Source organism: Leucoraja erinacea, unplaced genomic scaffold (assembly GCF_028641065.1).
Source record: "Leucoraja erinacea ecotype New England unplaced genomic scaffold, Leri_hhj_1 Leri_227S, whole genome shotgun sequence".
Lineage (NCBI taxonomy): Eukaryota > Metazoa > Chordata > Chondrichthyes > Rajiformes > Rajidae > Leucoraja > Leucoraja erinaceus.
The window spans coordinates 120,914-193,002 of record NW_026576128.1 but is presented as its reverse complement, the minus strand read 5'-3'; the positions used below and the strand labels follow the sequence as shown (position 1 = coordinate 193,002).

The following is a 72,089-nucleotide window of genomic DNA, read 5'->3' as shown; positions in this document are numbered from 1 at the left end:
ATGTTTTGACAATATCTAACAGTTCTTTTTCTTCTACTGCCGTAAGAAACATAGATTTCTCTCCACTAAGTTCTCAGGAGTTTCTCCAGATGTCCCTGGATCAGAGATTTGTTTAGCCAGGTCTGGTCCAACATTTACAAAAAAAAATTAAAGCTATTAGCTACATCTTCCATATTGTAATTTTCCTTATCGTTATCAATAAAATACTTCGGGTAATTTGTTTTCCCCGGATCATTTCTGATAATGCTATTACGTATGCTCCATATTCTTTTTATGTTGTTTTTATTATCATCTAATTTCTTCTTATAATAATCTTTCTTGCTTTTTCTTAGGATGTAAGTTAATTTATTTTTGTACTTTTTATATTTATTTTCTGTATCTTTAGTTCTCTTTCTTATAAAATCTCTGTATAGGGCATTTTTTTGCATGCATTTTGTAATCCCTTTGTAATCCCTTGACATTTAGTATATTTTGATTTTCTATTATATCCTTCCATTTGGCCTATAAATTAATGTCAATGAGATTTAAAAATCATTTTTTATTGTGAATTATATGTGAATATTATTTGGACACTTAGGCTATTTAAAAATGTTAATCATTTATCAAGAAATTGATAGATGTTTAGATCTAGTAATTGAAATTTGAAATTAGCTCCAATTGGGCAACTAACTAATTATATGCTTTAATTTCAGGTCATCCAAGTAAGATTGATTTATATTTGTTTCAGAATGCTTCAATCTATGATAACTGAAAATTTCATTCAGTTCTCTTAATTTTTAAGAAAGTTATGGGCTTTTGACTGTCCACGATCACAGCTTTTTGTTATGTCCATGGAAAATCAATAGGGAACAAGATGCTAATTTCCGAGTATGAAAATGGCCATAACGTTTTAAATACTCCAGATATGAAAGTGAAATAGGTGTCAAATAAAACTTATTTTTATGCTTTACCTGATGGAATAAATTGCAGACTTGATTTTTTAAATCTCAAAATGTTGTAACATTGCTACACACAGTGCGGTTTTACTGAATGGTTGACACACTATGGGGTATTAGTGATGGAGAGACGCACTGAGTGACGTCATGCCCGTTCTAATAATAATAATAATAATAATAATAATAATAATAATAACAATAATAACAATAATAATAATAATAATAATAATAATAATAATAATAATAATAATAATAATAATAATAATAATAATAATAATAATAATAAGTGTAGTATAGAAGCTGGGATGTAATGTTAAAATTGTACAAGGCATTGGTGAGACCAAATCTGGAGTATGGGGTACAATTTTGGTCGCCCAATTATAGGAAGGATGTCAACAAAATAGAGAGAGTACAGAGGAGATTTACTAGAATGTTGCCTGGGTTTCAACAACTAAGTTACAGAGATAGGTTGAATAAGTTAGGTCTTTATTCTCTGGAGCGCAGAAGGTTAAGAGGGGACCTGATAGAGGTCTTTAAAATGATGAGAGGGATAGACAGAGTTGATGTGGACAAGCTTTTCCCTTTGAGAATAGGGAAGATTCAAACAAGAGGACATGACTTCAGAATTAGGGGGCAGAAGTTTAGGGGTAATATGAGGGGGAACTTCTTTACGCAGAGAGTGGTAGCGGTGTGGAATGAGCTCCCAGTGGAAGTGGTGGAGGCAGGTTCATTGGTATCATTTAAAAATAAATTGGATAGGCATATGGATGAGAAGGGAATGGACGGTTATGGTATGAGTGCAGGCAGGTGGGACTAAGGGGAAAAAAATTGTTCGGCACCGACTTGTAGGGCCGGGATGGCCTGTTTCCGTGCTCTAATTGTTATATGGTTATGTGGTTATAATAATAATAGTAATAATAGTAATAATAATAATAATAATAATAATAATAATACTAATAATAATAATAATAATAATAATAATAATAATAATAATAATAATAATAATAATAATAATATATTTTATTGTCATTGCACATTAGTGCAACGAGATTTAGTATGCAGCTTCCAACCGATGTCCAAAAAATATATCAATAAATAAACTGCGACGTGACCATCCGAGGGAGACAGTCCAGGGGGGATGGGCGGTCACTCAGCAGGGCCGGTTCAGAGCCGCTATAGCTCTGGGAATGAAGCTATTTCTGAGTCTGGAGGTTCGGGCGTAGAAGGCCTTGTAACGTCTTCTGGAGGGAAGTAGTTCGAACAGTCCGTTACAAGGGTGTGAGCAGTCTTTATGGATGCTGATGGCCTTCCTGGGGCACCGTGTGTGGTAGATGCCCTCCAAGGCTGGTAGCAGTGTTCCAATAATCCTCTGCGCTCTGTGGACGATGTGCTGAAGAGCTCTCCTCTCCGCCTCCATGCAGTTGAGATACCACACAGAGATACCATACGTTAATATCCTCTCTGTGGAGCAGCGGTAGAAGGTTGGCAGCCGCTGTTGGGGCAGACCGGTTTGTTTTAATGCCCTTAGGATGAACGGTCGTTGGTGTGCCTTCTTGACCAGCGCCGCAGTGTTGGCGGACCAAGTGAGGTTCTCTGAAATGTGAGTGCCCAGAAACTTAAAGCTGGACACACTCTCCACAATTTCCCCGCAGATGGAGATTGGGGCGTATTCTCCATTATGGGACCTCCTGAAGTCAATAATCAGCTCCTTGGTCTTGGAGGTGTTTAGTGACAAGTTGTTACGTGCGCACCAGTCTGCCAGCTTCTGCACCTCCGCTCTGTATTTTGTTTCATCACCGTTGGTGATCAGCCCAATCACTGTTGTGTCGTCTGCAAACTTGACGTGGCGTTGGTGTCGAATGCAGGAACACAATTGCGAGTGAAGAGGGAGTAGAGCATGGGGCTTAGTACACAGCCATGTGTGTGCCGGTGCTCAGGCTGATAGTGGAGGACAGATGCGAACCGAGTCTCACTGTCTGCAGTCGCTCCGTCAGAAAGTTCAGGATCCAATCGCATATCGGCGAACTGAGGCCTAGCTGGTGGAGTTTGGTGGTGAGCTTGGTGGGGATGACCGTATTGAATGCAGAGCTATAGTCAATCAAGAGCATCCTCACGTACGTGCCCTGTCTGTCCAGGTGAGCCAGGACAGTGTGAAGAGCCAGAGAGATGGCATCCTCTGTCGATCTATTTGCCCTGTATGCAAATTGATGAGAATCCAGTGAGGCAGGGATGCTGGATTTGATGTGGGAGAGGACCAGCCTTTCGAAGCTGTTTCGTATCCTTTCGGCATCGTGTCCGTTCGGTACCCTAGTTTCCATTTATTCGCTTCGGCTTCTCGTCCTTCGATATCCCACCCGCACATGAGTAATCACGGAGATATAAATTGTGCGGTAGTACTAATTGACGGACACATTGTTGTGCAGTACTGATGGAGTGATCCACAATGTGGTAGAACTGATAGCATGACGCACGATGGGATATTATTGATGGAATGACACACAGTCTTCACCCCTGTGCATGAAGGCGGCGGATGGTTCTCCACTGTCAGCCCACAGCATCACTGACTGACAGACTCGGTAACAATGTGAAAGGTCATCAGGTAAAATTGACGGAAACCAGAGTGCCTCGGTATCAAATTCAATGGGCGGGTTTGAGTTGCCTTGAAGAAGGTTCGGCCCAAAACAATCCATGGACCAGGATCTCAACAATTCAGAATTTCTGTGGATTCGGACAGAACCGTTTCCGTCAGTTACTTCGTGGATTGCCGTGCAACAAATTATTGACGACAGGTTTGATGTGAACTTGACCAAGTGCAGACCCGTTGGGTCCGCGACCCCAACGCCAAATTCCACCACTCACACGTTCCCCCAACGCAATATTACACCACTCACACATCGCCCACAGCAGCGCAGGCGCGGCTCATTTCTCCTCACCCCCCAGCACCCCTTCCTCTCATCACCCTCCCTCTTCACCCATGGAATGGGGGGGGGGGGGGTTTGGCTAGAGAGGAAGAGTGATAAAGAGGTAAGGGTTAGAGAGGGAGGGGCTAGAGATGGAGGGGTAGGGAGGGGGGGGGGTAGAGAGGGAGGGGGATAGAGAGGGATGGGGTAGAGAGGGATGGGGTAGAGAGGGAGAGGCTAGAGAGGGAGGGTTAGAGATGGAGGGGGTAGAGAGAGTGAGGGGGATGGAGACGGAAGGGAAGAGTAGTGGGAGGGGGTAGCAAAATAGGATAGCTAGGGAGGTGTACGTAGTGATGGGGTAGATAGGGGGGGGGAATGAGGGTAGAGAGGGAGGGGTGAAAGAGGGAGCGTAGACGTGGCAACTACCCTCCCTACCCCCTACTCTCCCTCAAACCCACCACGCTCCCTCCTCACCCCACCAGGATCTTTCCCATCTACCACCCCACTCCCCGCCCCAAGCCCCTGCTCACTTACCTCATCCTCCTCACCTCACTTCCATCTCCCGCCCCATCACCTACCCTGGTCATAGAGCATTGCCAGGGTCTGGAACACGGCCTGGTTCTCCAACGGCCCGGCCCTGGCTGTATTCATTACTGAGGTGAAGCTCAGTCTGCTTTCAGTTTTCAGACTGGGAAATGTAGATCCATGCGCAGTCTTTCCCGCGGCTTCATCTGTCTCCTTGCGCACATCCTAGTTAAAGACCGAACGTAAATATGGGCCCCAGTCATTGCTAAAGCAGCAGTGGAGGTCCGGTGAGGCCATCAGCAGATATACCGGTGGGGGACAGTATTTGTATAGCACACATATGCCCCTGTCCCACTTAGGAAACCTGAACGGAAACCTCTGGAGATTTTGCGCCCCACCCAATGTTTCCGTGGGGTTCCCGGAGGTTTTTGTCAGGGTCCCTACCTGCTTCCACTACCTGCAAACTCCGGCAACCACCTGCAACCTCCGGGTGTAAAGCCTTGTCAAACACACGATGTCTTCATACTAGTTTATTTCAATTATTGTTATAATACACACACCGTGCCCTAGCTGTCCGTGGTCTGTCACTGGAGCTACAGAGAGAGATAGAGGTGGGGAGGCTACAATTATACTGAAGATAATGGGGAGCGGTTAGTAGTGGTGAGGTCACTATGTTAAAGGAGCATGCACTGATCTACATCCTTCCCCTTGGAAAACAAAGCATTACAATAGTGACACCGCGACCACGATTCATACGCTAGAAACAAACCCGCGCGTACACCGGCAGGAAACAGTTAAACATTCAAGCAAACTCCCCGTAACGTACAGGCGGCTTGACCAACCGCCCGGAGCGTGTACGCAGCCCGCCCTCCCCCTCCTCCGAAGGAATGTCAGGGACAAGAGCAGGAGCGGTGACAGGGGAACGGGCAGGAGAACGCGCAGGAGAGGGAGGCCAAGGAGACCGGGGAGGAGAAACGGGCACCGCCGCGGGCACGCGAGCGGGCGAGGCAGGCGAGGGGGGACCAGGAGTGGCAGTGGGAGAACGGGGCACAAAGAGCTGAGAAGGCAGAGTCCTGGGCAGGCGAGGAGTGGCGGGCAGAGAGGAAGTAACCGGAGGGGCAAAAGGGGCTGCAGGAGGCGGAGCGGGCTCGTCGACCAGCAGCAAATGCTGGTGGGACCGGCGGTATATGCTACCCTCGTAGTCAACTAGGTACGACCGAGGAGAGCCCGCAGAGCCGACGACAACAGCCAGCTTGTAGTGACCAGAGGGGGACTGCATCCGGACCACCTGGTTCGGGAAAAGACGCGGAAGGGGACGGCAGGACCTGTCATGGGAGCTCTTCTGGATAGCCTGTTTCTGGGCAATGCGCTCTTGGACAGCAGCAGTGCTGAGGACCGCGGGCTTTAGGGATCGCTGGGAGACAGGGATCGAAGGGTGTGTGGTGCGGGACATGAGCCGCTGTGCAGGGGAGCCCAGGGCAGGGTCACGGGAAATATTGCGGAGGTTGAGTAGGGCCAGGTAAAAATCCGACCGCGAAAGTCTGCAATGGTCCAGCAGCTCCTTGGCACTGCGGACGGCGCGCTCAGCAAGGCCGTTGCTCTGCGGGTACTCAGGGCTGCTGGTGAGGTGGCGTTGTTCCAGGAGACAGCGAAGGCGCGGAACTCCGCACTCGAGAACTGGCCGCCGTTGTCAGACTCCAAAGTCACAGGAGAGCCAAAGGTCACAAAGTGGCGGCGCAGCTTGCCGATGACAGCAGCAGACGTGAGGGAGGGCAGCTGATCCACCTCGAACCAGCTGGAGTAGGAGTCCACAAGGACCAGGAAATGTTTGCTGCGCCACTCAAAAATGTCAGTGGTGACCGACATCCACGGCAGGTCGGGGGCAGGCTGTTGCTGGAGCGGCTGTCGTTGCTGATGGGGAGTGACGCTATTGCAGGTTGAGCAGGCGGAGACCCTCTCTCGGATGTCCTGTGCCATGGCGGGCCAATAAAACTGGCTCTGGGCTTGGGACAGAGTGGCCTCGGTCCCGGGATGGCCGCTGTGGGCAGTTTGGAAATAGTGGTCCCGCAACGAAGCAGGCACCACAACCTTGTGGCCCTTCACCACCACGCCGTCGTGCAGCACAGGTTCACCCCGGACTAGTAAGTAGGGCGCAGCAGCATCCGGCAAGGAAGAGCGACGGTCAGGCCAGCCACGACGGATGACGTCCACAAGCTGTTGTAGGGCAGGATCCTTGGCAGTGTGCTGAATCAGGGACTGCATCTGCTGGGAAGGCACAATATTAACGTTTAACACCATCAGGTCAGACGATTCGTATGGGTGTCGGGCAGTGGACGTCAGCGGTGCGCGGGACAGAGTGTCGGCCACAAACATGTCCTTGCCCTTGCGGTACACGATTCGAAACGTGAAGCGCTGGAGCTGCAGCATCATACTCTGCAAACGGGAAGAGGCAACATGGATCGGCTTATTCAGGATCGTGACCAGCGGCTGGTGGTCGGTCTCAATAGTGAAGGTGTTTGCCCAGAATGTAATCCTTGAACTTCGAGCAGGCAAACACCACGGCAAGGAGCTCCTTCTCAATCTGAGCATAACGCTGCTCAGCAGGGGTCATGGTGCGGGAAGCGTAGAAGACAGGCAATTGCAGGCCGTCGTAGAGCTGCAGGCAGGCGGCACCGAGACCGAACTTCGAGGCATCGCAGGTGAGGACGATGGGGCGCTTCAAGTCGAAGAACTTGAGAGTAGGGGTGCGAACCAGCTGGGACTTCAGGGCTTCGAAAGCCGTCTGATGGTGCGGGAACCAAACCCAGGCAGTGTCCTTCTTGGACAGTTCCCTCAGGGGTGCACTCAGCTCGCTGAGGTCGGGAATGAATTTCCCCAGGTAGTTCACCATGCCCAGAAAGCGCTGCAGGCTGGGCACGTCGGTCGGAGCGGGCATCCCCGAGACCGCAGCTGTCTTCTGTGGGTCTGGCTTCAGACCCTCAGCCGTACGTGACCTCCGGGACGCGGAAACGGCACTTCTTGGGGTTGAGTTTGAGGTTAGCCGCACGAGCCCTATCCAGGACTTTGTATTTTATTGTATTGTATTGTATATCTTTATTGTCATTTTCTGAGTATTCACATACCCAGAGGAAACAAAAAAACGTTGCTGAACCAGTGTCCATTCAGTGTGCATTAAAAATAAATAGAAATAAAAATACATATATCATGAACAAATTTAACACTCTACTAAACATTCAGCAGGCGTTCCGATCGGCAGCAGCACGACAGTGGCTCTGTTGCGGTGTGTCCTGGTTGGTGGTTGGTGCGTGATACTTTGGCAGGGGGCAAAGTCCGTTTAGCAGTCTTATAGCCTGCGGGAAGAAGCTGAGGAGCATCCTGCTGGTTTTGCAGCTAATGCTCCTGTACCTCTTCCCAGATGGCAGGATGGAGAATATGTGATGCGATGGGTGGTTGGGATCTTTGATGATGGAGATGGCTCTGCTGATACATCTCTTCCTGTATATGTCCAGCAGGAAAGGGAGTGGAGCACCAATAATCCTGCTGGCCGTCTTCACAATCATGTCTAGTTGGTGCCGTTCGTACGCCTTGCAGCTCCCGAACCAGGAAGTGATGCCGTAGGTTAACGTGCTCTCGATGGTGGTGGAGGTCGTGCTCGGCGACGTCCCTCCCGTACACCAGGATGTCATCGACTATGATAGCACACGGCAGACCTGCAAACAGCTGCTCCATGTGCGCTGGAAAAACCTCGCTGGCAGAATTGATCCCGAAATGCATGCGGAGGAAACGGAATCTGCCTTAAGGTGTGCTGAAGGTGGTCAGGAAGGAGGAACGTTCATCCAGCGGAATCTGCCAGAAAGAGCTCTTGGCATCGAGGACAGAGAAGACAGTGGCTGGGGCAACCTGTGCAGCGACGTCCTCCACCGTTCGCCTGGGGTAGTGCGGGCGCTTGATGGCAAGGTTCAGGTCCTTGGGGTTTATACAGATTCGAATCTCACTCTTGTCCTTCTTTGCAGCAACAACCATGGTGGAGACCCACCGGGTGGGATCACTCACCTCCTTGTGGATGCCCATGGCCACCATGTGGCGCAGAGTCGACTCCACCCTATCCTTCATGGCAAAGGAGACGCGGTGAGCCGGGCGGATCACCGGTTCGACCCCCGGGTCCACAACGATTTTGTAATTGCAGGGTAGTTTGCCCAACACATCATCAAAACGATCATGGTACTCGCTCATGGGGTCCATGGGAGCCTGCACCAGGTGGATACCGCGGTGGAAGTAAACCAAACCGAGGTCCTGGCACGCACGAGCGCCCAACAGAGTAACATTGTCAGAGTTCAGCAGGAGGAAAGTGAGGGGCCGAGAGGTCTCCTGACCGTACAGATAAGGGTTGCCTTCCCGACTGGTACGAGCACTCCCCCCCCCCCCATATGCTTGAAGACGGGAGTCGTCGGGAGTAACCTTCTCACCAGATCTTATCTGCTTGAAGAGGCTCACTGACATAACATTGGCAAACGCCCCTGTGTCGACCTTGGCAGGAAAGGTCACCCCATTCACAGTAACACGCACTGAGGGATCCGCTGTCAAAGCAGGTGCACCCAGGAGTGAAAAAATACTCGATCCATCATGGGTGGAACTGTTACCTGAATCAGGGAGTTCGTCTGAATGGTGCTGGGAACCACTAGCGTTATCAGTCTCAGTAAGGCTGTTTAGACTCCTTCTTGGAGCAGGGACAGGCCTGCAACGGGATCGACATGCTGGAGAGAAGTGATTGAGCTTTCTGCAGAAATTGCAGAAGGGCAAACATTAAACTGATGATTGGCGAAGTTGCAGTTGGGGCAACGGCGCGGGCTGTCCCTCGCCGGTGCGGGAGCGCTGCGCTGGCGTGGCGGGCCATCGTTCCGCCGGCGTCCAGCAGCACCGGCATAGTGAATGTCCTGAGCCGCAGGTGGAGATACGGAGGCAACAACGGCAGCCAAGCGTGAGGCATGCACAGCTTCGTTTAAAGTCAGATCGGGCTTCCTCAAGAGCTCAGCCCGTAGCTTATCGTCCTGGAGACCGTGAACTAGGACAACCCTGATCATTTGGTCGGGGGTTACCGCGTCCAGGCGGCAACGCCGAGCCAATTGACGCAACGAGGCAATGAAGGAGTCGATGTGCTCCCCGGGGTTCTGGCGCCTGGTGGAAAACTTATACCGCTCAATGATGCAATGAGTGGGAATGTCACAGAGCGCCGTACTCGAACAGTTCATAACGTTCCATGGCCTCCGGGCCAGCCAGGTTGAGGAGCAGATGTGCCTCCACCGCAGGGGTGGCATTAGGATGAGCGATCGCAATGTAGTGCTCGAAGTAGCTACAATAATATTACAATAAGATGCAAACAAGGGGACATGACTTGAGAATTAAGGGACAGAAGTTTAGGGGTAACATGAGGGGGAACTTCTTTACTCAGAGAGTGGTGGCTGTGTGGAATGAGCTTCCAGTGAAGGTGGTGGAGGCAGGTTCGTTTTTATCATTTAAAAATAAATTGGATAGTTATATGAACGAGAAAGTAATGGAGGGTTATGGTCTGAGTGCAGGTATATGGGACTAGGGGAGAATACGTGTTCGGCACGGACTAGAAGGGTCGAGATGGCCTGTTTTCCGTGCTGTAATTGTTATATGGTTATATGGTTATTAAGTCGCGCTTCAAGCCAGTCCACCGGTGCACGATGTCTGAGTCAAACACCAGCATGTCAGGTTTACGACACGAGTTCGCCATGGTAAATAAAAGGTGAACAACAGCGAAAAAAAAATAGAACAGGGAGAAAAGCAAACAAGTAAATAAAAAAACCCGATAGACGGGAGGCGCAAAATTCAACTTGCTGACACCATGTAAAGACTTGTCAAACACATGATATCTTCACAACTAGTTTATTGCAATCATTGTTATAATACACACACTGTGCCCTAGCTGTCCGTGGTCTGTCACTGGAGTTAGAGAGAGAGAGATAGAGGTGGGGAGGCTTCAATTATACTGAAGATAATGGGGAGTGGTTAGTAGTGGTGAGGTCACTGTGTTAAAGGAGCATGCACTGATCTACACCGGGAACCGCACGGAAACCTTGGGTGGGGCGCAAAGTCTCCAGAGGTTTCCGTTCGTGTTTCCTAAGTGTGACAGGGGCATTATAAAAAATCTACCACACAAATAAATGCAGAGGATAGGATGTCGATGCGAGAGAGGGGGAGAGAGACAGGAACCCCATCACTTGTAACCAACATTGTGATGTGCAGTTGAAGATGGGTCACCCGTAGGGGACATGGACACATATCTGAAAGGTCGATTCTGGTGGATTCATATTTTGAACCATTGCACACCGATGTTCAAATGGTCTCGTTCGTTGCTCTTCATGTTCCTTGGTTCTAATATTCCGCCACTCGACCACTACAGGAGAACAGCACTTGCAATGTTTCCCTTGTCATATCTCCCACCATGTTTTGACCGCTCATCATCACTGTGCCTCCTGGCGGTGGGCGCCCCCCCTTCTCAGTAAATCATCAACGTCACTGAGTGATACGTTCAGTAACAATGTCAAAGGCCACCAGGTAATGTTGAAGCACACACGAGTGATTAAGTATAAATCCCATTTTTTTTTTTTTTTTTTTTTTTTTTTTTTTTTTTTTTTTGTAATTTTGTAATGTTACATTAACATTACAAATTATATTTGGGACTATAAATCACATAGAATCACAAAAAAACACTTATGTAAACCAAAAGAGGTCGGGGGACTTTCACTTCCGAATTTTATGTATTATTACTGGGCAGTGCATATTAAGAATATGATTTATTGGTTGGATAGTTCTACACAACAGACAGAATGGATAAAAATGGAGAAGGAGGATTGTCATCCTTGTAATATAGGAACGATCCTCTTTTCCCCCAAAAAACTGAATAACACAATATATAAGAAGAACCCAATTATATATGGTACAATAAGAATTTGGAAACAAATAAAATTATCTTTAAAATTAAGAAATCTATCACTGTTAATGCAAATTGCGAATAACCCTTTATTTAAACCATCTCTTATTGATAAGACATATAACCAATGGGAAAGTCTCGGAATTAGAAGGATCAGGGATATGTACGAAACAGGAAACCTACTATCATTCCAACAACTACAATTAAAATTTAAATTGAAAAACAACCAATATTTTAAATATCTTCAGATTTGCGACTTTGTGAAAAAATATATACAAGGATATCAAAAAGTAACTCCTGACTTATTGGAAGAAGCAATGAATATTGAAGCTGACTCACAAAAATTAATATCCTATTTATATAATAGTATTCTAAATATAGACCTACCATCGACAGAGGTACTTAGAGAAGAGTGGGAACGGGAATTAATGATAAAAATTACGAAGGTTAAATGGGAAAAATACCTGATATATATTCACAAATGTTCAATTAATGTAAGACATAATCTAATACAATTTAAAATTGTACATAGATTATATTATTCAAAAACAAGATTGAACAAATTTTATCCAAATATATCCGCCACTTGTGATAAATGTCTAGCCCAAAAGGCAACTATAACACACTCCTTAGTTTCCTGCATAAAACTTTATAGATTTTGGAATGATATTTTTGAAATACTTACAAAATTATTCAAGACAAGAATGGAACCTAATACTGAAATGATTATATTTGGTGTAATGGAAGATGGGAATAAATTGAACACATCTCAAAATCTATTCCTTAATTATGGTTTAATAATAGCAAAAAAATTAATACTTAAATTTTGGAAGGGTACATCAATACCAACGCTTAAAATGTGGATTGCAAGTATGTTGGACACCGCTCATCTTGAGGAAATGCGATTCCACCTAATGGATAAATCAGACCAATTCATAACGAGTTGGTCTCCATTCGTTGTTTTTTTGGAATCATATGGTGCAACACAATTGTAAAAAATAACTGTTTCAGGACTGGACGAGGGTTGGTCAAGACTATAAATAATGATCTCCTTTTCTTTTCACTATTTTCTCTCTCAACTTTCTTCATTTACTCGTTTTCTTTCTTCACACACTATATATTTCACATTTTTCTATCCTTTACTATCTAACCTCTTTTTCTTATTCTCATCTTTTTTCAATGTAACAAAAAAAAAAGAAGTTGTACATAAAATGTATTATGAAAATATATATTAGGCACTTTGGTGCCATATGACTGTGCTTACTTCTAATAAAATAAAATATTAAAAAAAAAAAAAAAGTATAAATCCCATTAGGTGGAAATGTTCTGCTTTGGAAAAGGTTCGGCCCAACACAATACATAAACGGAATCTCGACATGTCAGAGTTTTTGAGGATTCGGACTCGGTACCGTTTCATTTGCCGGTCACAAAATAATTGGATTGAATTGATGGTGAATACATCTCAAGGCCTAAAGTGCTTACTGCCCACTATTTCTTGGCATGATACAATTGCGTTTCGGTTGAGTGATGTCGCCATTCTACAATCATCTGCTAGTTTGCTGTGTACATCATAAATGGCATGGAGTTAATGTGAAACAAATCTCAGGGCCTGAGCTGCTTTCTGTCCACCATTGGTCTGTTGCATCTCCATTTCCATCTTGTCATGACGGCATCATTGGCACACGTTTGAACGTTATCATCTCATCTGGCGTCATCTGGTGAATTACATAGAAACATAGAAAATGTGTTTCATATCTGCAGTGGTTAGTTTAGTTTAACATCTGTAGTGGAGTTTAACATCCGTAGCGGTTAGTAGCTGGAGAATATTCGGAGGGATAGGTTATACAGACATTTGAACGGGCAAGGGCTGATTAGGGATAGTCAGCATGGTTTTGTACGTGGGAGGTCGTATCTCACAAATCTGATAGTTTTTTTCTGAAGACTTGACCAAAAGGGCAGAGCTGTAGATGTTGTGTACATGGACTTCAGTCAGACGTTCGGCAATGTTCCGCATGGTAGGCTGCTCTGGAAGGTTAGATTGCATGGGATCCAAGTAGAGATAGCTGAACGGATAGCACATTGCACTATAGAGGGAGGCAGAGGGTGGTGGTGCAACGTTACTACTCAGACTGTAGGCCTGGTGACTGGTGGTGTGCCTCAGGATTCGGTGCTGGGCCCGGTACTGTTTGTCATCTACATCAATGATTTGGACGAGAACATACAGGGCAAGATTAGCAAGTTTGCTGAAGATACAAATGGTAGTGGTTTTGCAGATAGTACATTGATTGTGCAAAGTTACAGCAGGATCTAGATCGATCGGCCAGGTTGGTGGAGGAATGGTTGATGGAATTTAAAACAGAAAAGTGTGAGATGGTGCATTTTGGGACGTCGAACAAAGGCAGGGCCTACATAGTGAATGGTAGGTCTCCTGATAGTGGTCTAGAACTGAGATATCTAGGAGTATAGGCGCTTGGTTCCCCGAAGGTCGACTCGCAGGTAGATAAGGTGGTGAAAAAGGCTTTTGGCACCTTGGGTTTCATCAGTCAGTATATTGAATTTGGAGTTTGGGTGGTCATGTTACAGTTGTACAAGACGTTGGTGAGATCGCATTAAGAATATTGTGTTCAGTTCTGGGCACCATGTTACAGGAAATATGTTGTCAAGCTTGAAAGGGTTGAGAAAAAAATTAAGAGGATGTTGGCAGGATTAGAGGGTGTCAGTTGCAGGGAGAGATTGAGTAGGCTGGGTCTCTATTCCACGGAGCGCAGGAAGATGAGAGACCGTATAGAAGTATACAAGATCATGAGAGGAATAGATCGAGTAGATGCGCAGAGTATTTTACCCAGAGTAGAGGAATCGAGGACCAGAGGACATGCGTTCAAACTGAAGGGGAAAAGATTTAATAACTAATCGGAGGGTTACCTTTTTCACACAGAGAGTAGTGGGTGTATGGAAGAAGCTGACAGAGGATGTAGTTGAGGCAGGGACTGTCCCATCGTTTAAAAATATGTTGGGCAGTTACATTGATAGTACAGGTTTGGAGGGTTAAGGCATGTGGGACTTGGATAGCTGGGACATTGTTGGCCTGTGTGGGTGTTGCGTCGAGGGGCCCGTTTGCACACTGTAATACGCTATGACTCGATGAGATGCACAAAGTATCTTGCCCAGAGTAGGCGAATGAAGGGGAAGCGATTTAATGTAAATCTAAGGGGTACCTTTTCACACAAAGCTTGGCTGCATTGGACAGGCTGCAAGAGGAGGCAGTTGAGGCGGGGACTACGTTTAACAAAATTTAGAAAGATACGAGGACAGGACAGATGGGACCGGTGTAGCGTGGGCATGTTGCACTTACCTACAAAGTTGTGCCGAAGGGCCTGTTTTATGTGTTATCACTCTCTGACTATGACTGTTTGCCACTGCTGGCTGGGACAATGGAATATTCTCCTGGATACACAAAAATGCTGGAGAAACTCAGCGGGTGAGGCAGCATCTAGGGAGAGAAGAAATATAGAAACATGGAAACAAGGTGCAGCAGTAGGCCATTCGGCCCTTCGAGCCTGCACCGCCATGTAATATGTTCATGGCTGATCATCCAACTCAGTATCCTGTACCTGCCTTCTCTCCATACCCCCTGATCCCTTTAGCCACAAGGGCCACATCTAACTCCCTCTTAAATATAGCCAACGACCATGGCCTCAACTGTGGCAGAGAATTCCAGAGATTCACCACTCTCTGTGTGAAAACAACTTTTCTCATCTTGGTCCTAAAATATTTCACCCTTATCTTTAAACTGTGACCCCTTGTTTTGGACTTCCCCAACATCGGGAACAATCTTCCTGCATCTAGCCTGTCAAACCACTTAAGAATTTTGTAAGTTTCTATAAGATCCCCCCTCAATCTTCTAAATTCTAGCGAGTACAAACCGAGTCTATGCAGTCTTTCTTCATATGAAAGCCCTGACATCCCAGGAATCAGTCTGGTGAAACTTCTCTGTACTCCCTCTATGGCAAGAATGTCTTTCTATGGCAGGAATGTCAAGAATATGCGAGATTTCGGGACGAGACCCTTCTTCGAGAACCTTCTTTACGTAGCCTATTCCTTCTCTCCCCAGAAGCTACCTCGCCCGCTGAATTCTCCAGCATTTTTGTCTACCTTCATATTTTTCCAGCATCTGTAGTTCTTTCATAAACGAATAAACTCGTGAGTCAGTCAGTGTTAAAAATTATTTCAAAAATGCATGGAGATCACGTTTAACTATTACAATATAGTCCGACCAAGTATATGAATCTCGGTATAGGATTGGCCAATTTTGAGTTAAGGCAAATCAGTGACTGGGCATTTAAAGAACCGCTGATGATGGAACCGTGAGCGTCGCTGTGCAGAAAAAAATCACCACGAACTCATTCTTGAATGCACCGCATATCATTAATGTGGGTAGTTTTTCATGTACAAAAAACAATGGCGAAAGCAAACATGCAACAAAAATAGGGCTCATATCGCAACTTTCCGTTTAGATATTGAGGTGTTGATTTAACTTTGACAGGGAAAATTCCATCGACTGGGCGTGGGAGGTGAGCGGTTTGGAAAATCGCGATGAGGGAGAATACATATGCGGTCGATATTTGTTTTACCCGACGTGCCCGAACAATTGTAAGGCGTTGTGTAGCGTAACCTGAATAACCACGTGGTTCTTTCTTCACAATATAATGCAACATCCTGTGAACAACAGGCTTGCTCGGGGACTGTTATCAACATGGAGCTAATGACACACAAAGGTCCCGCAGGGATAATCCCGTTCCTTCAAATAAGGGAACCTTTCCAATGAGCCATTCCACAATCAAATAAGGAATTAACCTAAACGCCATTGGAGGATAAACGGTGTCAAGGAAATGAACGAAATATGGATTGTTACAGTCATATATGCGATCCAAAAGGTATACTACCCCATCCTGGCTATTCTCGGTGTGCCCGGTAAGTAAGAATTGTCATTAGTGCTTGAATATTTGATAAACTGGCAGTATGTCTCTCGAAACTCCCTATATTCATTTCCAGTTCCGTGATCGCCCTCTGCTGACGGATTATTAAGGCCCGAGTAATTTTTACCGTGACGGCCAAGTTGACCGGTGCATTTTGCGGGATGAAACGAAGAGAGATCGGCAACTTCCCCGTGTTTGCACTGTTCGATATCGTGTACAGTGACGTTGTAATGGGTTCCCTTGTTCCAGTGAAATTGGTGGAACACACAATGTCACAGTGGATAGTAGAAATGTGAAATGTTAAAGGAGTAAGTGCGGCGGCAACTGGCCTGGCCAGTGTTTCAAATTAGTGCCCTTACACTGGCTGGGTTCCGGCATGTCATTATCCCAGCAGGTGCAGGAGTATTGCGGAGCGGATATAGAATGATTAAACATCTCGAACCTAAACATGTTTCTGTCAAAATTACCCCCGTCTCCTCTTTGCGTCAACTGAACATCTCCGTGGTACCGTGGAATTAAAACCTGCCCTCCAGATGCAATATTATTTTGCCGTTCAGTTAAATTGACTGATTTCCAAAACATTAATTGAAGTAAGTAAGTTTATAGGCCAAGTATTCACACACAAGGACTTTGCCTTGGTGCTCCGCCCACAAGTAATAACATGACATATAGTGACAGTTACGATTGGCCGATTAGGAAAAGTGGAGGTGCAACGAGACCTGGGTGTCATGGTACACCAGTCATTGAAAGTAGGCATGCAGGTGCAGCAGGCAGTGAAGAAAGCGAATGGTATGTTAGCATTCATAGCAAAACGATTTGAGTATAGGAGCAGGGCGGTTCTACTGCAGTTGTACAGGGTCTTGGTGAGACCACGCCTGGAGTATTGCGTACAGTTTTGGTCTCCAAATCTGAGGAAAGATCTCTTGCCATAGAGGGAGTACAGAGAAGGTTCAACAGACTGCTTCCTGGGATATCAGGACTTTCATATAAAGAAAGACTGGATAGACTCGGCTTGTATTCGCTAGGATATAGAAGATTGAGGGGGGATCTTACACAATTATTAAGGGGTTTGACATGCTAGATGCAGGAAGATTGTTTCCGATGTTGTGGAAGTCCAGAACAAGTCTTTTAGGCCTCCCCATTGTCACATGTGCCTGGATAAAGGATTTCCTCACCAACCGGCCCCAGACTGTGAGACTCGGCCCCCACCTCTCCTGCACTCGCAGGTTGAGTACCGGTTCCCCACAGGGCTTGTGCGCTAAGCCCCCTCTTATACTGTCTCTACACCTACGACTGTAGTCCGGCCCACAACAACAACCGCATCGTCAAATTTGCTGACGACACTACTGTGGTCGGACTTATTTCGAAGGGAGACGAGGCGGCCTACAGAGAGGAAGTCCTGAAGCTGACAACCTGGTGCTCAGAAAACAATCTGGCTCTGAACACCAGGAAAACAAAAGAGCTCATTGTCGACTTCAGGAGGCACAGCACCGACTTAGCCCCCCTACACATCAACGGCGAGTGTGTGGAGAGGGTCAACACCTTCCGGTTTCTCGGTGTCCATATCGCTGCTGACATCTCCTGGACGGACAACACGACAGCGGTCATCAAGAAGGCTCAGCAGCGGCTGCACTTCCTGAGGGTCCTCAGGAAGCACAACCTGGACTCTAACCTGCTGCTGATCTTCTACCGCTCGTCCATCGAGAGCCTGCTGACATACTGCATTACAGCATGGTATGGCAGCTGCACCATGGCAGACAGGGAGAGGCTTCAGAGGGTAACCAGGACAGCGCAGAGGATCATTGGCTGCCCTCTCCCCTCCCTGATGGACATCTACACCTCCCGCTGCCTTAGCAGTGCAAAGAAGATCATCAAAGACAGCTCCCATCCTGCGTTTGGACTGTTCGACCTGCTGCCCTCTGGAAGGCGCTATAGGTGCATCAAATCCAGGACAAACACTCAGGAATAGTTGATTTCCGAGAATTATATCTACTATAAATTCAAATTCACACATGCACTGACTACACCGCCCAACACGGACTTCCATCTGTATATATGTATATATGTATGTAGCGCCGCAGAATTTGTGCACCTATTCCCCCCCCCCCCCCCCATCTCCCTTCTGTTGTTTTGTTTTTTTCTGTTTCTTGTTTTTTGTGCTAAATTGTATGTATGCACTGAGTACGAGCAGCTTTCAGTTTCACTGTACATGTATAGTGACAATAAATGGCATATCATATCATATCAGATGAGAAAACAAATTCACACAGTGGTGGATCTATGGAATTATGTGCCACAGAAGGTAGTTGAGGCCAGTTCATTGGCTATATTTAAGAGGGAGTTAGATGTGCCCCCTGTGGCTAAAGGGATCAGGAGGTATGGAGAGAAGGCAGGTACAGGATACTGTGTTGGATGATCGGCCATGACCATATTGAATGGCGGTACAGGCTCGAAGGGTCGAATGGCCTACACCTGCACCTATTTTCTATGCTTCTATGTTTCCAAAACTTCAATCGAAGAGACAGTTCCACCGCATCGAGGTACTGCGGGGTGCACTTCGGGCTTTGTTCCCTGTCTATATGATATGTGTGTGAATTAAGGGGCAGACGTTTAGGGGTAACATGAGGGGGAACTTCTTTACTCAGAGAGGGTAGCGGTGTGGAATGAGCTTCCAGTGGAAGTGGTGGAGGCAGGTTCATTGGTATAATTTAAAAATAAATTGGATAGGCATATGGATGAGAAGGGAATGGAGGGTTATGGTATGAGGGCAGGCAGGTGTGACTAAGGGAAAAAAGTCGTTCGGCACGGACTTGTAGGGCCGAGATGGCCTGTTTCCGTTCTGTAATTGTTATATGGTTATATGGTTATATGACTTGACATGCGTGCGATCATTTGATGTCACACCACTCTTTCCTCAATTGCAATTCTACTCCAAGATTTTACTTCGGAGTCACGTGAGTGACTACGTGAAGAACCCACCCAGCGCGCAGGCGCGGCATTACGTCAGCAGTGCAACAGCGGCAGCAGCTGGAGCCAGGCTCTCCAGCGGCAGCATAAAGACAAGACCTCAGGTAAGTGCCTTTTTTGTGTTACAGAGTCGCTCAACGGTGGAGAATTATGGCCACCCGAAAGCGACCAGCCAGAAGGACTGCCTGCCCTACTCCACCCGAGGAGGGGTCCATAGCTGGGCGGCAGCCACTCGTAGCGGAGGAGCCATTTCAACGCTCCCGCTCACCCGACATCGAGCCGCCCCCTGTGCTGCCGATATCGACGCCCCGCACAGGGAGGAAGGCTACCCATAAAACAGACCGGCCGGTGTCCTCCGATTCGTCGGAGGAACGGGAACGCTCTCCACCGCCGAAACGGGGAGACGCCCGCATCAGCTGCATGAGGCAGCTCCTGGAACAGATGATTGATGAGGAGATGCAGGCTAGGCATCTCCCAGGAGGACGGGCTTTGGCCTCCTCCTTACCATCACCACACCCTTCTGTACCCTATCTGTTCGAGGGCAGTAAGGGAGGCCAGGACTGGGCTGGCCTATCCCAAGGGCAGGCGGACGACAACATCAGTATGCCGGGCGTGCTAGAAGAAGAGCTACTGGGTGTAGTGGGTCGGTACGCAGCGCCCCCAACGACCGGGATGGTACTACCACCTAGACTGGCGGCCAGTATCAATAGGCTTTCCAACAAGCCGCTGCAGGAAAAGGTCGTCCAGCAGGCCCTTGATACCTATACAGCGCCAGAGAATTGCGAGGCGCTGCGGGTGAAAACTGTCAACGGGCAAATATGGAACCAGCTGGGGCAGCAGATCAGGACTCAGGAGGTAAAAATGCAGCGGGTCCTGAAGCTCCACTCTGCAGCCATCACCGCCTTTGCTCGGTCCGTCGGCAACGAAGAGCTCTCCATACCCCAGCAGGATGCACTGGCGTTGATGTGCAACACCACGTACGAGCTCAACAGCCTACGGCGGGATAACATCAGGCCTGCCCTCAATCCGAAATACGCAGGCCTCTGCAAAGCTCCAGCGCCGGAACGGGAGGCGCTCCTATTTGGTGCAGACTTGGCCAAGAAACTCAAAGAGTTGGAAGAGGCGGCCAAACCTGTAGGCCTCATGAGGGCAGCGCCAGGACCGAGCAGGTGAAGACACTCAGCATCCACCAGCAGGTACCGAGCTGGTGAAAGCCTGGTGACCGCCTCCCACTACCCCCAGAGCTCTTTTTTAGAGCGGGGCCCAGGGCGGAGCCGTGGGAAGATGCGCCGCCCCACCGCAGCACCAACACGGACAACCTTGGGCCAAACCTATCGGAAACGCCCCCACAAATAAACATGGAGGTAGGTGGGTCTGGTTCCTGCCAACATGCACAGACAAAGGGTGTTGTATTAACAGGAGGACGTTTGAGGTTCTTCAAGCATGTTTGGTGCTCCCTTACTAACAATAAGTTTATACTCAACAGTATCAGTGGATACAAAATTGAATTCAAACCAGGCATAGAACCGCCAGTTCAGCACATGCCCCAAAGTGTATTCCTTCCCTCAGCAGTTGAGAAGGTAGAAGGACAAGCTGAACTAGATCGGCTCGTGGCTAAAGGCATCATAGAAATGACCACACACGAGCCGCACGAATTTGTATCAAATATTTTTCTCAAATCCAAGAAAGATGGTGGATGTCGCATTATTATTGATCTGACGTCACTTAATCAGTCTGTTGAGTATCAACATTTCAAAATGGAGACATTTGTCACTGCCAGACAACTGATCTCCAAGGGATACTACATGGCAAGCATAGATATCAAGGATGCTTACTATTTAGTACCCATTCATAAGGATTATTACAAATATCTGAAATTTATCTGGATGGGCCAGCTATGGCAGTACAGAGCCTTGCCCATTGGTTTAACGACAGCTCCCATATTATTTACAAAAATTCTCAAAGTGGCCATGAAAAAATTGAGAGAACAAAAACATTTAGTCGTGGCCGATCTGGACGATGTTCTCATATTAGGGAGAACAAGGGAACTAGCTGTCACAGGAGTTTTAGCCACTAAACAACTCCTTGAAACTTTGGGATTCATCCTACACCCAGATAAATCAATATTGGAGCCTACTACTAACATGGATTACCTAGGCTTCACTATTGACACTATCCATATGACTGTCACTCTGCCCAGAGACAAAAAAGTTTCACTCATCGAAGCTTGTAACCATTTAATTGCTATACCGCAACCAAGGATACGGCACGTAGCCAGAGTCATTGGCTCTATAGTAGCAGCATTCCCGGCTGCCCAACATGGGCCCTTGCATTATCAAAATTTGCAAAGAGCAAGGACTCATGCATTACGTCTTAATAGGGGGCATTATGACCGCAAAATGGAGTTACCCACTGAAGCCAGATCAGAACTTCAGTGGTGGGTCGATAATATTTGGCACAGTCACAGTCCTATCGCCATCACCAATCCTAACATAACCATTACAACGGATGCCAGTGCTTTAGGCTGGGGAGCTACTAACTCCATAGACAGCACAGGTGGCAGATGGACTAACTCAGAGGCATCGCTACTACAATCACTGGGCATTAACTTCTTGGAAATGCTCGCCGCCTTTTATGGGCTAAAAGCATATGCATCTGATATGCGGCATGTGCATGTTAGGATTATGATTGACAACACAACGGCGGTATCTTATATCCAGCACATGGGTGGCATAAAATCAGTATCATGCGACAAATTGACTACTATAATCTGGCAATGGTGTGTCGAGAGACATATTTAGCTATCAGCTGCCTATTTACCAGGCAAGCTAAATTTAGTGGCGGACACCAGGTCACGAAAATTCAATGACAACATCGAATGGATGTTGGACCCGAAACTATTTGCTAGAATTGTCAAGCAATATGGTACGCCAGATATAGATTTGTTTGCGTCTAGACTAAATCACCAACTACCCATGTATGTGGCTTGGGAACCAGACCCAGAGGCAGCAGCGGTAGATGCCTTCACGCTGGATTGGGGAAATTTCTTTTTCTATGCTTTCCCTCCCTTCTGCCTCATCAGTCGGGTACTCCAGAAAATTCAGGCAGACTCAGCCTCCGGCATTCTGGTCGTGCCCGACTGGCCTACCCAACCATGGTTCCCAATGTTCCACGACATGGTGGTAGAGACACCTATGGTCCTTCACAACCACCCCCAATTATTGACTCACCCGGTAACTGGCATTAGTCATCCATGCCACCAAAAATTGAACCTCCTGGTTTCCAGATTCTGAACAGACCTTACCGGGGATTGGGGTTATCAGAGAGAACAATCACCACCATGTCGGCATCCCTGCGAGTTTCCACCAAGAAACAGTACCTGACCTACATCAGGAAATGGGAACAGTACTGTCTGGAAGCAGGGACATCTTACAAGACGGCTTCGATCTCGGATGTGCTGGAGTTCCTGGCCCACCTGCACCATGACCTAAAGATGAGCTACAGTGCCATCAATGCAGCTCGGAGCGCCCTGTCCGCATACCTTATGCCCATAGGACAGCATAGTGTTGGATCCCACCCTCTGGTTATCAAACTCCTTAAAGGGATTTATAACACCAAACCCCCTACACCTAGATACACCCATATGTGGGATGTTAGTGTAGTATTGTGGGATCCCTGAGCCTGGAACAGTCCACTTATAAGACCCTCATGCTCATGGCGCTTGTCTCTGCTCAGAGGGTTCAGTCGCTGCATCAGTTAACTCTGGACCACATGGTGACCACCCCAGATACCATTACTTTTTACCATGCCGGGGTTGGTCAAACAGAGCAGACCAGGTACATCCAACTCCCCGTTGATCTTCCGGGCATACCCTCCAGAACCTAGGCTGTGTGTGGTGACCCACCTTTATAATTACATAGACACAACCCAAACTCTTAGAGGGGGAGAAAAAGCCTTATGGGTCAGCCATAAAAAGCCTTTTGGACGGGTTACCAGCCAGACAATATCCAGATGGTTGAAACAGGTCCTTAATATGGCAGGGATTAACACAGATGTTTTTAAATCCCATTCAACCAGGGCAGCGTCCACGTCAGCGGCGGATCGGATGCAGGTTCCCCTAGACCACATCCTCAGTGCAGCGGGATGGTCAAGGGAATCGACATTCCAAAAATTCTACCGCAAACCGCTGATGGAGAAGGACGTCTTTGCGGAGAGAATTTTAGAAACCGCAAATTTATAATTTAAAGCCCAGGGGAGCTATTTTTTGTTGTTGTTAATAAACATTTGTTTTTTAAAACTAACAAACTCGTTGGTCTTTAGCTACCACTTCCTCCCTCGATGATCTTTCGGCAGTGAGTGATATAAACTGTTACACGGTTTGAAATCACAGACCTTTGAAGTCTTCACGTAGTCACTCACGTGACTCCGAAGTAAAATAGTGAGATTAAACGAGTACTTACCAGTACGAAGTTTGATCTGTATTTTATGAGGAGTTACGATGAGGGATTACGTGCCCTCCGCTCCCACCCTCATTGTATTGATCAAACTCGGACTGATGTCTCATTAATCTTTACTATCTTTACTTCAATTTGTGTCTATCTGTGATTCCACACCGCTGCTTGGAAGTATGCCGCGCCTGCGCGCTGGGTGGGTTCTTCACGTAATCCCTCATCGTAACTCCTCATAAAATACAGATCAAACTTCGTACTGGTAAGTACTCGTTTAATCTCACTATTAAAGCTACCAAAAATCACACCTTCCCGTCAGTTACCAAGTCAAAGATTGGCATAATCTGGGTGAATTGCAAAATAGAAGTTAATCGATACTCACCAACTGCCGGGTAAGCGCCAATCTTAGTAACGTCAATAAAATATTGGGTTCCAGCCTGATACAGAACACGTGTCTGTGGCGATCAACGTGCTTTCACACAACATAAAAGGTCTGAATAAGGGTCTCGACCCGAAACGTCGCCTGTTCATTCTCTCCATAGATGCTGCCTCACCCGCTGAGATTCTCCTGCATTTTTGTCTACCTTCTATTTTTCTGGCATCTGCAGTACCTTCTTAAACATAAGAGGACAATGTCGTTGCTACGGATGTTTATATTGAGCAGTGTACACGGCCGGTTTTAGATGTGGAGAGGCCCTAAGTTATTTCACATGTGAGCCCCCCCACCCCTCCCAATCCCCCACCCTCACGACTAGATGACCATGGCTACCCGACAGTGACAGTGTGACACTTTTAGATCCTACTGTATGTTGTCATTAAACAGTTGGCTTTAAAATACATATTAGATTCGCCGCGGAGCGGGCGATGCCTTACCTGGAAGGGTGGTGGGTGGTCAGGGGGTAGGGGGGTATGAGGACTGTAGTGTGGGTGGGGAAGAGCTAGGGTCACATGGTTTGATGGGAATGGTGAAGACCCAGTGGAACAGCCACTGAGGTTACCAGGGTTGGGGGACAAGCAACTAAAACCCAGCGCAGTCAAACCCGGGGGAGTGGGAGGCTGCAGCGTGGAAGCTTCAGGCCCGGTGCTGAGTCCAGGCTGCAGGTAAGGCGATGGCTGGTGGAGGGCGGTGGAGTGGCCAGGGTCAGCGGGCAAGGAGTAGGAGGTCCCGGTGGTCGGATGGTCGGTGGGGTGACGAGGTTCGACGGTTAGCGAGGTTTGTTGGCTCCCCTAGATCTCGAGGCTCCAAGCTTCAGCTTGTCTAGCTTATACGTAATTCCGGCCCAGGCAGTGTATTTACCCATATGGTATAGTTAATCTTTATTCGTTTTGACCCATAACACTGATCTTTGTTTTCAGAATCAATGGTGGAATTCCTGCTGAACTTTATCCAAGTAGTGTGCGCTTAACTCATGTGAACCTCACATTGCGCTGGTAATATGTTCATTTATTTGCATCACAGTGAACCTGGTGACAATAGTGATCCTGTGTCGAGGAAAGTGTGGTCTCTCCAACTGTGTGACTCGCTACCTGGTGGCCATGGCAGCGGCGGATCTACTGGTCATTATCTTTGACCTGATATTGAGACAGATTCCGATTGCTCACCAAATAACATTAGTTATGTCCATCCCCCTGTGTAATATCCACGCAGTCCTGCTTTACGCAGCGACCGACTGTTCTGTCTGGTTCACCGTCTCCTTCACCTTTGACCGATTTGTTGCCATCTCCTGCCAAAAGCTGAAGCATAGATATTGCACCGAGAAAACGGCGGCTGTGGTTCTGGGCACGGTGAGTGCACTGAGCAGTGTAAAGAATATTTACTGGTATTTTATGTACACATCTGGGTACAGATTGGCGAATACTCCCTGGTTTTGTTTCATGGATGTCCGCGATATGGTTTCACTTACCTGGTCAACGATTGCGTTTCTTCATTATATTCTCAACCCCTGTGTCCCTTTTGTATTGATTCTGCTGCTCAACACTTTAACGGTCAGACATATTTTGGTGGTCAGTAGAGCCCGCAGGAGACTCCGAGATCAGAAAAGTGCGAAGAGCTCCAGTGATCCCGAAATGGAGAATCGAAGGAAATCTGTGATATTGTTGTTCATTATTTCGGGGAATTTCATTTTGTTATGGGCGGTATTTACATTCTATTTCATATGGCGACGAATATATATTTTGATAAATTTCGTTTTTTTCCTTCCTACCCTTGTATCGGAAATATGATTTATGCTGCAGCTGCTTAGTTGTTGCACAAACACGTGCATCTATGCAGTAACACAGACAAAGTTTAGAGAGCAGTATTTGACTGTGTTAATATATCCGTTTACTCTACTGATAGGATTAATTAAACACTGAAGAATGATAAAGGCTGAGACAATTAAAGTGTTATACTCAATAGTTAGAATCGTACATTTATAGAGAATGTTCAAATTCAAGTTCAAGTGAGTTTATTGTCATGTGTCCCTGATATGACAATGAAATTCTTGCTTTGCTACAGCACACAGAACATAGTAGGCATTTACTACAAAACAGATCAGTGTGTCCATATACCATAATATAAATATATACACACATGAATAAATAACCTGATAAAGTGCAAATAACAGATAATGGGTTATTAATAATCAATATTAATAATATTTGTCCGAGCCAGATTTAATAGCCTGATGGCTGTGGGGAAGTAGCTATTCCTGAATCTGGTTTTTGCAGTCTTCAGGCTCCTGTACCTTCTACCTGAAGGTAGCAGGGAGATGAGAGTGTTGCCAGGATGGTGTGGTCATTGATGGTACTGTCAGCCTTTTTGAAGCAGCGACTGCGATAAATCCCCTCGATGGAAGGAAGGTCAGAGCTGATGATGGACTGAGCAGTGTTTACTACTGTTTGTAGTATTTTCCTCTCCAGGGCGCTCAAGTTGACGAACCAAGCCACGATGCAATCGGTCAGCATGCTCTCTACTGTGCACCTGTAGAAGTTAGAGAGTGTCTTCCTTGACAAACCGACTCTCCGTAATCTTTTCAGGAAGTAGAGGCGCTGATGAGCTTTCTTGATAATTGCATTAGTGTTCTCGGACAAGGATAGATCTTCAGAGATGTGCACGCCCAGGAATTTGAAGTTCTTGACCCTTTCAACCATCCGACCCGTTGATATAAATGGAGCTGTGGGTCCCCCTCCTACTCCTTCCAAAGTCCACAATCAGTTCCTTGGTTTTGCTGGTGTTGAGGGCCAGGTTATTGCGCTGGCACCATATGGACAGTTGCTCGATCTCTCTTCTATACTCTGACTCATCCCCATCAGTTATACGTCCCACAACAGTGGTGTCGTCAGCGAACTTGATGATGGAGTTCGCACTGTGACTGGCTATGCAGTCATGAGTATAGAGTACAGCAGGGGGCTGAGCAAGCAGCCTTGAGGTGCTCCCGTGCTGATTGTTATCGAGGCTGACACATTTCCACCAATACGAACAGACTGTGGTCTGTGAATGAGGTAGTCGAGGATCCAATTGCAGAGGGATGCGCAGAGACCCAGTTCTGCCCGTTTGGTAACCAGCTTGGAGGGTATGATTGTGTTAAATGCCGAGCTGTAATCGATGAATAACAGCCTGACATATGAGTTTTTGTTGTCAAAGTGGTCCAGAGCGGAGTGGAGGGCCAGCGAGATCTCATCCACCATTGATCTGTTGTGGCGGTAAACGAACTGCAGTGGGTCCAGATTTTTGTTGAGGTATGAGTTGATTTGCGCCGTGATCAACCTCTCAAAGCACTTCATCACCACCGGCGTTAGTGCCACTGGTCGATAGACATTGAGGCACATCACCTTACACTTCTTGGGCACTGGTATAATTGATGCCCTTTTAAAGCAGGTGGGGACCTCAGACCTCAGAAGTGAGAGGTTGAAAATGTCCGTAAAACTCCAGCCAGTAGGTCTGCACAGTTTTTTAAATGTAGCACGCAAACAGCATCTACACTCATCGAGACCGCGCCGAGCATCAACCTGCTACTTACATTAATATGACTACTCTTGCATTCTCCATATATGCTATTACCCCCATATCCCACCACCCCCTCGATTCATAATTCAGCAGGCTAGTCGGGGAAATTTACAGCGTGCGCTCCACCTTATCATTGAAATATGAGGATTGCCGGAAACCGGGCTAAGCCTACGTGGTCAGCGAGCGAAAGTGCAAATTCCGCAGTCAACAGGCAAAATCAGGCAGAGAAGAGGACCAAGTGCAAGATTAACTCCGGAACCTTCTGCTGACTGATTGTGCGGTGGGCTGCACTGAAAGCAAGCAAAGACCAGGACAAACCAGCGCCAGTAACAGCTTACCTTAATCAGGGTGTTTCTTTGAGAGACCAAGGCAGGGCCGGATTTAAATGAAGAGAGGCCCTAAGCGGTTCCACTTGTGAGGCCCCTCTTACTCCCCCACCCACATGACTGGAGGAAGATTGGCCGCCAAGGCTAGTGACTGTGTGATCCCAAGAGGAGCACATCGTTGTGAGCTGCAAATTGGTTAACCGACTTTTAATGGAGGAGGGGGAATGTTTTACGGGTGCTTTGTATTCAAACGAAATATGAGGTGCTGTTGCCGGCACTTGCGCGTGGCCTCACTCTGTTAATTGAGGAGTCTCATGACACAAATGTATGGTATGGTAATGTGAAGAGGAGTGAAAATGGTTCACCACTGGAAGATCGAGTAAGCCTTGACAAGTCGAACGTATGAGCCCTGCAACAATGTGGTTCCTAATTAGATGATTATATTGAGTCTTACAGTCCATGGTCAGAGTCGGTCCAATAGTCTTTCAATTCTCCCAAGTGCTTCAGTATGAGAGTCACCCACAGGAGGAAACCGGTTACCACGAAGTACAAGATGGGTCACTCCACCCAGGAAGAGGTGAAACATCATCCTACATGGGAGTGGAACTTAGCAGTGATTTGAAATGGTCTATTCACATCAACCAAAGAATCATCAAGGCTAACAGAATGCTGGGATTTCAGAAGAAAATATTTATTTTTCCAATAACAGAACCAAGTGTATAGCCTGCAAGACTCTGATTAGACCTAAATGTCGAGAATTGCTCCACAAATGTCTGGGATTGTATGGGATCCACAAAACAAAACAAAACAGATGGGGACAAGTTATAAAGAATTCAAAATAGAGATGCAAGGTTTATCGCTGATGATTACAGCAGGGAGTCCAGTATCACTACAATCCTTGCTGATCTAGAGTGGGAAGTTCCTCAAGACCGCAGGACCAAATCACATCTGACGACCATCTATAATGAAATGCACGGGTTTATTCAAAGCAACATCAAGAGTCATCATCGATCTACAAATTTATCCAGTCAACCAAAGACCTGGCCTTCGGGGGTTATCAAATAAAACATCATCCCAACAAATATAGACTGTTATAGGTATTAACTGCACCCAAAGACAATTCACAAATATAATCATCTCCACCATGACATTCGCACTGCACCCGACATCAAGACTTTCAAGACAAGCTAGAAACAATCAATATTAAGATGCTGACTGCCAAGGCCCACTTTAATATTTAATTGCGACTTTGCACATGACCCACCTCATATATGCGACAACCCGTGACGTCAAGATACAGATACAGGAACAGACTGCATCTTCTGACTGGGATAAACTGCCCCCACTTGGATATTTCGACTGTGCGGGATCGGTCCTGTTGTGATGCAGACTGGTTGTCGCACTCAGTTCATCAACAAGACGATTGATAACCATATAACCATATAACCATATAACAATTACAGCACGGAAACAGGCCATCTCGACCCTTCTAGTCCGTGCCGAACACATAATCTCCCCTAGTCCCATATACCTGCGCTCAGACCATAACCCTCCATTCCCTTCCCATCCACATAACTATCCAATTTATTTTTAGTATCCAATTTATTTTTAATAAATCAACCTTTTTTGTTGCCGCAAGTCAGGAGTGACCCAAGGAGACTGTCATCCCTGCCCTCACTGCACTGTTGCATTTACCACATGGAGTTCCTTATACAACACTTATACATCCTGAAGCTTCCAGACCAACGTCAGCTGGACAACCTTCTGCCTCCGGTGTGAACCCAGATTCACAATGTAAACGTGGGCAGAGTCCGTTCACACCATCTGAAGGAAGGAGTGGAATTGGAAAATCTGTTGATCAACAAGAACGAGAAAGGGGAGATGGCATGAATGTGTCGAATGTGGGAAATGTTTCATGTGGGCAGGGAGCCTTCACCGCCACCTGCCGATCCAAACAAATGTTCTGACTGTGGGAAGAGCTTCACATATTCAGGGGTCCCCCAGAAATGCCATTGGATACACACTACTTCTCATAGTGCACACATACTCATAAATCTAGTGCACTTGGGAATTTGTTACTGAATGGCAGATTTTCCAGGCTATTGCATATTAAAATATTAGTTAATCTGCATTGTTTAGTTTAGTTTAGAGATACAGCGCGGAAACAGGCAGTCGGTTATCGAGTCCGCTGCGACCAATAATTCCCGCACATTAACACTTTCCTACACACACTAGGGACAATTTACAGTTATACCACGCCAATTAAGCTACAAACCTGTACGTCTTTGGTGTGTGGGAGGAAACCAAAGACCTCGGAGAAAATCCAAGCAGGTAACGGGGAGAACGTACAAGCTCCGTACAGATAGAACCCATAGTCAGGATCAAACCGGGTCTCTGGCGCTGTAAGGCAGCAACTCTACCGCTGCGCCATCGTGCTGCCACAAATGTAACCATTCTCATTGTTCCAACGAAGTCGACAAAATCTTGCAGAACAGCACCACGTCTAGGTGTGGTGCAATCCTTGAGGTCGTCATTAATATGGGCAATTTCAGATAACCAACCTTTCCAGTTTGTATCAGAACTGGCCACATCATGTGACTGCATCCAGTTCTGATGAAGGTCATTGATCTGAAAATACATTTTTCCGAAGACATTTGTACATGGATAAGAAAGGTCAGAGGGCTATGGGTGAAATATGGGCAATTAGGATCAGCTTAGAGAAGGCATCTTGGTCAGCATGGACAAGTTGGGCCGAAGGGTCTGTTTCTACATGACCGCGAAACATGAACTGTTTCTTTCTGGAAGTCCAGAACAAGGGGTCCCAGTTTAAGGATGAAGGGAAAATCTTTTAGGAATATCTGGAATTCTCTGCCACAGAATGTAGTTGAGGCCAGTTCATTGGCTATATTTAAGAGGGAGTTAGATGTGGCCATTGTGGCTAAGTGGGTCAGGGGGTTATGGAGAGAAGGCAGGTACAGGATACCGAGTTGGATGATCAGCCATGATCATATTGAATGGCTGTGCAGGCTCGCAGGGCCGAATGGCCTACTCCTGCACCTATTTTCTATTTTTCTCCACAAGATGCTGCCCGACTGGATGTGTATTTCAATCATTTTCTGTCATTATTTCTTTCTAGTCTTCTCCTTAATCGTTGATCAGCCCCGATTTGCCTTGTTTGAGGGGTAGGTCAACCCCAGCTTAACGAAACATTAAAGTTCAGCCCGTACACATGAGCAAATTCCGAGAGATGGGATGGATGTACCGGCTGCTGCGGGGCTGCAGGCATCGCCTGCCGTGTGGGAACTCTATTCACAGCCGCATTTTCCGGTAGGAAGGGAACCCTGCCGTAACCGGGGAGAATGTCCTGCACCGGCTCCATAGCAACTCTTTGATGCATCTAATGCAAGTGTTCTGTCCCAGGCCATCTGGGTGCTTTCAACACAACCACACGCCTCAAAGTCACAACTGGTGCTCTGACTTCCAGTCTGCAAGTTTTAAACATCACAGTTTCAGCACAATCTCACCGCATACCCAATTAACACATGGTGTATGTAGGAAGGAACTGCAGATGCTGGTTTAAACCAAAGATAGACACAAAAATCTGGAGTAACTCAGCAGGTCAGACAGCATCTCTGGAGAAAAGGAATACGTGACGTTTCGGGTCGAGTCAGGGAATTGGCACGAGAGATATAGATGGTTGTATGATATGATACAATATAACTTTATTTATCCCAGGAGGGAAATTGAGTATATAGAGAGATATCGAAGAAATGAATGAAAGAAATGTAAACAAATGTGACGATGATAAAGGAAATATGACATTGTTAGATGAGGGCTTGGTGGAAACGAGTTACTGACAATGAGGCACAACAAGACGACCTTGACACTTGTACAATGGCACAGATAAGGAAGGGAGGGAGAGAGAGGGGATGAAAGGGTTACTTGAAGTTAGATGAATCCGTATTCTTCACGAAGATAGACACCAAATGCTGGAGTAACTCAGCGGGACATGCAGCATCTCTGGAGAGAGGTAATGGTGATGTTTCAGCTCGGATGGTGGTGATTCTGTGGAATTATCTGCAACAGAAGGCAATGCAGGCCAAGCCAATGGACATTTTGGGGTTATGGGGGAAGGCAGGAGAATGGGGTTGGGAGGGAGCAATCAGCCACGATTAAATTGTTGAGTAGACTTGATGGGTCGAATGGCCTAATTCTGCTCCAATCACTTATGACCTGAGTGGGTTGTCGCCAAGATCTTCAGTTTCCTCCCACAGTCCAAAGACGTAAAGATTTGAAGAATAATTGGTTTGTTATAAGTGTAAATTGTGCCTAGTGTGTGTAGGATAGTGTTAGCATGCGGGGATCGCTGATCGGCGTGGACTCAGTGGGACGGAGGGCCTGTTTCCGCGCTGTATCTCTAAACGAAACATAAATGGAGTCTCATCCCGGGAAGGAAGAACCTTCCCATTGAAACACTTACAAATTACTTGGATCCCAGTACATCACGCATCTGATTTCCTTGATCCATTGTTGGCAGGTCACAAAAAATGAATGTGTGAAGCAAAGAATCGCAGATGCTGAAAATCTATACTATTCTATATATATAGTATATATATATAGTATAGTATAGTAGACAATACTAACAGAACAATAAAACGAACGTGTATGTGATTAAACTCACCCAGAGGGTGGTTGCAATCTGGGGCACGCTGCCTGAGGAGATGGTGGAGGCTTGAACTTTCCCTGCTGCTGCAGGAGATGCTCAACTGGACAAGCTTCACCACACTGCAACAGCAGCAGCTCCACTGTAATAGCAACTCCATTGCATGGTGCTGTTCCAGTGTAAGGCGCCTGCATTACTGCAGCAGTAGCTCCACTGCAGGGCGGCTGCATTACTGCAGGAGTTGCTCCACTGCAGCATCTGCCACTCGAGTACCTGACGTGGACAGCTCGAAACCTTGGACAGAACCAAGAACAGAGAACAGCACAGGAACAGCCCCTTCAACCTAAAATGTCCGTACCGAACATAATGCCAAATTAATCTTCTATGCCTGTACATAATCTGGAATTATCTGCATGTCCATGTGCCTATTTAAAGGCCACCAAAACACATCTATCACCGCTGCGTCAACCATCACCCCTAGGCACCACCACTCTCTGGGTAAAAAACAATCCCCACACATTTTAGATCTCGTTAACTTTTGAGATACAGCGTGGAAACAGGCCCCTCGGCCCACCCAGTCCACGCCGACCATCGACCACCAGTTCACAAATTAGTTCTATGGTTAGTTTAGAGATACAGCACGGAAACAGGTCCTTCGGCCCATCAAGTCCGTGCCAACCAGCGATCCCTGCACAGTAACTCCATTCGATACACACGAACAGTGGCGGACTGGCCAGGGTGTCAGCTTGCCTGATGGCAAGTGGGCCCCTGATGAAGTGGGCCCCATATATCAAATAAAAATACAACAAAGAAACAAACACGGACAACTGCTTTAGTAATCAAAAGGAATAAGAAAAAAAAGAGAACAGGACACAAATAAGCAGTGCATGAAAAGGAACGAAGCAGGAGAGATAGTGGAAGGATATGGAATAGGGGGGCTCGGGTCGGGCATAATTAAGGAAATTCGATGTTTGCAGCAAGAGTGTGTGAATTAAAAGATACAGTTCGTGATTTGAGATGGTCGGCAACTTGAAAGGATATCAAGCCGTACATAGCGTCGTGAGGTCACCGAAAAGGAGAAGCGGTACCTTTGACCGTGAATCATGAGGTCAAAGATATTGAAGTGATAAGCCATGAACGGTAAACTCAAAGGATTGCGACTTGTAACACTACACTGGTATCAAACTGGACATGTTCACTTTGGTCGTGGGACCATTATCAATGTCTTACTATAGTCGGACCAAACTTATAAGTTTCAACAGTTGTCTCAGTTGCTTGCTGGTGTGAGCACTGGACAAGTGGATTGTCTCCTCTTCTGAAGCTGCATAGGCCACAGTAGTATTGACTAATGAACATAGCCTATTGAAGTGTATGTAAGTTATTTCATATGTTTTTATCAAGTAGGGATTTAAACATAATATGTTTATTGTAGCATATGAAACATATCTACATTGGAAATCTTCGTAAAGTTGTTGGGTGTATGTTTTCCTGCCATTTGTAAATGCTGCGATTGAAAGTCTTTAAAGCAGTCTGAAGTTAATCAAAACCGAGCATAGAAATAGCATTGAGAAAATTGCTGATCAATTAGAGTCACATACCTATCCAGAAATGATCAGGCTTTTGAAGAATGTAAAAAGCAATGCCACCGATGCTGAGGCCAATATGGTTATTGAAGAACGTTATTTCGAAATTTTGAGTTTTTGTATATGTATTATAATGTAGGCTAACCTAGTGAAGGGAAATGTTAAGTTTTCAATAAAAGATCATTGTTGCATATAATTTCTTGTTGCATCATTCACCAGGCGGTTAGACGTGGCCTTTACCATCCTTTTATATATTTTTTCGAGTTTCGTAAAAAAATTATCGGTAAACAATATCCAAGTTCTATCTCCCAGAAGTACTGGAGGACAGATGATCTAAGGGGATAGAGGAACTGAAATAAATGTTCATTAGGTGTGGAATAGTATTGGGTAGGCTAATGGGACTGAAGAATGATAAATCCCCTGGGCCTGATAGTCTGCATCCCGGGGTCCTCTGGGAGGTGGCTCCAGAAATAGTGGACTCATTGGTGATCTTTTTCGAATGTTCAATATATTCAGGATCAGTCCCTGTGGATTGGAGGATAGCTAATGTTATCCCATTTTTCAAGAAAGGAGCGAGAGAGAAAAAGGGGAATTACAGACCAGTTAGCCTGATGTTGGTGGTGGGAAAGATGCTGGATTCAATTATTAAAGAGGTAATAATGGGGCATTTGGATAGCAGTAAAAGGATTAGATTAGTCCAAGTCAACATGGATTTATGAAAGGGAAATCATGCTTGACTAATCTTCTGGAAAATTTTCTGAGGATGTGACAAGTAAAATGGATGAAGGGGTGCCAGTGGATGTAGGGTATCTAGACTTTCAGAAAGCCTTTGATAAGGTTCCGCTCGGGAGACTGGTGACTAAAATTAGAGCACATGGTATGGGGGTAGGGTGTTGACATGGATAGAAATTGTTCGCAGACCGGAAGCAAAGAGTAGGAGTGAACGGGTCCTTTTCAGAATGGCAGGCAGTGGCGAGTGGAGCGCCACAAGTCTCGGTGTTGGGGCCGCAACTGTGTACCATATATATTAATGATTTGGAAGAGGGAATTAGGAGCAACACTAGCAGGTTTGCGGATGCCACAAAGCTGGGTGGCACTGTGAACAGTGAAGAGGATGTTAGGAGGTTACAGGGTGACCTGCACAGGTTGAGTGAGTGGGCAGATGCGTGGCAGATGCAGTATAATATAGATACATGTGAGGTTATCCACTTTGGCGGCAAAAAACAAGGGGGCAGGTTATTATCTCAATGAGGTTAGGTTAGGTAAGGGGTACAGCGAGACCTGCGTGTCCTTGTACATCGGTCACTGAAAGTTGGCGTGCAGGTACAGCAGACAGTGAAGAAAGCTAATGGAATGTTGGCCTTCATAACAAGAGGGTTTCAGTATAGGAGTAGAGAGGTTCTTCTGCAGTTGTATAGGACTCTGGTGAGACCACATCTGGAGTATTGTATACAGTTTTGGTCTCCTAATTTGAGGAAGGACATCCTAGTGATTGAGGCAGTGCAGCGTAGATTCACGAGATTGATACCTGGGATAGAGGGACTGTCATATGAAGAAAGATTGAAAACACTAGGCTTGTATTCACTGGAGTTTAGAAGGATAAGGGGGTATCTTTCAGAAATATATACAATTATTAAAGGACTGGACAAGCTAGATGCAGAAAAAATGTTTCCAATGTTGGGCGAGTCCAGAACCAGGGGCACAGTCTTAGAATAAAGGGGCGGCCATTTAAGACTGAGGTGAGAAAAAACTTTTTCTCCAAGAGAGTTGTGAATTTATGGAATTCCCTGCCACAGAGGGCAGTGGAGGGCAAATCACTGAATGGATTTAAGAGAGAGTTAGATAAAGCTCTAGGGGCTAGTGGAGTCAAGGGATATGGGGAGAAGGCAAGCAAGGGTTATTGATAGGGGACGATCAGCCAATAACACAATGAATGGCGGTGCTGGCTCGAAGGGCCGAATGGCCTCCTCCTGCTCCTATATTCTATGTTTCAAAGTTCAACTACATGAGAATTCAAACGTAAATTACTAGTTATGCATCGTAATGATCTCATTTACAAGGCATCGCCCGCTCCGCTCCGCTATAGCGCTCCAGCACTGTGCCGCCACCGAAGCCGAGGTGCTGGGTGGTATGTGCTTAAAGGTATTATCTGTGAGCGACTACTTTCAGTTGTGCCAAGTAATGATGGTACAGGACAGGAACTTTTTGATCTATTGATTGAAACATTACAGCATCTTAAAATCGACCCCCCAAATAGTTTATCCGATAACACAGATGGCGCTGCAAGCTACCTTGGCCAGTATAATGGTTTACAAAGTAAAAGTGCTGATGTGGCTGATCAACATGTTCATATATGGTCCTATGCCCATGTCTTGAATTTGGTGATAACTGAAACAACAAAATGTTGTGTGCCTGCAGTTTCTTTTTTCAATTTGCTCCAGAATATAGCAACTTTTGTGAAAGCATCATACAAGAGAATGGCTGTATGGATAGAAGTTGTAGGAACACATTTAGGACAAGAAACATGAAACGATTAAAACTAATTGGTGAGACCAGATAGTCAGGAACATCCAATGCAGCAACAACTATATTTGGACGTTTTGATGATGCCGCTGACAGTACTTTCGTAAATCTATTGACATGCTTATCAATGATACAAGATTCAGAAAAGTTTGATGCAAAAACAAAATGTGAAGCAAATGTTTTACTTCAAAGTCTACTAAAGTTTGAAACCATATTGACAGCATTTACTTGTATATATTTGAAACTACAGCCCCGTTATCAACTTAGCTACAGACAAGTGGTTTAGATATGTTTACTGCATGGAGTTTGCTAGATTCAGCTACAACAAAGTTGAAGGAGCAGACAAGAACATTTGATAACGTTCACAGCAAGGCTTTGGAATTTGTAAATACAAGTAATGACCAGATTTCACAGATGAATATGGATGAAAATCAAAACGTACATCCTTCTCTCCATACCCCCTGATCCCCTTAGCCACAAGGGCCACATCTAACTCCCTCTTAAATATAGCCAATGAACTGGCCTCAACTACCCTCTGTGGCAGAGAGTTCCAGAGATTCACCACTCTCTGTGTGAAAAAAGTTATTCTCATCTCGGTTTTAAAGGATTTCCTCCTTATCCTTAAGCTGTGACCCCTTGTCCTGGACTTCCCCAACATCGGGAACAATCTTCCTGCATCTAGCCTGTCCAACCCCTTAAGAATTTTGTAAGTTTCTATAAGATCCCCTCTCAATCTCCTCAATTCTAGAGAGTATAAACCAAGTCTATCCAGTCTCTCTTCATAAGACAGCCCTGACATCCCAGGAATCAGTCTGGTGAAACTTCTCTGCACTCCCTCTATGGCAATAATGTCCTTCCTCAGATTTGGAGACCAAAACTGTACGCAATACTCCAGGTGTGGTCTCACCAAGACCATGTACAACTGCAGTAGAACCTCCCTGCTCCTATACTCAAATCCGTTTGCAATGAAAGCTAACATACCATGTGCTTTCTTTACTGCCTGCGGCACCTGCATGCCTACCTTCAATGACTGGTGTACCATGACACCCAGGTCTCGCTGCATCTCCCCCTTTCCCAATCGGCCACCATTTAGATAATAGCCTGCTTTCCCGTTTTTGCCACCAAAATGGATAACCTCACATTTATCCACATTATACTGCATCTGCCAAACATTTACCCACTCACCCAGCCTATCCAAGTCACCTTGCAGTCTCCTAACATCCTCCTCACAGCTAACACTGCCCCCCCCCCCCAGCCCCTTAGTGTCATCCGCAAACTTGGAGATATTGCCTTCAATTCCCTCATCCAGATCATCAATATATATTGTAAATAGCTGGGGTCCCAGCACTGAGCCTTGCGGTACCCCACTAGTCACTGCCTGCCATTGTGAAAAGGACCCGTTTACTCTCCTACTCTTTGCTTCCTGTTTGCCAGCTAGTTCTCTATCCACATCAATACTGAACCCCCAATGCCGTGTGCTTTAAGTTTGTATACTAATCTCTTATGTGGGACCTTGTCAAAAGCCTTCTGGAAGTCCAGATACACCACATCCACTGGTTCTCCCCTATCCACGCTACTAGTTACATCCTCGAAAAATTCGATAAGATTCGTCAGACATGATTTACCTTTCGTAAATCCATGCTGACTTTGTCCAATGATTACACCACTTTCCAAATGTGCTGCTATCCCAGCTTTAATAACTGACTCTAGCAGTTTCCTTACTACCGATGTCAGACTAACTGGTCTGTAATTCCCCGTTTTATCTCTCCCTCCCTTTTTAAAAAGTGGAGTTACGTTTGCTACCCGCCAATCCTCAGGAACTACTCCAGAATATAAAGAGTTTTGAAAGATTATTACTAATGCATCCACTATTTCTGGAGCTACTTCCTTAAGTACTCTGGGATGCAGCCTATCTGGCCCTGGGGATTTATCGGCCTTTAATTCATTAAATTTTCCCAAAACCACTTCCCGGCTAACCTGGATTTCACGCAATTCCTCCAACTCCTTTGACCCCCGGTCCCCTGCTATTTCCGGCAAATTATTTATGTCTTCCTTAGTGAAGACGGAACCAAAGTCGTTATTCAATTGGTCCGCCATATCCTTGTTCCCCATGATCAACTCACCTGTTTCTGACTGCATCACCTGTTTCTGACTTTCATCCCCTCTCTCTCCCTCCCTTCCCTGTGTCGTTGTATAGGTGTCAAAGTTGTCTTGTTGTGCCTCATTGTCTGTAACTCGTTTCCACCAAGCCCTCAGCTAACAATGTCCTATTTCCTTTAACAGCGTTACATGTTATTACATTTATTTAATTCATTTATTCTATATCTCTCTATATATTCAATTTCCCTCCTGGGATAAATAAAGTACTACTGTATCATATCCTACAACCATCTGTATCGCTCGTGCCAATTTCCTGACTCGACTCCAAACGTCACCTATTCCTTGTCTATCTTCGGTTTAAACCAGTATCTGCAGTTCCTTCCTACGTGTGTTAATTGGGTGTACGGGGAGATTGTGCTGAAACTGTGATGTTTAAAACTTGCAGACTGTGGAAGTCAGAGCACCAGTTGTGACTTTGAGGCGTGGTGTTGTGTTGGAAGCACACAGATGACCTGGGACAGAACACTTGCATTAGATGCATAAAGAAATTGCTATGGACCCGGTGCAGGACATTCCCCCCGGCTACGGCAGGGTTCTCTTCCTGGGAACCGTTCCCAAACGGAACATGCGACCGTGAACAGAGTACTCACACGGCAGAAGTTGCCTGACGCCCCGCAGCAGCCGGTAAATCCATCCCACATCTCCCAGACACTTGCTCATGTGTATGGGCTGTACTTTAATGCGTCCGTAAGCTGGGGACGACCTACGCCTCGGCGTCTGGACAACGATTGAGGAGAATACAACAAAGAAATAATGACAGAAAATGCTTGAAATACTCATCCAGTCGGGCAGCATCTTGTGGAGAAAGAAACAGTTCACGTTTCTCGGTCATGTAGAAACAGATCCCTCTGCCCAACTTGCCATGCTGACCAAGATGCCTCCTCTAAGCTGATCCTATTTGCCCATATTTCACCCATAGCCCTCTGACCTTTCTTATCCATGTACAAATATCTTCGGAAAAATGTATTTTCAGATCAATGACCTTCTTCGGAACTGGCTGCAGTCACATGATTGGGCCAGTTCTCATACAAACTGCAAAGGCTGGTTATCTGAAATTGCCCATATTGATGACGACCTCAAGGATTGCACCACATCGAGACGTGGTGCTGTTCTGCAAGATTTTGTCGACTTCGTTGGAACAATGAGAATGGTTACATTTGCGGGCGGCACGATGGCGCAGTGGTAGAGTTGCTGCCTTACAGCGCCAGAGACCCGGTTTGATCCTGACTACGGGGTCTATCTGTACGGAGCTTGTACGTTCTCCCCGTGACCTGCATGGATTTTCTCCGAGGTCTATGGTTTCCTCCCACACACCAAAGACGTACAGGTTTGTAGCTTAATTGGTTTGGTATAACTGTAAATTGTCCCTAGTGTGTGTAGGAAGTGTTAATGTGCGGGAATTATTGGTCGCAGCGGACATATTATAAAGTATAGTTACATATTATAGTCAAAAAAACTTTTCATGTAGATGTCATACATTATTAAAATTTTCAATTGTCGATTACTCCTGCTTCTAGTGGGTTTTTTTTATATAGAAAAAGAAAGATAGAGAGAAAAAAGAGTTACACATATAAAAATAAAAAAGGTGGAATGGATTACTTATTACCAAGATTTTATTGGCGTTACTAAGATTGCCGCGTACCCGGCAGTTGGTGAGTATCGATTAACTTCTATTTTGCAATTCACCCAGATGATGCCCATCTTTGACTTGGTAACTGACGGGAAGGTGTGATTTCTGGTAGCTTTAATCTTGGAGTAGAATTGCAATAGAGGAAAGAGTGGTGTGACATCAAATGATCGCACACGTCAAGTCACACAGAGATCATATAGAGGGGGAACAAAGCCCGAAGTGCACCCCGCAGTACCTCGATGCGGTGGAACTGTCTCTTCAATTGAAGTTTTGGAAACAATTTCCGGTAGCCCTTCCCGACAATAAAGGATACTTGACATGACATCATTCTGAAGAAGGGTTAGAAACATAGACAATATGTGCAGGAGTAGAGGCCATTCGGCCCTTCGAGCCTGCACCGCCATTCAATATGATCCTGGCTGATCATCCAACTCAGTATCCCGTACCTGCCTTCTCTCCATATCCTCTGATCCGTTTAGCCACAAGGGCCACATCTAACTCCCTCCTAAATATAGCCAATGAACTGGCATCAACTGACTTCTGTGGCAGAGAATTCCAGAGATTCACCACTCCCTGTGTGAAAAATGTTTTTCTCATCTCGGTCTTAAAATATTTCCCCCTTATCCTTAAACTGTGACCCCTTGTTCTGGACTTCCCCAACACCGGGAACAATCTTCCTGCATCTAGCCTGTCCAACGCCTTAATAATTGTGTACGTTTCTGTTAGATCCCCCCTCAATTTTCTAAATTCTAGCGAGAACAAGCCGAGTCTATCCACACTTCATATGAAAGTCCTGACATCCCAGGAATCAGTCTGGTGAACACAATACTTCAGGTGTGGTCTCACCAAGACCCTGTACAACTGCAGTAGAACCTTCCTACTCCTATACTCAAATCCTTTTGCTATGAAAGCTAACTTCACTGAAAGCTAACTTGGCTTTCTTCACTGCCTGTTGCACTTGCATGCCCACTTTCAATGACTGGTGTACCATGACACCCAGGTCTCGTTGCATCTCCCCGTTTCCTAATCGGCCAATCGTAACTGTCACTGTATGTCATGTTGTTACTTGTGGGCGGAGCACCAAGGCAAATTCCTTGTATGTGAATACTTGGCCTATAAACTTACTTACTTACTTCAATTAAAGTTTTGGAAATCAGTCAATTTAACGAAACGGCAAAATGATATTGTATCTGGAGGGCAGGTTTTAATTCCACGGTAACCACAGAGGTGTTCCGTTGACGAAAAGAGGAGACGGGGGTAATTTTGACAGAAACATGATTAGGTTCGAGATGTTTAATCATTCTATATCCGCTCCGCAATACTCCTGCACCTGCTGGGATAATGTGATGCCGGAACCCAGCCAGTGTAAGGGCACTAATTTGAAACACTGGCCAGACCAGTTGCCGCCGCACTTACTCCTTTAACATTTCACATTCCTACTATCCACTGTGACTTTGTGTGTTCCACCAATTTCACTGGAACAAGAGAACCCACTACAACGTCACTGTACACGATATCGAACAGTGCAAACACGGGGAAGTTGCCGATCTCTCTTCGTTTCATCCCGTAAAATGCACTGGTGAACGTGGCCGTCACGGTACCAATTACTCGCGCCTTAATAATCCGTCAGCAGAGGGCGATCACTGAACTGTAAATGAATATAGGGAGTTTCGTGAGACATACAGCCAGTTTGTCAAATATTCAAGCACAAACGACAATTCTTCTGAATTACCGGGCACACCGAGCATAGCCAGGATGGGGTAGTATATCTTTTGGATCGCATATATGACTCTAACAATCCGTAATTCGTTCATTTCCTTGACACCGTTTATCCTCCAATGGCATTTAGGTTAATTCCTTATTTGATTGTGGAATGGCTCATTGGAAAGGTTCCCTTATTTGAAGGAACGGGATTATCCCTGCGGGACCTTTGTGTGCCATTAGCTCCATGTTGATCACAGTCACTGAGCAAGCCTGTTGTTCACAGAATGTTGCATTATATTGTGAAGAAAGAACCACGTGATATTCAGGTGAAGATCCACAACGCCTTACAAATGTTCGAGCACGTCGGGGAAAACAAATATTGACCGCATATGTATTCTCCCTCATCGCGATTCTGCAAACCGCTCACCTCCCACGCCCAGTCGGTTGACGTTGCCTGTCAAAGTTAAATCAAAACCTCAATATCTACACGGAAAGTTACAATACGAGCCCTATTGTTGTTGCATCTTTGCTTTCGCCATTATGTTTTGTACATGAAACACTACCCACATTAATGATATGCGGTGCATTCAAGAATGCGTTCGTGGTGATTTTTTCTGCACAGAGACGCTCACGATTCCATCATCAGCGGTTCTTTAAATGCCCAGTCACTGATTTGTCTTAACTTGTCTTGGCCAATCCTATACCGAGATTCATATACTTGGTCGGACTATATTGTAATAGTTAAACGTGATCTCCATGCATTTTTGAAATAATGTTTAACACTGACTGACTCGCGAGTTTATTCGTTTATGAAAGAACTACAGATGCTGGAAAAATAGAAGGTAGACAAAAATGCTGGAGAACTCAGCGGGTGAGGCAGCATCTGGGTAGGAGAGGAATAGGCCACGTAAAGAAGGTTCTCGAAGAGGGGTCTCGTCCCGAAACGTCGCATATTCCTTCTCTCTCTAGATGCTGCCTCACCCGCTGAGTTTCTCCAGCATTTTTGTCTATCCATGAGATGATTCCATTGTCCCAGCCAGCAGTGGCAAACAGTCATTGTCAGAGAATAATAAAACATAAAACAGGCCCTTCGGCACAACTTACCTACAGCGGCCAACATGTCCACGCTACACTGGTCCCATTTGTCCTAAATCTGTCCTGTCCTCGTATATTTCTAAATGTTTGTTAAACGTAGGGATAGTCCCCGCCTCAACTGCGTCCTCTTGCAGCTTGTCCAATGCAGCCATCCTTTGTGTGAAAAGGTACCCCTTAGATTTACATTAAATCGCTTCCCCTTCATTCACCTGCTCTGGGCAAGATACTTTGTGCATCTCATCGAGTTATAGCGTATTACAGTGTGCAAACAGGCCCCTCGACGCAACTCACCCATACAGGCCAAAAATGTCCCAGCTATATAAGTCCCGCATGCCTTAACCCCCTAAACCCGTACTATTCATGTAACTGCCCAACAGATTTTTAAACGATGGGGCAGTCCCTGCATCAACTACATCCTCTGGCAGCTTCTTCCATACACCCACCACCCTCTGTGTGAACAAGTTATCCCTCCGATTAGTTATTAAATATTTTCTCCTTCACCTTGAACCTATGTCCTCTGGTCCTCGATTCTCCTACTCTGGGTAAAATACTCTGCACATCTACTCGATCTATTCCTCTCATGATCTTGTATACTTCTATAAGGTCTCCCATCCTCCTCCGTCGAATAGAGACCCAGCCTACTCAATGTCTCCCTGCAGCTCACACCCTCTAATCCTGCCAACATCCTCTTAATTGGTTTCTCCACCCTTTGAAGCTTGACAATATATGTCCTATAACATGGTGCCCAGAACTGAACACAATATTCTTAATGCAATCTCACGAACGTCTTATACAACTGTAGCATGACCTTCCAAACTCCAAATTCAATACACTGACTGATGAAAGCCAAAGTGCCAAAAGCCGTTTTGACCACCTTATCAACCTTCGAGGAACCATGCGTATATACTCCTAGATCCCTCTGCTCTAGAACACTGCGCAGAGACCTACCATTTACTGTGTAGGCCCTGCCTTTGTTCGACGTCAATAAATGCCACACCTCCCACTTTTCTGTATTAAATTCCGTCAACTATTCCTCCGCCAACCTGGCCAATCGATCTAGATCCCGCTGAGGAAGATCTAGTCCGATTGAAGGATTCAACCAGGTTCATAAATTCACTCACAAGAGGCTTAGCAGGTGGCAGAACTTTAATAACGCAGACGGGGAAGTTTGTATAGTTACACAAAATCACAGGATCTAATAGGGTGTCCTGCTAACCCGTCCGGTACGAATCCACCTCACCTCCTTCCACCGGGGAAGATACCGGGGAGGGAATGGGGGAAATGACCGGGGAGCCGTGGGGTGGGGAGGGGGGAGGTGATGAGATAGGCGAGCTGGTCGCCGAACGCCCGGGGGGGGGGGGGGGGGGTGGAAACGTTCGCTGATAGTGGAGCAGCAGGACCTGCAGTGAGAGGTTACACAAAACGCGACGGGGACCCGGGGAAGAGAAGGGGGAGAGTAGAGGTAGCTTGGATCCGGCTGTGTATACACATACCGGCGAGTCCGAGGAAGACGTGAAGCAAAAGGGTCTTCATGTTGTGTGGGGTCGGGGCGCGGGTGCCTATTTTTTCCGACCTTATTTCCCAAAACACCCATAATTCCAAGGTCTTATTTAGTATCATTACCTCTATCATATGTCCTGCCCCCAGTGCCTGCTTAGCTGGGTCCCCTGCTAAATGCGAAGAATTTTCTACATTTTTCACCAGCAACATTTAGAACATTAGAAATAACATTTCCCCTCCCATCCGTGACCTAGCTGTCTCATTGGTCTGGTCTTCTAAATTAGACTGTTTCCAACCCGTTACTCTACCCTCCCTTGTAAAGCTGGTCTCCATTTTGAAGACTGCAATCTGCCCTGTCCACGTTGTCCCCACTGCCCTTCTGAAGGATGTCATTGCAATAACCGGTCCCAGCATCCACTCTATCATCAACAGTTCTCTGGCCACTGGCTCTGTTCCAACCTGTTTCAAGCACGTGGTGGTCCAACCGCTCCTGTAAAAAACCAAACCTAGACCACACCTTGCCTACTAACTACAGACCAATTTCCAAATTGCCTTTCCTTTCAAAAGTCCTTGAAAATGTAATTCTAAATCAACTTATGCCTTACCTACACCAAAATGCCATACTGGAAATTTTCCAATCTGGTTTCAGGGCCCACCACAGCACAGAGTCTGCCTTGTTGAAGGTTCACAACGACCTGCTTATCGCCATCGACTCCGGCGACTGTGCAATCCTGCTCCTTCTCGACCTCAGCGCAGCATTTGATAAAGTGGACTACACCAATTGACCTTCTCCGGTACGGGGCCGGAGTTGATGGCACTGCCCTGAGCTGGTTCGTCTCCTACCTCAAAGAGTTTCTATATCAAAATAGGCAACTCGTTCTCTTCCGCAGCTAGCTTTTTCTGCCGCGTACCACAAGGCTCCATTCTCTTCTCTCTGTATATGCTCCCCCTCGGCCAAGTCATTCAAAGGCATGACATTTCTTTCCACTGCTATGCAGACGACATACAACTCTATCTCCCCCTGAAACCCAACAAGCGATCATTTCTACTCAGCCTCATGCAATGCCTCGAGGATATAAAGTGTTGGATGGCCCAGAACGTCCTCCAACTAAACGAGAGCAAGTCTGAGGACATCTTACTCAGCCCCTCGGACTCCATCAAAACGGTAAGAAACAGCCTTGGAAGCCTAACCTCCTTACTCAAACCTCACGTCAAAAACCTGGACGTGATATTTGCCTCCGCAATAAAGTTTGACAAACAAGTCAATGCTGTGGTACAACCTAGCTCCTTCCAGCTTCACACGGCAGCTAAATTAAACCATTCTTCCAATTAGACGACTATGAAAAAATCATCCATGCATTCATCTCCTCTCGCCTTGATTGCTGCAACTCCCGACACATTGGCATCAGCCAGTAATCTCTGTCTCGATCGCAAGTGATCCAAAACGCCTTCTTACGGGTACCCGTACAAGGGACCACATCACCCCGACTCTGGCCTCTCTCCACTGGCTCACAAAATCAACTTCAAGCTCCTCCTATATGTATACAAAGCCCTTAACAGGCTTGCCCCCACCCCCCCCCCCCCCCATATCAAAAATCTTCTAAGCAACCATTCTACCTCCGGGTCCCTCCGGTCGGCCCACTTGGGGCCACTGACTATCCCACGTTTAAGATCAGGGGCGACCGCGTTTTTTGCGTTTGCAGCACCTAGACTGTGGAAAAGCATCCCTTTCTTCATCAAAACTGCCCCCTCCACTGACTCTTAAAACCTATTTCTAGTCCAAGCGTTTCTTGATGTCTTCTGAGGGAGCGCTATAAACAGTTTGTGTATGTATTGCTAGGTCTGTGTACCGTTGTGTGTAGCACGTTAATACCTGCACTGATGTTAAGCACTTTGGTCAAGGAGAGTTGTTATTACGTGTGCTATACAAATAAAATTGACCGACCGACTATAATGCTTCTGGGAGAAGCCTATTTCATACAGGTAGCATTTCAACAGCAATAGAAAATATGTTTTAATGTGAAGGATTCCACCGCTCCAGCTTGTCGGCCTGTGGACTCTGGTGCATCCTCGATCTCTCGAGCTGTCCCCACCGGTACATCTGCTGATGGCCACACCGGACCTCCACTGCTGCTTTCGCTGGCTCCCCCGGGCCTCACCGTTATTTTCGAACACGGCCGGCCACTCCGGACCTCCGATGCCGCTGCTGGCCCAGCCGTTGCTGTTGCCTCCGCTGGCTCGCTGCCAAGTCGACTCCCGCTGCTCCGCTGGCTTGCCTGCCCGCTGGCCCCACAGCCCTCCCGACTGCTACTGGAGGGCTGCTGCTCGGCTCGTCGCTGGCTCTCGTGGACATCCTGCGGAAGGTGAGTCGCTGCTAGTTTCTGCTGCTGGTCCCCGCTGCTCCAAGTGTCGGGATTGTGCCCCGCGGTCGGGGGCTGTCTCCGCGCTGTGTCCTGCTTCTCTCGCGCGGTCTTCCTCTCCCGTGGTCAGCTTTCTCCACTCTCGGCCGTCTCCCGCGACCGTGCTTTCTCATATTTCTCCCGCGACCGGGCTAATTCTGCTCCTGACCGGGCTGAAGTGCTTGAGTGCTGTGTCCTGCTTCTCTCGCGCGGACCCACTCTTCGCTCGGGGCCGGACTTCCTCTCACGTCCGGGCTTTCCCCGCTCTCGCCGTCTCTTGCGAGCGGGCGTTCTCGGCTTCTGTCCGCTTCTCTCGCGGGCCTGTCCGCTTTTCCGCTCACGGTCGGACTGGCTCTGCTCCCGACCGGGCTTTCTCTTCTCCCCCCACCCCACCCACCCCCACCGGGCTGACTGCTCCCGGCCGGGCTGAAGACTCGGCTATTTTCGGTGCTTCTCTGGACCTATCCGTGGCATACACGGTAGCTGGCCCTGACCTGACGTCTGAGGCTGCTACTGGGGCTGGCCGTGGTCGACACGGTCCTCTTTCGTCGGTGGCTTTTCCGGATCTGTCCGTGGCCTTCACGGTACTAGGCCCGCACCCGACGTCTGTGGCTGCTGCTTGGGCCTGGCTGTGGGCTGCACAGTCCTGGAAAACGATCCAGGTAAGCTGACACCGTCGCTCCTAGTTTATAGCTGTGCTCGGTGACCCTTATGCCCCTGTCCCACTTAGGAAACCTGAACGGAAACCTCTGGAGACTTTGCGCTCCTCCCAAGATTTACGTGCGGTTCCTGGAGGTTGCAGGTGGTTGCCGGAGGTTGCAGGTAGTAGAAGCAGGTAGGAAGACTGACAAAAACCTCCGAAAACCGCATGGAAACCTTGGGTGGGGTGCAAAGTCTCGAGAGGTTTCCGTTTAGGTTTCCTAAGTGGGACAGGGGCATTACTGCCCTGCTCGGCTTCCCTGCGCTTTTCTCGGAGTTATTGCTTCCCGTTCCGACTTTTTTTTCTTTTTGGTGCCTATTCCAAACCATTTGGCCCAAATCCTTTGGCTTGGTGCTGTTCCAATTTGTTTCCTAATACTACTTCTATTTTTAACTTGTTTTCTTTTTTCCTTGGCTGTTCTTGTTCTTATCGTTTTCGTTATTTTATCCTCGTCGCCAATTGTTGTGTATTTGGATGCTTGGAACAGACATTAATAAGGCTCGGACTCGGGAGTAATCTAACAAGCTTCTTTATTCCAGGACGCCAACTTGAGTCTCCCTTCGCATATGCGTATCTGCACAGGACATCACAAGACATCACATGTACTAATTACATATGCCAATTATATCGCACACCTAACAGTCTTCATGTTGTGTGGGGTCGGGGCGCGGATGACTTTGACGAGCGACATGGAGGGCTCTTCCAAGCCCTTGTCTAGCACTGGGAGAGAGAGGGACAGGGCATGGGAGGAGAGAAAGAGGGAGGGTGGAGCGAGAGGGGACGAGGAGAGGGGGGGGGGGTGGAGAGGAAAGGGAGGCGGGAGTGGAGAGGGGAGAGGTTTACAGAGAAACACTAATTTAATCTAAACTCAAACACTAAACTCAACACTTGAGCTAAAACTCTCAGAACATCTTCGCTCAGTCCAGCTGGACCCACCTGATGTACCGGTTGTCAAACACTTGTCACCTCGCCCACAGCCAAAATTGGCCTGTTTTCCATATCATTCTCACTTTTTTGCATATATTTAACTGTTATTTTCTGTGTCTCTCCACATCACCGTATATATCCCTCGTTTCATTTCCCCTGTCTCTCAGGGTGGAGAGGAACCGGAGCGGCTGATATAGTAGTGGCCAGAGGATCTGGGGTGACGGAGGAACTGAAGGAAATCCACATTAGGCAGGGAATGGTGTTGGGTAGACCGATGGGACTGAAGGCTGATAAATCCCAGGGCCCGATGGGCTACATCCCAGGGTACGTAAGGAAGTGGTTCTGGAAATTGTGGATGCATTGGTGATAATTTTCCATGTTCTACAGATTCAGGTGCAGTTCCTGTGGATTTGAGGGTAGCTGATGTTATCCCACTTTTTAAGAAAAGCGGGAGAGAGAAAACAGGGAATTGTAGATCAGTTCGCCTGACATCGGTGGGGAAATGCTGGAGTCAATTATAAAATATGAAATAGCCGCATCTTCGTACGAAAATGGATAAGGGAGTGCCAGTGGATGCAGTGTACCTGGACTTTCAGAAAGCATTTGATAAGGTCCCACACAGGAGATTAGTGGGCAAAATTAGGGCACATGGTATTGGGGGTAGAGTGCTGACATGGATAGAAAAATCGTTGGCTGACAGGAAACAAAGAGTAGGGATTAACGGACCCTTTCAGAACGGCAGGCAGTGACTAGTGAGGTACCGCAAGGCTCTGTGCTGGGACCGCAGCTATTTACAATATGCATCAATTTGGATGAAGGGATTCAAAGTAACATTAGCAAATTTGCAGATGATACAAAACGGGGTGGCAGTGTGAACTGTGAGGAGGGTGCAATGAGAATGCAGGGTGACTTGCAGGCCCGTACGAAGCTTTTCAAAATGGGGGGTGGCATGACAGGATTACAAAAAACCTTAATGTGAAATAGTGTGGGCGCTGCGCACATCACGAGCGCGAAGCGTGAAGCCCCTCGATGCCGGGGTCCTGGAAGCTCTGGGGTTTTAGATGCTCCCTGATGCATTATGAGCCTTATTTTGGAGCATTTTTGCACCAATTTATGACCAATATTTCAGAAATTAACTGGAATCTGAGAGGTAGCTTTTTCACACAAAGGGTGCTGCGTGTATGGAACGAGCTGCCAGAGGAGGTAGTTAACGCTGGGAGTATCCTAATGTTTAAGAGACATTTGGACATGTAGATGGATAGTACAGATTTAGATGGAAATATATGGGCCAAACACGTGTGAGTGGGACTAGTTTAGATGGGACATGTTGGTCGGTGTGGACATGTTGGGCGGAAGGGCCTGTTTCCACACTGCATCATTCTATGACTAAAAGGTTAAGGAGAAAAATGAATGTAGATAAATAGAGCAGATTTGAAAGAGGAATGAAATGTAAAGGCAGAGAGGTTTATGGGTGGAAATGAGTGGAAAGAGTGGGTTTGGGGAGATGGGTGAAGGGAAAATAGACACAAAGTGCTGGAGTAATTCAGTGGGTCAGGCAGCATTCTGCGGAGAATTTGAATAGGCGACGTTTCACAGAGTGATGGAGTAACTCAGCGGGTCAGGCAGCATCTCTGGAGAACATGGATAGATGACATGTCACATAGTGCTGGAGTAACTCAGTGAGTCAGGCAGCATCTCTGGAGATTACATTTCGGGTCAAGACCGCTCTTCAGTAATATTCATGATGTGGCATGCATAGACATTCCTGAATGTTTACCCAAACCATTGTGAGCTACTTTGTTACGGTGCTTGCCCTCTCCTATAATGTCTCTGCTGCCTTGGATGATGCAGGACAGGACACAAGCTTTGGGGCACGGTGTGAAGCTGTTGCAATCTGTCCCAGCCTGGTAAAAACCTGGATGGAGTGGATGTGTAGAGGATGTTTCCATTAGCGGGAGAGTCTAGGACCAGTGGCCACAGCCGCGGAATTTAAAGACATTCTTTTAGGAAGGAGATGAGCAAATATTTCTTAAGTTGGCGGTGAACTGTGGAATTCATTGCCACAGACAGCTGTAGAGGTCGTTAATGGACATTTTTCAGGAGGAGATTGATAGATTCTTGATTGATACCGGTGTCAGAGGAAATGGGGAGAAGGCAGGATAATGTGTTTGAGAGGGAAAGATAGAGAGAGCCATAGTGATAGAGTGTGGAAACAGGCCCTTTGACCCTGCATGTTACATCTGCACTGTTCCTACCTACCCACGTTTGACCGAACCTGTCCTATCCATGTACCTGTTTAACTGTTTCTTAAATGTTGCGATAGTCCCCGCCTCAACTACCTCCTCTGGCAGTTTTCTCCATACACCTACCACCCATTGGGTGAAAAACATACCCCTCAGATTCCTATTAAATCTTTTGCCGTTCACCTTAAACTTCTGCTCCTCGATTCACCTACTCTGGGCAAAAGATAAACCATATCTATTCAAATCATGATTTTATACACCTCTATTAGATCATCCCTCATCCTCCTGTGCTCCATGAAATAGAGTCCCAGCCTACTCAACCTCTCCCAATAGCTCTGGCCCTCTAGTGCTGGCAACATCCTCGTAAATCTTCACTGTACCCTTTCCAGTTTGATGATATATTTCCTATAACATGGTGCCCAGAACTGAATACAATGCTCTGAATGCGGCCTCCCCACCTTCTTATGCAACTGCAACATGACCTCCCAACCTCCATACTCAACCTGGCCCGCTGAGTTACTCCAGCACTTTGTGAAACGTCACAGAACAGGACCAGATTAGCAAGTTTGCTGATGATACAGATGTGAGTGGTTTTGCATATAGTGAAGATGGTTGTGAAATATTGCAGCAGGATCTGGATCAATTAGCCAGGTGGGCAGAGGAATGGTTGATGGTTGCATGGTTCCTTGAAGGTCGAGTCGCAGGTATATCAGGTGGTCAAAACGTATTTTTGCACTTTGGCCTTCATCAGTCAGAGTATTGAGTATAGAAGTCGAGAGGTCATGTTGCAGTTGTATAAGACGTTGGTGAGACCGCATTTAGAATATTGTGTTCAGTTCTGGGCACCATGTTATAGGAAAGATGACAAATTGAAAAGAGTACAGAGATCCCCATCCTGGATCAGTCCAATCAGGGTAACTTGAGAAGGTTGACAGAGGTGGCTGTGGAGGTGCAGTCATTGATGTGGCGAGAGTGGAGGAGAGGGGAGAGTACACATCTTGCGCTGCTCCTATGTTGAGCGTTTGCGGGTCCGAGTTATGCTTTCCCGTCTCACATGCTGCTTCCTGTCAGTCAGAAAGCTGGTGATCCACCGACAGAGGGGTTCAGGCACAGGCAACTCAGAAGGTTTGGAGCGTAGTAGCTCTGGCACAATGGAGTTGAATGCAGAGCTAAAATAAACAAACAAAATCCTCGTATAGGTACCCTGGCAGTCTTGGTGCTCGAGGATGAAGTATAGGCCCAGATTGACTGCATCATCCACTGATCTATTGGCCCAGTATGCAAAATGCAGAGGGTCCAGCAGAGGGGTTGTGATATTTTTCAGCTTGGCCAGCACATGCCTTTCAACGGTCTCCATGACTACATAGGTCAGTGCGACAAGCCTGTAGTCGTTAAGACCAGTAATCCTTATCTTTTGGGGTACAGGGACAGTGCATCTTTGCAGGGACTGGTTAAAAATTAGTAATTGGGTGTGAAGTGTTGTTGGGGGTGGGAGCGGGTCCACTCTTTTCATTACTGGAGTCTTGCCTTAAGTAGGTGTGAGGTGGTGAATGGGTAGGAGAGGGTGCAGTGTCCATGCTTTGCAGACTGGGGTCTGGCTATGTTTTTGGGGGATGGGGTACCAGGATTACGTATCTGATTTTCAAACGCTCAGTAAAACTCATGCAGGTAGTTCGTCAGCTGACGATAGTCCAAAGAGCGGGGGGCTCTTATAGCTGGTGATTTCTTGCATGCCCTTCGAAACTGAAGAAGAGATACTAGCTGAGAACTTGCTCCTCAACTTCTCAGAGTACCTTTCCTTGGCAGCTCCGATTCCTCTTCTCAGCTCTTTAACGATTACGTTATCTTTAAACCCTTTAACGATTAGCCTATCTGCTTTACGTAACCCCCCCCCCCCCCGATCTCGAAATGGAAATGTTGCATCTGTATATAATGATCCCATTAAAATGTATATTTATGTCACAAACTATGGAATTCATTTTTCAGTATTATTATCAATGAAAAGAAAGCATTCCAATTGTTTGATATTATGTGATATTGTTTAAAATTATTCATATGGAAGAGAAAATATAATAGCTCTAAAACCTACCTTAATTTTGTAATCACACTAAAGATAATCCCCATTCCCTCTTCCCTCCCCAATCTCTCTCTCCTCTCCCACACCCTCCCGCTTTCTGGCGGGGGGGGGGGCGAAGATAAAGATGGCCCAGCGGGGGTGACATGGGCTCAGCGGGGGCAACGGGTGTGGCGTGGGCCCAGTGGGTGTCAGCGGGGGTGGTGTGGACCCAGTGGGGGTGGTGTGGAACCAGCGGGGGTGGCATGAGCGCAGTGGGGGTGGTGTGGACCCAGTGGATGTGGTGTGGGAACCAGCGGGGGCGGCATGAGCGCAGTGGGGGTGGTGTGGATCCAGCGGGGGTGGTGTGGACCCAGCGGGGGTGGCTTGGGCCCAGTGTGGGGTGGCGGTGGGCCTAGCGGGGGGCGTCGGCCCAGCAGGGGTGGCGTAGGTCCAGCGGGGGCGGCGTGGGCCCAGATGGGGTCAGCGGGCGTAGCGTGGGCCACTGGGGGTGGCCTGGGCCCAGCGGGGGGGGGCGTGTACCAGCGGGGGTGGTGTGGGCCCAGCAGTGGTGGCGTGGGCCCAACAGGGGTGGCGTGGGTCCAGCGGGGGCGGCGTGGCCCAGATGGAGGCAGCGGGGGTAGCGTGGGCCCAATGGGGGTGGCCTGGGCCCAGCGGGGGTGGCGTGTACCAGTGGGGGTGTTGTGGGCCCAGCAGTGGTGGCGTGGGCCCAACAGGGGTGGCGTGGGGGCCCAGCTGGGGTGGCGTGGGCCCAGTTGGGGTCAGCGGGGGTGGCGTGGGCCCAGCGGGGGTCAGCGGGTGTGGCGTGGGCCCCAGTGGGGCGGGGGTGGTGTGCAGCCAGGGGGGGTGGTGTGGAACCAGCGGGGGTGGAGTGGGCCCAGCGGTGGTGGCCTGGGCCCAGCGGGGGTAGTGTGGGCCCAGCGGGGGTCAGCAGGGGTGGGTCAGCGGGGGTGGTGTGGGCCCAGCGGGGGTGCGTGGGGTCAGCGGGGTGGGGGTGGCGTGGCCTAGCGGGGTGGCGTCGGCCCAGCAGGGGTGGCGTGGGTCCAGGCGGGGGCGGCGTGGGCGAGGGATGGGGTCAGCGGGCAGCGTGGGCCCACTGGGGGTGGCCTGGGCCCAGCGGGGTGGCGTGTACCAGCGGGGGTGGTGTGGGCCAGCAGCAGGTGGTGGCGTGGGCCCAACAGGGGTGGCGTGGGTCCAGCGGGGGCGGCGTGGGCCCAGATTATCCCAGCGGGGGGATAGGTGGGCCCACTGGGGGTGGCCTGGGCCCAGCGGGGGTGGCGTGTACCAGCGGGGGTGTTGTGGGCCCAGCAGTGGTGGCGTGGGCCGAACAGGGGTGGCGTGGGGACCCAGCTGGGGTGGCGTAGGCCCAGTTGGGGTCAGCGGGGGTGGCGTGGACCCAGCGGGGGTCAGCGGGCTTGGCGTTCCCCAGCGGGGTGGCGTGGGAGCAGCAGGGGTGGCGTGGGCCCAACAGGGGTGGCGTGGGGGCCCAGCTGGGGTGGCGGGGGCCCAGCGGGGGTGAGCGGGCTTGGCGTGCCCCAGCGGTGTGGCGTGGGCCCAGCGGGGGTCAGCGGGGTCAGCGGGGGTGGCGTTAGCCCAGCGGGGGTGGCGTGAGGGGAAGATGGCTTGGGCCCCGGCGGCGGGGGAAGGCGAGGGGAGCTGGCTCCGCCGCAGCGGCGTCTGGTGTTGGGGTTACAGCCGCTGCGTTCAGATTCAGCCACTCGCGACGGGAGGACGGTGAAGCTCCGAACACCCCCCCCCCCCCCCCCTCGGGCCCGGAGAAAATGGGGCACACCCTTATCCCGCGGGCCAGATTTTTCCGATTTTTTCTTCCCGATTTTTTTTTCCCCTCAGGATTTTCTTACTCTGGGGGAAAAAGGGGGGGGGGGGTGCTGTCGTACCCAACGAAGCCCCCCCCCCCCTCCCTTTAGACGGGCATGGGGGGGAGGGGGTCAGAGACGGGGAGAGGGGGAGTAGGGGGGACGGGAGATCACTCTCATTAACACTAAGTTGTACTCTAATCTATAACTCTAACTCTAAACAAACTCATAATCAACTGAAACTATACTAATACTAAAACAAACTCTAAACTCAAAGCATAAACTAAATGTAAAACTAAGCACGCAGTGATCTCCGGCATGGGACTAGGGGAGATTATGTGTTCGGCACGGACTAGAAGGGTCGAGATGGCCTGTTTCCGTGCTGTAATTGTTATATGTTATATGTTATATATATAGGTTGGAACGGGGGGCGGGGGGGGGGGGGGCGCCTAATACAGTAGTGGCCAGAGGACCTAGGGTGACGGAGGAACTGAAGGAAATCCACATTATGCAGGAAATGGTGTTGGATAGACAGATGGGACTGAAGGCTGATAACTCCCCAGGGCCTGATGGTCTGCAACCCTGGGTACTTAAGGAAGTGGATCTGGCAATCGTGGACGCATTGGTCATCATTTTCCAGTGTTCTATAGAATCAATATCAATTCCTGTGGATTGGAGGGTAGCTAATTTTATCCCACTTTTTAAGAAAAATGGGAGACAGAAAACAGAATTATAGGCCTGAAATCGGTGGTGGAGAAGATGCTGGAGTCAATTATAAAATATGAAATAGCGGCACATTTGGATAGCAGTAACAGGATTGGACCGAGTCGGCATGGATTTACAAAGGGAAAATCATGCTTGACTAATCTTCTGGATTTTTTTGAGGATGTAACTTGGAAAATGGACAAGGGAGAGCCTGTGGATGCAATGTACCTGGACTTTCAGAATGCATTTGATAAGGTCCCACATAGGAGATTAGTGGGCAAAATTTGGGCACATGGTATTCGGGGTAGAGTGCTGACATGGATAGACAATTGGTTGCCAGACAGGAAACAAAGAGTAGGGATTAACGGACCCTTTGACAATGACAGACAGTGACTAATGGGGGACCTCAAGGCTCGGTGCTGGGATCGCAGCTATTTACAATATACATCAATGATTTGGAAGAAGGGCTTTAAAGTAACATTAGCAAATTTGCAGGTGACACAAAGCTGTGTGGCAGTGTGCTCTGTGAGGAGGATGCAATGCGAATGTAGTGTGATTTGGACAGGTTGGGGGAGTGGGCAGATGCATGGCAGATGGAATTTAATGCGGATAAATGTGAGGTTATCCACTTTGGTAGCAGAAAGAGGAAGGCAGGTTACTAACTAAATGGCGTCAAGTTGGGAAAGGGGAGGCACAACAGGTTCTGGGGTCCTTCTTCATCAGTCTATGAAAATAGGCATGCAGGTACAGCAGGCAGTTAAGAAAGCGAGTGACATGTTGGCCTTTATAACACGAGGAATCGAGTATCTGAGCAAAGAGGTCCTCCTGCAGTTGTACAGAGCCCTAGTGAGACCTCACCTGGACTAATGTGTGCAGTTTTGGTCGCACAATTTGCGGAAGGACATTCGTGCTATTGAGGGAGTGCGGCGTAGGTTTACAAGGTTAATTCCTGTGATGATGGGACTGACATATGCTGAAAGAAAGAGCGGCTGGGCTTGCACACGATGGAATTTAGAAGGATGAGAGGAGATCTTATTGAAACACATACGATTGTTAAGGGTCTGGACATGCTAAAGGCAGGAAACATGTTCCCGATATTGTGGGAGTACAGCACCAGGGGCCACAGTTTAAGAATTAGGAGTAAGCAAATTAGAACGGAGACGAGGAAACACTTTTCCACCCAGTGAGTTGTGTGTCTGTGGAATTCTCTGCCTCACAGAGCGGCAGAGGCCGGTTTTCTGGAGGCTTTCAAGAGACAGCTAGATAGGGCTGTTAAAGATAGCAGGAACGGCGCACTGATTGTGGATGGTCAACCGTTATCACATTGAAAGGCTGTGCTGGCTCGAAGGGCCGAATGGCCTACTCCTGCACCTATTGTGTATTGTCTATTGTTCTTCATTGCAACCATTTTATTGATAGTTTCCCAGTTGTACAGAGAGTGAGAGGCGGAGATCTGGCGCGGGGGCCGGTGGTCACCGGCTCAGTTTGCCGCGACGGTGTTGTTGATCCAGGAGACTTAGTGGCAGACGCGAGTGTACACACCGGGATGGTCCCTGTCGGCACAGCCGTACCCCCACGACACCACTCCCTGGATCACTCCGTTACAAACCACCGGCCCGCCAGAATCACCCTGTCACAAGAGCACACGTGAGAGGACGTTAGTTTGAATCACAGAGCGATCCAGCCGGGAAACTGGCCCTTCGGCCCTACGTGCCCACACCGGCCAACATGCGCCATCTGTACTAGGTCCACCCAAAGATCATTCGAGCAATGTATAGCAGAATAGCACGCTACACTTGTAGATGTGGACGCCATGAAGGAAGCCGATTCCCAAGATGGCGCTGAAAAAAATCCCTATGCCTACTACGGCTTTTTTGCCGACTGGACCATCTTGTTCTTGCTCTGGTATCCTTGGTACCACTTGCCCGCGTTTGGCCCATATCCCTCCAAACCTATCCTATCCTTGAACCTGTCCAAGTGTTTCTTAAACTTTGCGATAGTCCAAGCTTCAACTACCTCCTCCGGCAGCTCGTTCCATACACCCACCACCCTCTGTGTGGAAAAGGTGCCGCTCGGATTCATGTTAAATCCTTTCCCCCCTCACAATAAACCTATGTCGTCTGGTCCTCGATTCCTCTACTCTGGGCAAGAGACTCTGTGCGTCTACCCGACCTATTCCCCTGGTGATTTTCTACACCTCTATAAGATCGCCCCTCATTCTCCTGCGCTCCATGGAATAGAGTACAAGCCCTGCCCCCAACCTCTCTCTGTAGCTCACACCCTCTGATCCTGGCAACATCTTCGGTGGGCCGTGGGACCTGTTTCCGTGCTGTCGGGGGGAGCGAGCGGGGAGAAAAATATAGAGGAGAGCGGAGATACTGGCAGAGGGGGAAGTGGTTTGTACCTGGCAGGTGTCGCGGCCTCCCTCCAAGTAGCCGAGCCACATCATGTTGTCCGTGATCATTCCCGGGTAGGAACCGGAACAGTCCGCGTCACTCAGAACCGGGGCGTCCAAACACTGAAGCTGGTCGCCGCTAACCACTAGTGGGGGATAGGTGAGAAATTAAACCCCATCCCCGTCTCTGCCACCCCTCCACATCGCCCCCTACCCCCCTCTTCCCGTCTCTGTCACCCCTCCCCACCGCCACATACCCCTTCTCCCCGTCTCTGTTACCCCCTCCCCAATTTCTGTCACCTCCCCTTCCCATTCTCCCTCATTCTCAACGACTCTCTTCCCTTCCACCCCCCTCCCCCACGCTCCATCTCATCCTCGCCTCACGCTCTCTCTCTTTCTCTCCTCGTCTCCCCCGCACCACAAATGGGCGGAAATCCCTGGTGGAACATGGGGGGTCAGACGATCGTGGGCGGCGACTGTACGAGCGGGACGTTGGTCAGCACGGGCAGGGGAATGACGACCACATTGCGGTTCATGGCGGCGGGCCGGGACAGTGTGATTAACATGATGTCGTTGTCCAGGCCGTAGTAATCGTATTTGGGACGTCTGATCACCATCTCCGACCCCTCCGACCCCTCCGTAGCCGTGATATCATGTTCGCCCAGACGAACATGTATGTCCTTACCAACAGACGATAAAATCAGACCGCGCCTTCAAACCAACCGCGACCGGAGGGGAGGGGGTTACACAGACCGGGAGGGGGGGGGGGGGGGGGGGGGTCTTTCGAGCTGTCACAATGAGCTGCGGCCACCACCCAGCGCGAGTTGATCAGGGAACCGCCGCACAGATGGTAGCCGACATTGAACCACACGATCCAGGGAGCGGCGTGTTTACGGCACTCGTAACCGCCCACGATATTGATATCGACTGTGGGCGCCGCGGCTGTCGGTGTGGGGGGGGGGGAGAGAGAGAGAGAGAGAGAGAGAGAGAGAGAGAGAGAGAGAGAGAGAGAGAGAGAGAGAGAGAGAGAGAGAGAGAGAGAGAGAGAGAGAGAGAGAGAGAGAGAGAGAGAGAGAGAGAGAGAGAGAGAGAGAGAGAGAGAGAGAGAGAGAGAGAGAGAGAGAGAGAGAGAGAGAGAGAGAGAGAGAGAGAGAGAGAGAGAGAGAGAGAGAGAGAGAGACAGAGAGAGAGAGAAGAGAGAGAGAGAGAGAGAGAGGAGAAAATGAGTGAGAGAGAGAGAGTAGACTGCCAGCGGGGCGGACAAGGGAAAAGAAGAGGAGGGGGAGAGAGCCAAGGGAAGAGGAGGGATAGAGAGATGAGGGGGAGTGAGCGGAGGGGTTGATACAGGAGGTGGCAAGACAGGAAGGGGTGAGGGAGAGAAAGAAGGGGGAGAGGGAGAAAGATGGGCAGAGAGATGAGGAGAGGGAGATTGGGAGAGAGAGAAGTGTAGAGAATGCGAAGGGGAGAGAGAGAGGGGGAGATAGTGGGGTAAGTATGAAGGGGAGAGAAAGAAGGGGGAGGGAAGTGAAGGGAAATAATGCGAGGGAGAGGAGGGGGGAAGAAGAAGGGGGGAGAGTAGAGGTAGCTTGGATCCGGCTGTGTATACACTTACCGGCGAGTCCGAGGAAGACGTGAAGCAAAAGGGTCTTCATGTTGTGTGGGGGCGGGGCGCGGATGCCTTTGGCGAGCGGCCGCACCTGTGCTTTTCCACGCCCGTGTATTGGCGCTGGCGCTGGCGTGGTCGGGGAGAGGGAGAGAGAGGAGGGCGGAGGGAGGGAGGGGAGGGAGGGAGGGAGGGGAGGGGGGGAGGGAGGGGAGGGAGGGAGGGAGGGAGGGGGGGATAGAGGGAGAGAGGGAGGAGCGTGAGGGGATAAGGAGAGGAAAGGGAGGGGGCGGGAGGGGAAGGATTTTTCAGAGAAAAAAAGCTTGAGTGAAACTCAAACTAAAGTAAATGTTATTGAAACTAAATTGAAACTAAACTCAACCCGTGAGCTAAAACTATCAGAACACATTCGCTCAGTCCAGCTGGACCCACCTTATGTACCGGTTTCGATACACGTGTCACTTCGGCCGCAGCCAACCTTGGCCTGTTTCCCAGATCATCCTCACTTTTTTGCATATATTTTACTATTAGTTTCTGTGTCTCTCCACATCACCGTCTATATCTCTCGTTTCATTTCCCCACGACTCTTTGTCTGAAGAAGGATCTCGACCCGAATCTCCACCCATTCCTTCTCTGCAGACATGCAGCCTGACCCGCTGAGTTACTCCAGCACTTTGTACCTGTCCACGTTCTCCACAGAGATGCTGCCTGACCTGCTGAGTTACTCCAGTACATTGTTCCAATTGTCTCCATGGAAGGAAGCAGTTGGTGATGGTGGAAGGTTGCTTCTCAGAATGAAGGCCTGTGACTAGCGGCGTGCCCCAGGGTTCGGTGCTGGGCCCGTTACTGTTTGCCATCTACATCAATGATTTGGATGAGAACATACAGGGCAAAATTAGCAAGTTTGCTGATGATACAAATGTTAGTGGTTTTGCAGATAGTGAAGATGGTTGTGAACGATTGCAGTAGGATCTGGATCGAATGGCCAAGTGGGCAGAGGAATGGCTGATGGAATTTAATACAGAGAAGCGTGAAGTGATGCCTTTTGTGACAAGGGCAGGACCAAACCTAAGGCCTTTTGCTTGTGTTGTGGAGCAGAGGGATCTAGGAGTACAGGTGCATGGTTCCATGAAGGGCGAGTCGCAGGGAGATAAGGTGGTCAAAAAGGCTTTTGGCACTTTGGCCTACTTCAGTCAGGGTATTGGCAGTAGACAGTAGACAGTAGGTGCAGGAGTCGGCCATTTGGCCCTTCGAGCCAGCAATGCCATTCAATGTGACCATGGCTGATCATCCACAATCAGTACCCCGTTCCTACTTTCTCCCCATATTGCCTGTCTCCGCTATTTTTAAGAGCACTATCTAGTTCTCTCTTCAAAGCACCCAGAAAACTCGCCTCCACCGCCCTCTGAGGCAGGGTGATCTTGGAGTACGACTTACTACACCGCCCTTGTAGAGCAGGGTGATCTTGGAGCACAAATTACTAATTTTGCCCTGTATGTTCTCATCAAAATCATTGATGTACATGTGAAACAGTGTCGGACCCAGCACCGAACCCCGAGGCACACCGCTAGTCACAGGCCTCCGTTCCGAGAAGCAACCTTCCACCATCATCTCTGCTTCCTTCCATGGAGCCAATTTGCTATCCATTCTGCTATGCCTCCATGGATCCCATGCGATCTAACCTTACAGAGCAACCTACTATGCGGCACATTGTCGAACGCTTTACTAAAGTCCATGTACACAACATCCACAGCTCTGCCTTCATCAACCTGTTTGCTCACCTCTTCAAAAAAATCAATCAGATTTGTGAGACACGACTTCCCACGCACAAAACCATGCTGACTGTGCCTAATTAGCCCTTGCCCATCCAAATGCCAGTAAATTCACCAAGGCAAATTCCATGTGTGTGATTACTTGGCCAATGAACTTATTCATTCAATCATTCATACATTCAATCATTCAATCATTCATTTATTCATTCCATGCATTAATTCATTCATTTATTAACTCATATTGTAGCCCCCGGAACACTCTCCAGCAACTTACCAACTACAGATGTTAAGCTTACCGGCCTATAGTTCCCCGCATTTTCCCTGCATCCCTTCTTCAAAAGAGGCACAGCATTTGCCGCCCAGTCCTTACGTGCTTCTTCTGACTGTCCTGGTAGACCCATTGTTTCAGCGTGTTCATGCCCCACTGAATTAATTTCCACATACATGGACCCCATCCTTTCCCCCTGGTCCAATCCAAGACCCCTCACACGCTCTTCGTCAATTCTTTCCCGCGGGCAAATGGCTGCGATGTGGTATATTGCTGATTTTAGAAGAGGAAGGCCGAGGATTGATTAACATGTCTTAATCGATGGTACATGGTAAATGGTAGGGAATTGAAGAATGCAGGTGAACAGAGGGATCTGGGAATAACTGTGCACAGTTCCCTGAAAGTGGAATCTCATGTAGATAGGGCGAAAAGAAAGCTTTTGGCGTACTGGCCTTTATAAATCAGAGCATTGAGTATAGAAGTTGGGATGTAATATTAAAATTGTACAAGGCATTGGTGAGGCCAATTTTGGAGTATGGTGTACAATTTTGGTCGCCTAATTATAGGAAGGATGTCAACAAAATATAGATAGTACAGAGGAGATTTACTAGAATGTTGCCTGGGTTTCAGCAACTAAGTTACAGAGAAAGGTTGAATAAGTTAGGGCTTTATTCTTTGGAGCGCAGAAGGTTAAGGGGGACTTGATAGAGGTCTTAAAATGATGAGAGGAATAGACAGAGTTGACGTGGATAAGCTTTTCCCACTGAGAGTAGGGAAGATTCAAACAAGGGGACATGACTTGAGAATTAAGGGACAGAAGTTTAGGGGTAACATGAGGGCGAACTTCTTTACTCAGAGAGTGGTGGCTGTGTGGAATGAGCTTCCAGTGAAGGTGGTGGAGGCAGGTTCGTTTTTATCATTTAAAAATAAATTGGATAGTTATATGGACGGGAAAGGTATGGAGGGTTATGGTCTGAACGCAGTTGTATGGGACTAGGGGAGAATACGTCTTCGGCACGGACTAGAAGGGTCGAGATGGCCTGTTTCCGTGCTGTAATTGTTATATGGTTATATGGTTATATGGTTATATGATGGTTCGATGTGAAGAGAGTCAACAACGTTATGTTCCTGGCCGTGTATATTTCTGAAGATCTGGCGTGGACCCAGCAAATTCACGGATTCATAATGGAAGTCCATCGACATTACTTTGTTAGACCAGAAAGCACATCGGTGTAGTGAAGAATGTTCTCTCGATCTTCTACAGCCTGCCACCTAAACTGTCATTTGGCAACTTAAAAAGCTGCCACGGTTGCCCTGCTGACAACAGAGAAAAATAATTAAGTGAGAGCCCTGCAAGGTGTATAATATTTTTGACACTGTCATAGGCCTTTCTTACATATGCTGTCACAACGCACTGTAGTCTCTAAGCAACCCTTCAGTCATTTTCCTTGCCCTCCATTTCAGATTAATAGTGTTTTAAGCCAATAACTCGACACTAGCCGTGACAATAAATAAATAATTAAATACAGCACAGCTTTCCAGCCCCTTATCTCATTGGCCACGCTCGGCTGCAAATCGGTGTCAATCTGGTGGACCATCTTCCTCTAGTCGTGCGGGTTGGGGATTGGGGAAGGGGTGGGATGGGGTCACAAGTTCAGGGCCACTCTTCATCTAAATCCGGCCCTGTCTACAGGTCTAAGCAAGAGACCATATTGAATGGTTGCCACAGGACCTGGGTTCGGCACTTCGAAAGCCAGGAATGTATGAGATTAAAACACGTGGTGGCCATCGACCTGTCCTATCCATCATCTGAACTATCCACCATCTAATTAATCTACAAGAGGCAGAGCCATGAAATGGCAACCAACAATTATCTACAAGCTCACCACGGTTTATTTCTCTCCAAACTCCGAGAAAGAATATCGGAGTCTGCAAACTGTGCTCACCCCAGTTTCAGGAACAATGTATTTCCATAACAACCGGGTTCTTGACCACCACAAACACCGACTAAACTATGAACTACGGAAAGTGTTGTTTGTGCTTGAGACTTCCAGCTTTGGATTAGCCCTAATATTGATTATGTTATCTTATTGAACTTTCTTTTGTTCTTTGTGTTATCTGTGTGCGCTGTCTGTACAGATGTGTTATGCTGCTACAAGAAACAAATATTGTTGAGTTCTCTGTACATATCACAATTGAACACGCTTTAGGGTAAGAGGAAAATATTTTAAAAGCGATCTGATGGATGTCTTTACTACTGAATGGTTGGCTGGGCCCCAAATCCATAATTTAAATATAATGAATGGTGCCTGTCCGTCCGATTAATTTTCTAATGCATGTCCTCCATGTCAAGATGTCAGATTAAATGAATCATTATTCCCGAAATGCACTCGTCCATGGAAACAAGTAATCTGAACATTGCGATTTCAGACGACTGCTCACGATTATTGGGATTGCGGAGAGACGGTGCGGATTCTATCAGCCCCGCAGATTGTTCCCCGTCACTAACTGTCCACTCGACAGAACATAAATAACGGATATCATCACCCATGATGACTGCTACCCTTTCCGTGAGGCACTTTGTGCCCGGCCACAAAAGAGTTAACAATAGGTGTTTGTTCAGTGAGTGTAATTAACGTCAGTCCGCACGGAGCCCGGTTGTGTCACCGGAGGTTTCCCAGTTCCAATAAAAAGGATTCATGTTGACGGGATATGAGAGTATTAGTGAGAGCATCCCATCCGTCACCGACACAAAGCAGCAGCTCCACAGACGGAGAAAACCATTGGGAATCTGTGTACAATAAAGTGGGATGTTAGATGGATGTTTAGGAATCCGGGAACATTAGAGAGTGAAGTGAATGTCACCGAGTGCCATCGAGGAACAGTGAGTGGGGTGTTACACACATGGATCGGTCTCTGAAAACGGTAGACACGGATGTTACCGCGATGGAGATGAGAGTCTTCTATTTGGTCGACCATATTTTTGATTCTAGGTACAGCTTAAGTGATCGGATCTACAGTCTACTCATAACTATTCAGCCTGTCTTTTATCCCATCCTCGCCCTTGTTGCTTCTCCAGGTAAGTCCCCGTTCAAATTCCCGTTCATCAACAGGTGAGAAGCGGCAGTGACGGGATCCGGTATAAATGTCTGTAGCTCGAACAATTCATGACGTGTCCCTTTAAGCAATCTTCGACAGAGTAATGGGTAATGTGGTGATGCTGCCTGATTGTGTGGATCAGAGGTTTCACGCTGTTTATCACCGCGTTGCTTACAATTTGTGCCGGTTATTTATACATTGCTACAATGTCCACAGCTCATGTTATTAACGCGGTAAACAATCGTTAACGGCATTCCAATTCTGGTAATTTACTCTCCTGCTGTGAACCACTGCTGCCGTGCGCTCGGCGATCTATGTCCAGCTGTTGAAACTGACCAGGGCAAAGTGCAAAATTGATTTTATTTGATGTTTATAGGTTTTACGGGTTTTTACAGGGTCAAGGCAATATTGAGATATTGACACGCTTTACTTTGGCTCCTTCATCCTCACAGGTGCAACTGGACCGGATCCTGCTGGAATCTGGCCTAGTTTAGCCCAATATCACCGTGTCTGCGTTATGCTCCGTGTCGGAACCAGAACTGTCCCCAACAGACAGACACTGGCGCATTGGGCAATGAATAGAGGGAGAACTCTGGGCTAACTGATCCACACAAACGCAACATCCCTGCGCCAAGAGCAGGACGAGTGTTTGTTCTCCAGCCCACACTGAACCAGATTCACAGTGAGCCAATGAGCTAAACTCACATGGTGAAGTGAGCAATGGTCAGAATCCCGTCAGATTCTTTATCCGAACCGTCGTAACTGCAGCTTCTCATCTGTTTAGTAGTCGAGCACATGCAGTTATTTTACCATTAATAATTTATTTCCTTGAGTAGTTACTAGTAGACAGCCTCGTTAGACAATTTTCTACAATCCAGAACAGGATTGTGCATTTGATTTGCCCCTCGATGAATCTGCGGAGTTTGCTTTGTCCGCTGTCATGTTCTCTGTTTACTTCCCTCCTCACAGTGAACGCGCTGACGATTGTGACCCTGTCCCGGGGAAAGTGCGGTCTCTCCACAGGTGTCACTCGCTACCTGACCGCCATGGCAACGGCCGATCTACTGGTCATTATTGTCGACCTGATACTGAGGCAGATTCCAATTGCTTACTGGCAAGCATTTCTGTTCCTGGTTCCTGTCCGAGTGTGTAATATCCACGCCTTCTTGCTTTACGCCATCACGGACTGTTCTGTCTGGTTCACCGTCACCTTCACCTTTGATCGATTTGTGGCCATTTGTTGCCAGAAGCTGAAAACAAACTATTGCACCGAGAGAACGGCGGCTGTGGTTCTGGGGACAGTGACCGTGTTGAGCTGTTTAAAGAACACGTTCTGGTATTTTATGTTGAACGGTAGCTACTTGCTATCTAATTCCCCCTGGTTTTGTTTGACAAGACCCGGTGCTCGATTCTCTCTGATCTGGGGAATCGGGGAGTTTCTCCAGTATCTCATCACCCCCGTGATCCCATTTGTCCTCATTGTTGTGTTTAACACTTCGACCATCAGATACGTGTTAGTGGCGAGCAGAGCCCGCAGGAGACTCCGGGGTCCCAGCAGTGGGGAGGGTGGCAGAGACCAGGAGATGGAGAGCCGCAGGAAATCCCTCATTTTACTGCTGGTCATCTCGGGGAATTTCATCGTGTTGTGGGCGGTCCATGCGATATATGTTGTGTGGTTCAGACTGTCTGGGTTAATTCCTAGCTGGGACTATCCAGAATTTGCCATCGGCGAACTAGGCTACTTGCTGCAGATCCTGAGCTGCTGCACAAACACGGCTCTTTACGCCGTCACCCAGACTAAGTTCAGGCAGCAGTTCAAAGAAGTGGTGAAATCCGTTTCTCTGATTGTAAAATGCATTCAGCGCCGCGGGGTTTAGGAATCCGTGCCCTCTCTATCTCATTTGCTCACCCTCCCCCTCTCTCCCCGACACGCTGAATATCCTCCCCTGTCCCATTTTCACGACCTAATTCAAGAGGTCGTATGCAGTTCGAGGCAGGTCGTGGTGCTGGTCGTAGGTACTCATGGCATCAAGTAGGTCCGTGATCCCGGCGGCCGCGCCAGGTCTCCGCCTCTAACTCTCTGTACAACTGGGAAACTATCAATAAAATGGTCGCAATGAAGAATTGACTATAACTGACTGGTGGCCGACTAGGAAAAGGGGAGATGCAGCGAGAGGCAGCGAGACCTGGGTGTCATGGTACACCAGTCATTGAAAGTAGGCATGCAGGTGCAGCAGGCAGTGAAGAAAGCGAATGGTATGTTAGCTTTCATAGCAAAAGGATTTGAGTATAGGAGCAGGGAGGTTCTCCTGCAGTTGTACAGGGTCTTGGTGAGACCACACCTGGAGTATTGCGTACAGTTTTGGTCTCCAAATCTGAGGAAGGACATTATTGCCATAGAGGGAGTGCAGAGAAGGTTCGCGAGACTGATTCCTGGGATGTCAGGACTGTCTTATGAAGAAAGACTGGATAGACTTGGTTTATACTCTCTATAATTTAGGAGATTGATAGGGGATCTTATAGAAACTTATAAAGTTCTTAAGGGGTTGGACAGGCTAGATGCAGGAAGATTGCCCCCGATGTTGGGGAAGTCCAGGACATGGGGTCACAGCTTAACGATAAGGGGGAAATCCTTTAAAACCGAGATGAGAAGAACTTTTTTCACACAGAGAGTGGTGAATCTCTGGAACTCTCTGCCGCAGAGGGTAGTCGAGGCCAGTTCATTGGTTATATTTAAGAGGGAGTTAGATGTGGCCCTTGTGGCTAAGGGGATCAGGGGGTATGGAGAGAAGGCAGGTACGGGATACTGAGTTGGATGATCACCCATGATCATATTGAATGACGGTGCAAGCTCGAAGGGCCGAATGGCCTACTCCTGCACCTAATTTCTATGTTTCTATGTTTCTATGTTTCTAACTAACACGAAATTATACTTTGTTTAAGAAAGAACAGCAGGTGCTGGAAACATCGAAGGTTATGATAAACGCTGGTGAAACCATGTAGCCGAGATCACAGCCAACATTGACCTGTTTCCCATATCATGGACACTTTGTTTGCATATATTTTACTATTTTTCTATATCTCCACATCATCGTCTGTTTGTCCGTTTCATTTTACCCCGACTCTCAGTCTCGACCCGAAATGTCACCCATTCCTTCTCTCCAATGATGCTGCCTGACCCGCTGGGTTCCTCCAGAATTTTGTACCGTGTCTGGTGTAACTCAGCGCGTCAGGCAGCATAACCCCAACCCTTCTTCAGACTGAGAGTCTGGATAAAATGAAACGAGACATATAGACGGCGATATAGAGAGATATAGAACGAATTCATAAAATATATGCAAACCCCGCCCGTCCCCCACCCCCTCCCTTTCCACTCCACCCTCCCTCTCTCCAACCCTCTCGCTCCTTCCTCCCTCTTTCCCTCCTCCCATTCCATGTCCCTCACTCCCTCCCTCCCCGACCTCACCCAGCGCCATACACGGGCTTGGAAGAGCACAAGTGCGGCCGCTCGCAAAAGCCATCCGCGCCCCGACCCACCCCACACAACATGAAGACCCTTCTGCTTCTCGCCTTCCTCGGACTCGCCGGTAAATGTACCCCCCCCTCCACGGGCACTCTTCCTCCCCCTCCTTCCTACCCATCTCCTCTGTCTCCCCTCTTGTCTCCCGACCATCCTCTCTCCCACTTCTCCCCCTCCCTCCTCTATTTCCTTCACCCCTCCCCGACCTCTCTCTCTCTTTCGCCTCCTCTCTCTCGTATTTTCTCCATCCTCTCCCCATCTTTCCCCCCCCAGTATTTCATACCCCACCTTCTCCACCTCTCTCTCTCTCTCTCTCTCTCTCTCCCTCTCTCTCTCTCTCCCCCCCTCTCTCTCTCACTCCTTTCTTCCTCCCCTCAACCTCTCTGCCTCTCTTTCTCCTCCCGCCTCTCTCTCATTCTCTCTCTCTCTCTCTCTCTCTCTCTCTCACTCTCTCTCTCTCTCCTCCTCTCTCTCTCTCTCTCTCTCTAGCTCTCCTCTAGCTCTCCAACTCCCCACTCCGCTGGCAGCAGGGCCGGCCCTAAGCCAGTAGGACCGATTTTTCCAAATTGGGTCCCGCGCCCAAGGGGGCCCCGCATTAACTTTCCCTATTTCATATGGAAACTCAAATTCACCATACGGTTTCTTTTTTACAAAACGTACATGGTTTTGTACATGGAATACCAGCGCTGTACGGCTGTCAGACACAAACGACGTGTTAGCGACTGTAGCACCTGCGTTAACAGCCAGTAGTTAACAAGTCGAAACCCTTTTTCAGACCTAGCTATGTCCTTCGCTCCATAGATGCTGCCTCAAACCCTGTCCCACTGTGCGAGTTCATCTCTGTCCCTATCTTCAAATTCTCACTTTGAAATAAAATACAGTTTTCGACAAACATTTCGCAGCAGTATCGCGATATTGATTCCCACGCATTTTCAATCATCGTTTGATTCACACCTGGTTGATGTACTTTTTTAATAAAGATACAGTACCTCACAATAAATAGCTTCAAGCATACCCGGTAGTAAATGAATGAACATTAAAGTGGTTACTGATGTTACAAACGGTTATAAATGAATATAATTTCAAAGTGAAATAGGTGATTTCCGTGGAAAGAATATTTAACCAGAATATGGTGAGGTCGCTGCAAAATGCGCATTTAAAACAATACGCCGTCAACTCAGGATTGTTTCTTAGCCCTCTGACAGGTGATTCAATCTTACCTCGTAGCTCGCTGTTTATCGATTCGACGCTATTCATTTTCATTCCTGGTCCGTATCGAACTTATCCAAATGTAAACGTTTCAAGTTACGCTTCTTGTGTGGTGGTACGGGGTACTGATTGTGGATGATCAGCCATGATCATATTGAATGTTGGTGCTGGCTCGAAGGGCCGAATGGCCTACTCCTGAACCTATAGTTTATTGTCTATAGAAACGTCCCGAGTTCCGACGTACCCGCTACGTCCATTCTAAGTGTTTACCAAGAGTATTGATTTTTGTTTAATAAACTCGGGAGAGGTCTTGGGTGAACTCGCACATTCGGACAGGGCTTCACACCCATATAACCATATAACCATACAACAATTACAGCACGGAAACAGGTCATCTCAACCCTTCTAGTCCGTGCCGAACACGTATTCTCCCCTAGTCCCATATACCTGGGCTCAGACCATAACCCTCCATTCCTTTCTCGTCCATATAACTATCCAATTTATTTTTAAATGATAAAAACGAACCTGCCTCCACCACCTTCACTGGAAGCTCATTCCACACAGCCACCACTCTCTGAGTAAAGAAGTTCTCCCTCATGTTACCCCTAAACTTCTGGCGGCTTCTGATAAGTGATATTTTCCCACCGCTGCCTTGCCCGCTGAGTTCCTCCAGCACTCAGTGTTTTTTGTTTGGCTCTGAAGTTGACGGTGAACCCCCCGTGTCCACCTTCAACTCCCTGTCTGTGGTGGCTCAGCGGGACGGGCAGGGGCTCTGGTGAGATAGTTGCGGTTCAGGTCGAGACCCTTCTTCAGACAATCACAAGTACTCTCACCGTCGAGAGTTCAGTTCAGTCTGAAGAAGGGTGTTCTTTCCAGAGTCGCTGCGCTGCCTGTCATGCTGAGCTACTCCAGCTTTTGTCTATCTTCACTTTCATAGTTAGATAAAATTGCAGACTTGATTTTTTAAATCTCAAAATGTTGTAACATTGCTAGAAAATGTACCTGCATCTTGGAAACCGAAGGTTATGTTGTTAGCCAAGAAGGATAGACTTCGTTATCCCTTAGTACAGCAACATCAAGAACGATGTTGTACTGAGATATAGCCAAGTCTATCCCTCATTGCTAGCAGCTGATGGGAAACGGCTGTAGTGGGAAGCGGCTGAAAAAGGACAGTACTGCTTGGGGGGGAGAGAGTTCCTTTCAGAGCGTGTGGGTAGTCTGTCCAGGGGTAAAGTTGCGGGGAGGGCAGGGGAGTTGAGAAGGAGCGAGTCGGCAGGGGACCATCCAGCTCAAGAGCGGGTCTGCGGGCGATGGATAACAGGCAAGCGGGCGGTGGAGCTTACTCCATATATCAGGGCGAGTAACCTCAACTGATCCCTTGTTCGCAGTGACACAGGAGTAAGCTCCACCGCCCGCTGTGATGTTATCCATCGCCCGCTGATCCACTCCGCTCTATGATCTTTACTCTTGAGCTGGTCCCCTCACTGTTCGGACGGAGAGCACGGCCAGAGGTGAGCGGGCCGGCAGAAGGCGCTCAGATGGCAGTCGGTTCCGCTGTCCGTTGATGGAGGCCGCTCGTAGCCACGCGAGCTGCTTCCCTCCACAGCCACAATGCGGTGGCGCAAGTAGCGCCGCGGCAGCGGTAAGTGAGTGTTACTGGCATGAACCCGACCCCCTCCTTCTCAATGCTCCTGCCGTTCCCGCAACTTTACCCCTGGCTAGACTCCCCGCACGCTGTGAAAGGAACTCTCCCCAAATTGTCATATTACTCACGCCACGTGACGTAGGGGTCGGAGTGAAGGGGGTTTAATCTCTCTCCTTTACCCCACTAGCGTTTCGCGGCTACCAGCTCAAGTGCTTGGACGCCCCACACACAAACTAGGGACAATTTACAATCTTTATCCGATGCCACTTAACCTCCTCTCGCGTCTGCTCTTGTGACAGGGTGATTCTGGCGGGCCAGTGGTGTGTAACGGAGTGCTCCAGGGAGTGGTGTCGCGGGGATACGACTGTGCGGAGAGGGACTATCCCGGTTTCTACACTCGCGTCTGCCACTACGTCCCCTGGATCCACGACACCATCGCGGCAAACTGAGCCCGTGACCCCGGCGGCCGCGCCAGGTCTCCACCTCTCACAACTGTACAACTGGGAAACTATCAGTAAAATGGTTGCAATGAAGAATGGTTTGTGTTTGTGTCCGCTCCGCTTCCTTTCCCCCTGGGCTCCAACCTGCCGGAGATCACTGCGCGCTTAGTTTTACATTTTGGTTCATGCTTTGAGTTTAGAGTTTGTAATTTGAGTTTACAGTTTGTGTTTAGTAGTTAGAGTTTATAGTTGAGAGTTTAGAATTTGAGTTAATAGGTTGAAAGATAGATATTTGGAACCAGAGAAAAATAGGTGCAGCCAACACCGCCATTCAGTACGATCACGGCTGATCATCCACAATCAGTACCCCGCTTTTGTTTCTACCTGCGTTT

At 47.8% G+C, this 72,089-nt stretch overlaps 1 protein-coding gene across 1 annotated transcript; it reads right to left on the bottom strand.

Moving 5' to 3' along the window:
* Window positions 1-55,454: 55,454 nt before the first annotated feature.
* Window positions 55,455-64,335, bottom strand: LOC129716396 (trypsin-like). Its single transcript, XM_055666270.1, is given in 9 exon segments — window positions 55,455-57,267; window positions 57,269-57,376; window positions 58,151-58,287; window positions 58,560-58,578; window positions 58,624-58,817; window positions 58,922-59,083; window positions 59,754-59,873; window positions 61,887-62,057; window positions 64,227-64,335. Coding segments are annotated over 9 exon segments (1,146 nt in total). The 3' UTR covers window positions 55,455-57,141.
* Window positions 64,336-72,089: the final 7,754 nt, after the last annotated feature.